Here is a 72,089-nt window from a genome sequence, read left to right on the forward strand (position 1 = left end):
GTATGTGGTGGCAAGCGAGTTGCGCCCCGGATTTGAGTGAGCTACCATTTTTATGCAAATTGCTTTTGCAAGACGGTCAATGTATGCGTTCTCCATAACTAACAAAGCGTTAGGAGTTTAATTAGCGAAAGTCTTTGACATATTTGACTCCATCTTGTATTGAGTCCCTCGTATCTGGAGGAAGCGTCAGTAATAGAAATATGTTACGTCGTCGTTTACCTTAGTGTATCAAATTTTGTCGTTCTCGTAAAAACATGTGCCCCTTCAAGGAGATGATGCTCTACTTGCAACTGGCTACTGAAAGTGTCTGCCTATGTTATTATTCCCGTGTTTGACCTCTACGCATCCCTCTTCACTTCCTTAAATCATGTGACCTTGAAGCTACAACAGTAACCACCAACAATTACATTGTTTTAATGTGCCTTCATAGATAATTCCCCCCCCCCCACTTCTCATAACTTGATCTAAACAATTTTTTACCCTCCATGTACTGTGGATAAAGGCAATAACAGAACATTGCTTTAAGTACTGTTACACAATATGAAAAGAAAAAAGGGCTTCAAAAATTGATTTACACACTATAAATCGATACATTTGTCCATTAACACTAGCAAAAAACAAAACAAAACAAATATATAACTGACTGTCCCATCACTTCAGGATACATCTTCATACATTCAAAGTCATCTCCTTTTCAGTTTTCAGTTGTTGAGGTAAACATACATTTATATAAAGTAAAACAGAAGCCTAGCTTGCCTAGCCTAGCCTAGAACTCTCAGCAGTAAATAGTGCTTTCAACACATTCCTTTGAGGTACTGTACAAATCACAATCACTTTCCTGAGATTTTGCAGACAGAACATTAAAAGAATTGAACTACAGAAATGAAAGGTCCAGATTACCAATACCCTATTTTTTCATTATCGTTATTTTTAAGTTCTCAGCTGATACTGCAGAACAGGCATGATTGAGGAATACTGTTGCTCTGAAAATGACAAAAATCCTGACTTACTGTCCCCTATTAAAACAGCTTATCTCTCTCGTTTAGTCCCATAATGTTTGAAGTTAAAGCTCTTTATATTAGCACATGCCACCAATGTAGATTGTGAGGCAAACAAAAAATAAAGCACCACTTCAGGCACTTGATAGCAACTTAATCTCAAAAACAGCAGAATGATATAAACACACACAGGGTTTGTGTCCCCTTGAAGTCAAACCACTTGCACCTCTGTAAGTGATGCCTGGCTTCAACAGAATCAAGCATCAACATAAGCTTTCCCAATGTGTTGCTTACAGATCAACAGCTCTTGTTAATGCTTCTCCTTGTAGTCTATTCTGATGCATTAAGGTGCCAGGGTCACCATTGTCCTTCTAGCCCCTTTCCAGCTGTATTGTTACTGCAAAAACCATTGTGGCAGGTTTGTTTGGCCAGATTTGCTTGATCTCTTTTCATTGGTTACAACCAAACATTTTGTTCCACTCAATGTACATGTCAAGTTCTTTCTGTGATGTGCTAGGCTGAATCTTGCAAAAAACGTTTTCAAAGTCATGGTAAGTTACTGGCCTCAACTGGTTAGGCATAATGGTTGAAAGGTCAGTGCCCTGCATGGCATGGAGAGGGCCTACCGCTGCTTCGTGACACAACCGGGCAACATCGAGTCCAGAGAGGCCCTCTGTTCGCTGAACAAGCAGTGCAATCTCTTTGTCGCTGAGGCAATAGTTGTGCTGTGAGAGCAGCTGAATGATTATCTGGTGCCTTGCTGTGCTGTCTGGTAATGGGATGAGAAGTCGTTTCATGAAATATCTTCTCACCGATTCATCTATTTCCTCTGGTTTACTTGTGGAGCAGATGATCACAATTTGGTCCTCAGAAGAGGTTAGAACACTGTCCAACTGCATGAGGAACTCAGTTTTAATTCTGTTCACTGGGCTTTCCTCACTCAACTGTGACGAAAACAGTACGTCAATTTCACTGATGAAAATCACAGAAGGTTGACGACATCGTGCTAAAAGAAAAGAGGCATGAACAATCTTCTCACCTTCTCCTAACCATTTTGTTACCAGGGCTGAGCCGCTGATTCGAAAAAAAGCAGCACCCAATTGACTGGCTATGCATCTGCCCAATAATGTTTTGCCTGTTCCCTGAGGTCCAAATAAAAGAATGCTCCGAGGTAAAGCACTAAATACATCAGGCCCCAGCATAGGCCACAAAATCTCCTCCTTTACAATGGCCTTGGGCAGATCCAGTCCAGCAATGTCATTCCAGTCCACAGGAGGTCCCTGGTTGATGATCTCATTGGTCACAAGTTCAACGAGGTGTGGGTCGGTGTTCTTCAGTTGCTCATCTGCAGAGCGGGTGGATGAGGTAGCTGTGCGGATTCCCGGTCCTTGCATTGGGTGGGAAAGATGTTGTCTGTGCTCATCGCTATGCTCACTCATTGATGCAAATTTTCCAAATTGCTCACTCGACCGTGACCCTCCCAAGGAGTTTTTCACAGAACTATAGGATGGAGGGGTTAGGGCCCTACTAGACTGGCTGCTAAATTTCCTTTGCTGATCTGAGGACATCAGTTGCTTCGCAGGCTTAAATGCTAAAGCTGACGTGTCAGCACTTCTGTCAAATCCATTCCCCCTGCTTGTGTTTGAAATGCTGTTGTCAGGCATTCTGTACAGAGGGCTTTGAGCTGAGCGTTGTTGGCTGTAATTGAAATTTCCATAACTGGAGTCCATTTCTCCTTGCGCTGTCATATAAAAAGCTTTTCTTTTCAGAGAATTGGCTGAACTGCTGTTTAGAGGTGTTGGTGCAATTGGCCCAAGGCTGTGGGTCTGATAGGTGTAACCTGGAACGGTGGGAGGAGGGATGGGAGTTGGGGCAGGGATACCTGATGGCAGGTAAGCAGAAGGTGGTGGGGCCCCTCCAGGGCTATAACCAGGGCCAACAGAAGTCTGTGGAGGGTAGCCAGCAGAAGTGTAATTGTAGCTGGAGAGGTTAGAGGAGCTGGTATTGTAGCCTGGCACCAGGGTTGGAGGAGGGGGCGGAGGTGGTGGCTGCAAAAGCCCAGAGCTGTGCAAAGGTGACTGAAGTGCAGGTGCTGTCTGGCCACTGTAGTTTGAATGTAGGTAAGAGCCGTTGTAACTTGCAGCATATTCCTGAGGCGGGAGTCCAGAATGAAGACTGGCTACAGTGTGGCTTCCACAGGTGCTGCTGGAATAGCTGGGCTCCGTCAGGTTGCTGGCTACCCCAGGAGAGCTGCCAATGCTGGCAGATACATCTGCTGGAGGTAGGGTGGTTGTCACTCCAGTTTTACTTGCAGTAATAACATCAGGAACACAGTTCATAGAATAAACCCCTTCCGAGTTTAAAGGCGACTGCCAGGAGTCATTATCATTCTTCCGTCCATTTACAAGTCCTGGAGCTAATTCAGAATAAGTACTCAGTATGACCCTTTCATTCGGACCTTCTAAGATTCCAGAGTACTTCTCTGCATATTTTTTCAAAAGGTTTGAGGCAGTCAGTGCAGAAATGTCATCATTGGCCCAAGCATACTGATAGGTACGCTGTAAGTGACCCCTATATGCCTCTGCTTTGTGTGCTGGAGAGCGGGTGGTTGAGGTGATGTCAAAGTGCTGTTCTGCCCACTGGGCATGCTCCTGGGTCCACTGCATCTTTAAGCCTGTAATTTCAGTGAAAAAAAAAGACAAAAATAATAATTACATTTTGTGGGGAAAAAAAAGTTAGCTCTTTATTTATAATAAACTATATATATATATATATATATATATATATATATATATATATATATATATATATATATATATATATATATATATATATATATATATATATATATATATATATATATATATATATATAGAGAGAGAGAGAGAGAGACACATACACACACACACATACTAAATATTAAACCATAACATTAATAACTGTATATAATTTTTTTTTTTCCATTTCAACAAATTTAAATTGAAACAAAACATAAAAATGCGCAGGAAGATAAGAACATGGAAATAATTACAGTTTTTTTCTTTCTTTAAGCCAACAGCTCTTCCTTTCTACATGACAGTTTTACTTTTACCCCCCCTCCCCTCCCCTCCCCTCCAATATAAAAATATGAGACACAGCTGACAGATCACATCTAGGATACCTCTCTGATTTGGAACCCAACACCTAGTTAGCACAGTATAATGCACCCTGCACAGAACAATATGACACAGACATTGCAGGTCACTCTATAATCCAACTCTCATCTAAAGCGGTCCGAGACAGTTTCAAATCTGCTTCGTGGAGTGCAGCAAAGCAATCTCCCAGGCAGCGCTCTGTCGCTTTCATCACGGAAAACCTACAACTCGACATGAATTACAACGGGCTGCTTTCTGCCTGCTAGTCCTGTTGTTGAGGTTCTGAAAAACAAGCGGTACTTGTCTTTCAGTCTTTTTTTTTTTGTAGCCTCCAGGGCACAAAAGGGACAATCCAGTTTAATCCCAAACTCTCTCTACAAATACTGGTAGCTACATATACTGTCATCTAAATCTCTGCACGCGATTATCAAAGTTACACTCCATCACAACGTGGTTGTGAACAAATGACAGAATGTTACTTTTCTTTAAGCCACAAACACACAATGAGAGACCATGTAAGCTTAAGCTTCATCTTGCCACCTCTTACCTGTACATAGTGCACGCATTACTGATGTTGGTGAAGCTGCATCAACAGGCCCACTTAATCTCTATCACATTACCAAAAGTGATTTTTACCCCTGGCATAGCTTCTGTGATAAAAGAAGCCCTAGCTAAAATGACGCACATGTGACACAGGCTTTCTTCAGTATTACTGCTGCACCCTCAACCCCCAAACCATTTTAGAATCTTACAACCCAGCCTGGAAATCATGTGTGGCTGCCATAGCCTTTCTAGAGTAAACAACGGCAACATACTGTTTGTTTGGTAACAGAGCGGCATGTCGATTCTCATCTGACACCCTCCCCACCGTTTGCAAAACTGCTGCACCAGACACTGGAAAGCTAATTAGCAGGATGATGCTGTGCTAATTGTGTTAATTTACAAGGCTTTAGTCAAAAGAAAATCATGCTAGGGCTGGCACTCCTGTCAAGCTTCCAAGTTAATGATTAAGAAATGCAGAACAGGAAAACGTCACTATAAATAATATGCCAGCCACATCACAAAACACAATCAATTAAATTATAATACAAAATAATTTTTTGAAAACGTACCACAGCATACCTTGCATTGCAGTAATTAAAAAAAAAGGACTGTCTGGTTTTAATGTCAGACAAAATATATTTATATATATCTTTAAGAATCATCATAATTGCATATCCTGATTTCTTAGATTTCTTGTTAGTCATTCAATAATTGAAACTCAATGTTTTGTTTTTTTTTGGAGGGGGAAGTTGGTGAATTTTTTCATATGCAATATTATAAACAATAAATCATTGTAGCCTAAACGCTGGTAATGGCAGTTATGTGGTTTAATAAATAATTTAATTTTAAATGGGTATTCTTAAAATATAGCTATTTTGTGTTGGACACAATGGCAAGCAAATTTCAGATACAAGAATATACAAGTGTGCTATTTTCACATTACACTTTTACTGTTAATCAAATAATGACATTTCAATGAAATGGTTAAATAGAAGAATTATCAACCAAAGAGTAAATGTATTGCTTAATTTGCAAAACATGGTAGGTATTAGGTAGGTATGTTCAATACAACCTTAAAATAACAACTTTAACAAATAATCCCAGAGTCCCTTACGGAGGTTTTTCCTTTTTGATGCCCCCAGTTACAGAATGTTATTCAGCTTATGCAAACTGGATCATTCATTTTAAAAGGTTTCGCCATAATATTATCAAAGATAAAGGTGCAATTTATTTTCTTAAACCGGTATGGTATTTTTAAAAAGATTAAAAATAAAATCAGCATTGGTCTGGTTAAAGGTGACTCAGTCCTGGATACATCCTAATTACTTAATTTAAACACTGCCAAATGAATATTCCTTTTAAATCACACTTTCACATCTTGAATCTGTAAATTACCATACATTTGCAGCAAATTTCTTTCTTTTTTTTTTTATTCCATCTCATCTGCATAAAGTGCCACTTTGAACAATCACAGAGGCGCTTCTGGCTAAGTGTACTTTAAACAGGTACAGTTCAGATCCCTGAACATGAAATGCTTAATGAAATGGAAACAAAAGAAAAAATTTAAATAAAAGCACAAGTGAATCAGAATCACTCAACTGTGGAGAGAACTGCAACTGAAGAGATCCATCCCTCTTCTTGTGGCAAGATGGGACATTTCAAATGGAGACAAAGAGAGCGATACCTCTACAATACAATAGGCTGATGGGTAGAAAACTGTAAAACTGTAGCAGTGTGAAATAATTTAAAAGGTAGAGCTGAGCTTAAAATCCGTAAAAAAAAGAAAAAAAAGAAATTAAATAAAAAAAACAACTTAGTTTTGTTTGCATAAATTCTGTAAGGGAATTATGTTGTAACAAATAACTAGAGCACAACCACTGCTTTTAAAATTATCTTCAAGTAATATTTAGTTAATTACATTGGGGGACAAATGTACGTGAATTTGTGTGAACTATAAAATCAATTACTTCTTCACTGTAAACCCCTCCAGCCCTGAAATGCAGTGCATCACCTGCTGAAACAGCCTCCCTGCTTGTGTAAAAGAATCCACAAACTAACTCCTCATGTTGTGCTGATCCTGCTCATGGGAGCAAAGTTCAGCTTTGAGCAGAAAAAAAATGCATGATGGCAGAGAGAGAGAGAGAGAGAGAGACAGAGAGAGAGAAAAGCAGGGATAAAAGTGAGGTTGGCTGTGGAAATAATTAAAAAAAAAAAAAAAAACTGCATTCAGAGAAGCTGTCACCTCCCGCTAGACCAAGCAACTACTCAGTTTTTTTGGTTTTTTTTTTAAAAAAAGCTACAACCCTAATGAACCAGGCTAAATCTCATCCTAGCAGGTCACGCCAAATAACACTACCATGACAAATAATAATAACTCTACTACTGCGACTGCTACTAAAGAGAGTGTTCAACATTACAATGCAATAAATCATTTTATGAACTTATTTATTTATCTCTATTTCTTTAGCTGAGATTACTCATTCCCATCTGGAATGATTGAATGCCCCATTAGTTCAATATCCCCCCACTACCACCCCCATTTGGCTGCAGGGCATTAGCTCAAATTCCAGTGATTAGCACCTCAAAAGACAAAGAAAAGAAGCTTTCTGCGTAAACTTAAATGTTTGTTGGTCAAGCATATACACAATAATTGAAACCTACAACAATTTACTGACCGTTTTAGTTTCTTTTGTCAATGTCAATCCTTACACACAAGGTCTAAACAATAAAATGGTATTTGCTCCAATAAAATACATTAAAAAAAAAAAAAAAAAAAAACTGTTAAACTGTTAAACTATAATGCTTTTGGTTAAACGCAATAAGACAAATGTTGGTTAGTTCATTGTTTCTTGTTTGTGTCATTTTTAACCACTGTCACAGATGACATGTTTAAACATAGGGTAGGCAAGGCAATCAGTGCTATACAAGTAAAGCAAAATGAACATATTTAATTCAGCTGTCACAGATAATTATTTCCAGTTTAAAAGAACAAGATATTCTATTTCACTGCCACTGATGTACTTTTATAAAATGTATTCTTGCTATCAAAAGCATGCTTTTTTTTTCCTTCCAAGTTGTTCAAGTCATTGCACCTGGCCAATAGAAAAAGATGTCAATGACTTTTTAAAGCATTGCAATGAAAAGGAATGCAAAAGCAACACAGTTTATTTCATTTTAAGTACGGCACTAGCTGTCATGTTCTCTGAGCAACTTATCTGGATAACAGTTAAACACAGTGATTTCATTAACAAGCTCACTGCTATATTTTGATACTGTATTTAATTAGAGCCAAGGTTTTGTTTATGTTGACTGTTGCTTACACAGATTAACAGCTTCATGTATTGAATTGTAATTAAAATATGTATCAATGTATTAGTTACAGTGAAAATAACAATTTGCAAACAATAACATACAATAACACTCTTACAAAAGAGGTCTTAGTGTAAAATGAATTATTTGAAACACATACAATTCTTTATCAAACACAATGAAATTAAATGCTGTATTGGTAAATAAAATGTGGTTTTTATTCCATTCCATTTATTAAATTGCTTCACATTGCATTAATTAACAAGAATGTAAACCAAGAAAGCTGTAGTCCTGTTGCCATGTCAAGACACGCAACATATGACTCCTGATGTAAAAAAAAAAAAAGTCTCCCTCAATGCAAAGTCAATTCTGAGAGCAATAATTTGAAGAACTTAAGCTTTATCAAATAACAGATCACTATCAAAAGCACTGCATTCATTTGTATTTTATTTAATTTCTGTTACTGCAATCACCACCAAAGAAGAAAGAAACACAGAGCTGACCTTTTTGGGAACTATTAATCTCGGTAGCCTTTGCTGTTTTTAAGCAAACATGACTGTGCCTCTGCTCTGTCCATCCAATTTCCCAGTGCGTAAATTGGACTGCTGCTTGCACAATTCTCTATTCATTACCGTGCTGCTGAAAGGAAGCACAGAGGTGGCTGTGTTTTTTTTTTTTTTTTTTTGTGTAATGCCTTCGAGCAGGATTCCCAAGCATCAAGGCAGAGATTTTTTTTATTTTTTTTTCAAGCAAGTTGAGCTGTCGTAATTTAAAATGTGCTCTAATCAGACTCATTACTGTTTTCAGCAATTTGCACCACCAAAGATGCTTATTAGGTACTGGAACTGTGTTTAATAAACCACGCTTTAGAAAAATAACTGTAATGAGCTCTTAACAGTCAATCTTCAGCATGATTACAATGGGAAAGTGTGTCTCATGCTGTGGAGACTGCTACATTTAATAAATGTAATAATTAAGACCCAGGCATCAGTTTGTTATATGTTTATATATATATATAGATATATATCTATAGTCATATATATATATATATATATATATATATATATAATATATATGTATGAGAGAGAGAGAGAGAGAGAGAGAGAGAGAGAGAGAGAGAGAGGAGGTTCGGATATTCGCTGATAATTTAAATATTCGTTCGAATAGTCGTTAGTTTTTCAAAACGTAATAAAAGCCATTATATTGCTCTGTACGCAGGCAGAGACAGCATAGCAGCAGGGGCAGGGGGTGTAGCCGTGCCCCCTGTGTGTGCTCCTTTATTTTACTGCAAGACCTTACAATATGCAACAAGTTAAAATAAAAAATAAAAAAATCCCTGGATTAAAGAAGTTGTGCAGGACTTACTTTACCCCAGTGAATTAAACTACAAACCCTGTTGGTTCTTGTTTATTACATTCCACGTAACAAAGTCGCTATATAAAAATAATTAAAAAAATAAAACACCTACCTTCTGTTTTCAATAGACTGAATAACCCTAACAATCACATAGTAGGCCTATACTTTAATCAGAAAGTATTTATTGAAACCAACTTGTGTTCAGCTAAGTAATGGAACTAATGCAATTCCTTGATAAAATGTATTTTGTTTTATCTACAAGAATGCAACCATATCTGTCATCTAAGCATTTGATATGCCATCAGTATGGTTAATCAGGTTACGTTTCATCGGTGCAATTTAAGTGGTATGAAATTATCCTCTTATGTCTTCAGTTGTTGACTAAGTTTTTGGTAACTAACCAAATCATCACCTGTAAAAGACAGCAATTATTATTTTAAAAAAAAGTAACATGTTCCACAATATCACTGAATCCTGCACTGTATGACCATATAAATAACTATAAGGTTACAGCCACAACCGAACTGTTTTGATTCATTCAATGTATTATAATAACTGGTTTGTTCATAAATATGAATGCTCGCATCCTGCCTTTTCACTGCATTTTTAAATGCTGCACAATTTTGAAGAAATTAACTAAGAAGTATATAAAACACATGTGTGCTATATAACATTTTGTGTTAAAGCACACGTTTCACTGGTTAAATGGGAGAAGTATGCAAGGTAGTGATAATCTATTATAAAAAGAAAACATAGATAAATGAATGCACCTCAAGATTGTATTTCTCTATTTATTCTGATAAAACAAAGAAGCTGTTACTCTGATCGTGTTAACGGTATAGCTATCTATTGGCTCCTGGTCTGCTCCCCCCCCCACCATAGTCAGAATTGATAAAGTAATAATTATCTACCACCTATTATGTGTTCATTTTTAGCATGGGTGAAACCAGGGTTAACATTATAACAAAATAATCTCCATGACAGATTAAATTAGCATTTTATAGACACTGAATAAACTTAATATCCTGTAGGTCATTGTCTGTTATCTTTTAATGTTTTTAACAGTTATTTAATTTTACTTTTAGTCTATAAAATAAACTACATACCTATTAAATTGTATCTACATTGTTCAGTACTGTAGGTACGTGTACTCCACTGTCCAAACAATACGACTGGTTCTCATGGGGGCGGTACAAACCACAGTCATCTATCGGGAAGTGCTATTAGCAATGTTTTCCCGCTTTATGAAAGATACTAATAACGTACATGTTAAAAAAATGAATACCAGTAATTATGTATGTGTTCATTCACGGTCGGTCATATACTGCAGCGTAAGGTATCAGAAAAATGCTAATACATAAAAAAAATACTAGTAGCAAATTAAGAGTTTTGGGTAGCAAAATGCTACCAAATATACATTAACTTCGAGCCTTGACATACAGTCTACATAAAATTTTTAACATTGTCTTTATTACACCAGCCAAAGACCCGCGCTTACAACTGTACTGTCATATTTTCTACATTTTCTTTAAATTCTCAAACTAATAAAATCGATACTCGGATAGTAAAGAGAGACTCGAGTAGCGTTCGGTAATTTAAAACCTGGGTTTTCGGGTACCCGTGACGATCACGATCTCTCGATCTCTCTCGATCTCTCAAAATGCACACACATGTACATATAGTGCCTGTAGGAAGTATTCACCCCCCCTCCCCCTCTTGGATGTTTTCAGTTTATTGTGTTACAACCTGTAATCTTGATGCTTTTAAATGGGATTTTTTTTTCCCCATTGATTTACACAACCTACTCAACACTTTCAATGTGTGAAAAAATTGTGGGGGGGGGGGGGGGGGGGGGGGGGTCGAGCATTGAGAAGTGGAAGGTATACGGCACCATCCAGAATCTGCTTAGAGCAGGCCATCCTCCCAAACTGAGCAGCTGGGTAAGAAGGGCATTGGTCAAAGAAGCCACCAAGAGGCCAATGACAACTCTGAAAGACCTACAGCGTTTCATGGCTAAGATGGGAGAAACTCTCCACGTGTCAACAATAGCTGAGGTACTCCAAAAATCTGGCCTGTATGGAAGAGTGGCAAGAAGGAAGCCATTTCTGAAAAAAGCCCATGTAAAATCCTGCTTGGAATTTGCAAAAAGGCATGTGGGTGACTCTGAAAATATGTGGCAAAAGATTCTGTGGTCCAATGATACAAATATTGAACCATTTGGCCTAAATGCAAAATGTTATGTCACAAACCCAACAAAGGACATCGGCAGGAACTGGGAAGCTGGTCAGGGTAGAGGGCAAAATGGATGGAGCTAAATACAGGCAAATCCTTGAGGACAACCTGCAAAAGACCTAAGACTGGGACAGAGATTCACCGTTCAGCAGGACAATGACCCAAAGCACACAGCCAAAGCGACACTGGAGTGGCTTAAAAACAAGAAAGTGAATTTCCTAGAGTGGCCCAGTCAAAGCCCAGGACTTGAAACCTATTGAGAATCTGTGGAAGATCTGTGTGAAGATTGCTGTCCACCAACGATCCCCATCCAACTTGACAGAGCTTGAACAATTTTGCCAAGAAGAATGGGCGAATATTGTACAATACAGATGTGCAAACCTGGTAGAGACTTGCCCCAAAAGACTCACAGCTGTAATTGCTTGGTTCTATCAAGTATTGACTCGGGGGGTGAATACCTATCTAACCAAGACATTTCAGTTTTTTTTTTTTTTTTTTCATTAACTGTTTCACAATAAAAATTCTCTTGCCTCTTCAGTGTTGAGTAGGTTGTGTAAATCCAAAGGAAAAAAAAAATCCCATTTAAATATATCAAGATTTCAACTGTGAAAACATCCAAGGGCTTTACTATAGGCACCATATATAAAAATGTGTAATACACAATAGCATCATCATGTAACAATCCACAGATTTTCTGTAGAAGATTGCAGCAAGATTTCTAAGCCTTGTTGAGAATTCTGAATATTTATCACCTCAAACACTAAATAATTATCACTTAATGGCACATAAATCAATTAAACTTGGTAAAATACAAAAAAGTGATATAATATCACAATGACTTAATAAAAAAATGACCTTCCAAAACATATTAAGACTTATATTGAGAAATAATATTGATACAAACCGCTGTGACTAGCTTCCGAGTTTCATCATCGCTGATAGACTGAAAAGTAATTAATGACATACTGCACAAGCTTTGTGAGAATATGAAGTTACACAGTTCGTCGGTTCAATTTAAGTCTGGAAAACCGTGCAGTAGCCTAAGCTCTGGAACATATGTTTTTACAAAATTGCAACAAATACTAGGATGTCAAGATGTCAATGGTGGCCTATCAGATGGAAAAACAAAAATGCAACAGAGACTACCAAAATATGGTCAGTTTCAAAATTTGCATATGGGCTTCAAGCTTTTCAGCAAATTACCTAAAAGAGCCATCGTTGCATTGCCCATAGGCTGCAAGGAAAACCAGTTCAAAATGGCACTCACAAATTTATACTAGAACTCATAGCAAGTTGTTCATATTGGTTGTTATAAATATCTCAGTCTACTGTGAGTTTCTTTAAAAAATAAAAAAAACATGCATCAGCAGCATTCACTTTGAAGTGTGCAATTTAAACACACCCACTGTCAGCTGCCTTGCAGAGAAGACAAACTGGAAAAAAGTACATTTAAAGCATTGACTGCAAGCATTTAAGCTTTATTGGAAGTGCACATCATTTTCACAGAACATTTACTAAGTATGTGATATTAATCGAGAATACAGGCATAACTGTAGGTTTAAGCATTTCAAGATCTGATTTGATGCCAAATTATATATCAAAGTATCTGAAGCAACAAAAGACACGTCAAGTGTTTCATAAGTGATAAACTCTCAATAATTTACACCACTCTGTAAAAAAAGAAAAAAAAAAGCACACACACACACACACACACACACACCTGACTAGCTTCGCTAGCACAGTAGTAACTAGGCAGCGGACTATTCAATCATTTAAATATTAATATCGGGAGTTTTTTCAAATTCATACAAATTCTTTGACACTTAGAAACACCACGGACCCAAGGTTTAACAAAACCTCCACCCTACAGTATGTGCACTGAAATTCAGCCAGATGCATACAATCATATTAATACTTATAGTTCTGTCTGTAACAAAACAAGATGGCATCCAAGGCGATGGCAATAACACTGCAGTTAATTGTACCTATTTTTCTTTTCTTTTTTTTTATTAAATAACAACTCATGTCAGACTACAGTGTGGTGTTATCTTCACCCCAGCTTGATTCAATAAGTTACATTCAATTTACTCTATAGACTCTGCTCGGAAACTAACGGCTCGATGCCTTTACTGAAGGCATCTGTTTTTAACAAAGAAAAAAAAGTGTTTTAAAATCTATTATCAAACAAATAAATAAAATCTGTTTGAAGGCTCCGACAGGAATAATAAACAATATCTCAGGTGACTATTTGTACACAAAGAAATGGCAGATGGTGAAAGGCATACAGAATTACAAGAAGGTGGTGAACTAAATGTCACATTATATATATAGCAAAAGTATTCAGACCCCTGACCAATTCTCTCATATTACTGAATTACAAACGGTACACTGAAATTTCGTTCTGTTTGATATTTTATTTTTAAACACTGAAACTCAGAATCAATTATTGTAAGGTGACATTGGTTTTATGTTGGGAAATATTTTTAAGAAAAACAAAAAACTGAAATATCTTGCTTGCATAAGTATTCAACCCCTGTGCTGTGGAAGCTCCCAGTTTGCACTGATGAAAGAAATTGCCCTAACAAGGACACAATTACCTTACCATTGGCCTCCACCTGTGAAGCATTAAAGTTGCTGTCACGTTTTCTGGATAAAAACCCCACTGTTGAAGGATCATTGGTAAGGATGTGAATCTGAAGGAAAATGAAGACCGAAGAGCATTCTACAGAAGTTAGAGATAAAGTAATACAAATGCATAGATTAGGAAAAGGGTACAAAATAATATCCAAGTGTTTGGATATCCCAGTGAGCACAGTTGGATCAGTAAATCAGGAAGTGGAAGCTGCATCACACCACCCAGGCACTCCCAAGAAAAGGCCGTCCCTCAAAACTCAGTGCTCAAACAAGAAGGAGACTTGTGAGAGAAGCCACAGAGAGGCCAACAATCACTTTGAAGGAGCTACAGAGTTCAGTGTCTTGGAGTGGAGTAACGGTGCACCAGTCAACCATATCAAGAGCTCTGCATAACATTGGCCTGTATGGGAGGGTGGTAAGAAAGAAGCCGTTACTCAAAAAGTACCATCTGAAAGCACGTCTGGAGTTTGCCAGAAAGCATGAGAGTGACCCAGCTGCGATGTGGGAAAAGGTTTTGTGGTCAGATGAGACCAAGATAGAGCTTTTTGGCCAAAACTCAAAGCGCTATGTGTGGCGCAAACCTAACACTGCCCATGCCTCAAGACACACCATCCCTACAGTGAAGTATGGTGGTGGCAGTATCATGCTGTGGGGATGCTTCTCATCAGCAGGGACTGGGCATCTTGTTACAATTGAAGGAAAAATGGATGGAGCAAAATACAGGAAAATACTGCAAGAGAATCTGCTTCAGTCTGCTAAAAAACTGAAGCTTGGGAGGAAATTCACCTTTCAGCAGGACAATGATCCCAAGCACAAGGCCAAAGCAACATTGGAGTGGCTCAAGAACAAAAAGGTGAATGTCCTACAGTGGCCCAGTCAAAGTCCTGATCTCAATCCCATTGAGAATCTGTGGCACTATATGAAAACTGCGTTCCACAAGAGTCGTCCAACCAACCTGAACAACCTGGAGCAAATCTGCCAAGAAAAATTGGCCAAAAAGACTCTGACACTGTCTGCAAAGCTGGTACATACGTACCCCAAAAGACTTAAAGCTGTTATTGCAGCGAAAGGTGGCTCTACCAAATATTAATGTGTGGGGGTTGAATACTTATGCAAGCAAGATATTTCAGTTTTTTATTTTTCTTAAAAATATTTCCCAACATAATACCAATGTCACCTTACAATAATTGATTTTGAGTTTCAGTGTTTTAAAATAAAATATCGAACAGAACGAAATTTCAATGTGCCATTTGTAATTCAGTAATATGAGAGAATTGGTCAGGGGTCTGAATACTTTTGCAAGGCACTGTATGTATGTGTGTGTGTGTGTATATATATATATATATATATATATATATATATATATATATATATATATATATATATATATATATATATATTACAAAGCTAGCATACCATTTTTTTCTGTATGATATTGAGAGCACAAAATGTATAGTTAATTATCTTTTATCATATTTGTATTGGCATTTTATTCTCAAACACCTTTTAAAGGGGTTGTGTCCCATATGGGTTTTAAAAATAGTTTTTCATTAAGAAGTTTGCTATCTAATAAGTGTGTGTTGAAAGTATCAGCTGTAGGTGTTTTTCAAATGTTATCATCATAACAGAAGCACTATGTGGTAATTTCGGTTTCATTTCCTAGAATTGCTTGAAGATGTCACTTATAGGGGTGCTAATAGTTTAAAATGTTAGCCAGTTGTGTTTAACCCTTGATAAATATTACTTGTGTTCTGCCCTTATCAAATATACATGTCAAGCGTTGTTTATAAACATGTCAAGTGTAAGGCTTGTTTCATATTCAAAATGCATGCAGTCTTTTCCATATATACATTGTTGTAGTACTTGGTTCTGGTCAGTTACAAAAAATTTAAATATGGAAAAATGTTTAAAATTACAATCTTACAATTGAAGAATTTAAGAAATTAAACAGAATGACAATAACCTCCTACTACTGCAAGGAGTTCCTTACGAAATTATGTTGTGCTAAGCAGGTTTCAAAGGGAATAAAGCTTTGAATCATTCTACATGAATGTATTCATCCTGAAATGCTTCCTGATAAAGAAAGCTGTGACTTGGAACATTGGATAAAACCTTTGAAAGGGAGATCTGTCATTCATGAAAACTTAAGTTAAGCCTAATGAAACACAAAACCACTTGGCAAGTGTGAACCCTCGAGACAGCATCAGGATTATTCCAAATCAAAATAAGTGTTCCTGCAAATTGAACACTTACTGGCGGTATGTCCATATTTAAATTCACCAAGAGAATCACAGAACACAGCTGAATACATCACAAGCAATAAAAGTGTTATAATCCGCTCTAGATTAAGCAGTCAAAAAAAAAGGTTCTACATTTCCCCATGTTTTTTTAAAGTTGAATTGCCCCAATAGCCTCTTGGCACCAAGCCTGAGAATGACTTTAGCCTACGATCACCTCCAGTGACCAAGTGACGAAGGTTTGCAGGGTGCTCAAAGGTGCTTCAATCTCACCTGGAAGCATGTTTGATTTCCAGTTCCAACCTTCAAGGGTATACATGTGAAAAAGAAGCGAGACAATCCAGTGCGATACTATAGTAATGAAGCCTTAAAATGATCCAACTATGAATCAGTACAATCTCCCAATCTTAACATACAGTCTGTTTACAGTATGCCTGGTCCAAACTGCATTTCTCTATATTTTATATTTTTTTCTTCCTTTTTTAGACAGTAGCCAGAAATTATAGTATTTTGGCACTTACTGTACATGTAGATGCTTGGTGGAGGAGTTCATGGTTGATTAAACAGATTGCCCGAGGCCTTCTGGTGCCTAAATTAATGCCATTTGAGACAACAATTTCTAATTAATATTTAGTGACCCTTGTCAATAAAAATATCCAATGGTTATTTTTCTATAAACAAATTCCTCCACATGCTCTTAGGCTAAACCATGTCAAGCTGGTAAGCTGAAGACCTGTTGAAAAACAGACCCGTCATGAAGTGCAATTGATGATCCAGATAGATAAAGTACTGGCCAATATCGGTGCAATCATGTTGTATTGTATACTGGAAGGACAAGAGTTATACTAGTATAAAAATTCAACTTCTCATTATTAATATTTTCACAAATAGCTCAATTATAGCATTGATTTACACAGATTATCACAGAGCATAATTTAACGTAAACTAATGTTTTTAAAAAAAAAGCATGGTGTTACATTACCATTGATATCTACTGCATTACCTGTACAAAAACACCCATTACATTATATATAAAACATCTGGACCTACTGTAATGTAAATGTGGAGGGAAACAGTGTGCATGAAACACACTGTAGTTATCTTGAATTCAGTCAGGTCAGTCATGCAGTAAGTCTGTTTCTCTATGACAAGACTGCATTTTTTAATCACAATAATATTCATGATGCTCTTTTCAGAAAAAAAAAAAAGAGTGTACAGCCTGCTGTGACAGAGGTATAATCATTTCAAATCTTGTAAACACCTATTATGTATTATAAAACAGCTGCATCCTTGAATGATGCAATGCCCCTTTTCTTCCACAAAGCACAGTAGTTTTTTCACAGAATCCCAATAAGAAATGATAAAAGAGATACCGTGGTTTTGAACAAAGATTCTTCAAAACATACCAATGATCAAATTAAATCGAAGATTTTTCTCCTCCTGTTTTTACATTTACACGTGATAAACTGTGCTGCCCTAGCTGGTTTAAAATATGTTGTTATGAGGTGTGGATTCAAGGCAAATCTCTTCATGAGAAAGTCAGTTTACAATGCTTCCAGTGTTCAATTTATAATGACGTATATGTCACCAACTCCCAAAAATAAACACAGTATCCCTAACTGTGCTTTACAGAATTCAGTAGGAGGCTGCTTACATTTTACGGAAAATACCGGCAGAGCTGATTTTTCAACATTGCGTTACAGGGTAAGGGACACTGCATCTTTAAGAGAAGAATACCCACCACTCACCAAATAAATCCCTCACGTGCATAAAATGAGATAATTGAGTGAACCACCAAGACATTGTATCCACATTTTATTGTGGTAATTATAAATCATTACAAACACAGTACTTTCTGTTATTAAGTGCTTAAGTACATGCGTCATATATCAAGGGCAGGCAATATAAGACGAGCATAGACAGTAAGGTGAATAATGACTGGCCATTATCTTCTACTGACTGCAATAATACTTTTCAAGTGTCTCGTTTCAGGAAGTACAATCTATTAGCTGTTCCCAACAAAGACATACAGGTAGAATAACCTAAAATTACAATTTAATGAGACTGGGCTGGGCATGGCCTTTACTTTTTTGTTGTGATTTTAAAACTGCATTGCTTGCAATGTTCATCTGTGTATGTGGAAAATACAAAAACATAAAATGATGATAATAAGATGCTCCCTTGCTATTTTGATATATGACTACTAGACATAAAACAATCCTGAAAACACAGGGGCAATGATTAAATCAGTCCTTATTCAGTGGTAGCACATGCAAAATTTACTGTCAATCCAGTCTAACCATAAATTAAGCTAAGTCATGAATACTGAATCGTGAAAAAGAGAGGGAGCATGGTATTTCCAAGTCATAAATGACTTTACAATGTACAGCCCACAGGTGTATGGTCAGCTTTTAAAATTGACATATGCCTTATGTTACAGTTCAAATGCAACACTATTAACTCTACCAATGTTACCCACATATATTTATAAAGGATCATTGTTTTTTTTATTTTTCTTATGGCATTAGATCTGTTATTCAATGGAAATACGCAAATGATGACTGTCTAAACTGTGAAATGTTTAGTTATTTAGCCAAGAGTACCCGGACCCTCTATAAAAGAGCATTATTTAAAAAAACAAAAAAAACACACATTTCACAGAGCATTAGGTGTTAAATAAACACATGACAGAAAAAGCCAGCCACTGTCTCTAAACATAACAATTTCCCCTACACTTTTGTTGCTTGGTTTGTACTTTTTCTAGCTGTGGTTAATACCACTTTCGATTTGCACCAATGTAGAGGAAAACTATTCACAGTGAACACTGCACTCCAGTCTCTTAAGTTGTAATGAATGTACGTTGATATCAATGAGCTCTTTCCCCATGTCAGGTGGATGCGTCACATTCACTGCTCACTGCTGTGTCTGCTCTGTAGATGGCAGATGATTAGGATGACACTATCTCTCTGAACATTAAATTGTTAAACTGCATTGACATACTGAATTGTGCTATACACAGTTAATGCATCAGTTCACATGTTAAGAGTTATGTTACCACTAATGATTGCCATTGTACTAAATGGCTTATTCCCTGAAAATTAAGTCAGTCACAGTAAAGTAGGTCAACAAAGATACCCTTAAAATTGATGTTGATTTAAAAAAAAAAAAAAAAAAAAGGCACATCAGGAATAGAAACCATAAGCAGGTTACTTATCAATTAAAATATCATTTTTTTTGAGGAATTCTGGGGGAAAAGGAATAGATTCCACATTGCCAGGTAAAACCCATTGTTTAGTTTCTGTCAAGAGAATTCCTTCAATTACAATGGATACCAGATCTGACACTTTACAATATTATTAAGCTAAAATAAATTTAATTTCAACTTTAAACTAGGCAATTCCCTGTAGAAGAGGGAGTTAATTGGTTTTAGCATATAAAAAAAAAAATCGCAATAGACACTAAAAAATATATTTTGTTGAGACATTTATCTACTTGTCTTGGCTCCCATTTTTAGTTATATATTTTTTGTATTCCTTTTGAAATCTTACAACTACAGTCCCTAAAGATCATTAGTATATTGAGGATTGTTTAAAAGGGCACGTGCAATGGCAAATTATCCACAGTGGAATGGACTTTGTACTGCTCTCAAAGCCTCATTGCATGGAACAATTCATTGATTTTTTAAAATTATATTTATTGACAGGGCTTTATCACAGAGAGGTTTACACATTTAAATTATCATAGCGAGACCAACATCAATAGGGTACATTTCAATAAAGAAACAATAAGGCAAGTTTCTTTGTTATAACTGACAAAGGATTCACTGAATGTCAATCATTTACCTTTTTTTTTTTTTTTTTTTTTTTAAGTGCTAACCGTCAAGGATGTTACACACATTTGTGCTGTACTCGTGCTCTACCAAACCAATACACTCAACAGCTGGACTCCAACCTACCTCACGTAATAATGTGTAATTTATTGATGATTTAAGGTTAGAGATTCATAGCAGACTAACAAGACTTGTATTTATTTATAGTGTGAAAAAGCTGTAGTGCTCTAAAATGTGCCCCAACGTGAGGGAATTACTTATTGTTTTCTTAAAATTAGACCTTGCTTTCAAGCAAAAAAACACTATTACAATTCTTTATACACACTCCAAGCCACATCAGACAGTATAGCAAGTTTCTTTGCAATTTGATTGGCCCAAAAGCTCAAAACATATCTACAGCAACACACTGCCCAATAATACCATAAATTGTACCTTCTTACAGTACAAAATACACTTTAAATACATTGCAGACCTATGTGTATTAGTAAATATGGAGCAACAGCTTGCTGGGAGGATTACCATTCACTGAAGAGATTTAAACAGTAACTTGCTTTTTTTGTCTAACCAATCGCTTCTTTTCACACAGCTAACTAAAGCAACTTGGTAAGACCAGTATTCAAACCAGCTTTCTCTTGATTCCCCCTGTACTACACTGTGGACCCTGTCTCAACTCTTAATGTTTCCTGCTTTCTGACACTGCACTCTGTCACTTGGTTAAAAACAAAAAAAAAAAAAAAAAAAAAAAAAAAAAGTACAAAATCAATTGATTTAAGACTTTTGTGTAATCAAGGGTCTATTTAAGCACTGAAGCAAGTTTTTTATTTCGTGTATGCAAGTTCCTAGCCTGTCTGCAATGGGGTTATTCACTATGATTGTGATAAAGGTGTGTTAAGAGGTCTCCTGATTAACTCATCTATTTGTTGAAAGTTTCCTAGATAAGACTGTTGTCAGATCTCTAACACAATTAAAATGTGCTTATAAAAAGATTGATCAAAAACACATTAAATCAACAAAGTCATAAATTAACAACTTCTGAGGAAAACTAAAATAACTACAAATATGCAGGTCAAGTGCCACCATCCCCACTGCTTTCGTTTCTCACATTTCTAGAATACATACAGTAAAGAGTTACTTGACAAAGTGGCACACTTGCATATTTTACAATTTTAAATGTAATGCATATTGTTTAATTCCTGCTAAAATGAAAAATATTAAGGCCACTCATGAATAAAAATACATACTTTAAAAGGAGGGTGTTGCTACTGGTAAAACAGTTTACACCAAAATGTTCATAGTGAACAAATAACAGACATTATAAAAACAAAACAAAGAACACACAAAAAAAAAAAAAAAAAAAAGAACCTTCCCATTATGAAAAAAAAAACAATCCTGTTGCATTTGTTAAATATGCTTATTTGGTTTCACTGGAGCACAGAAGGGATTTTTGTTTCTTGTTTAGAATTCTTTTATAAATACAGTGAGACAGCGAGTCCCACAGCATTGTGTTTGTCATTGCTATTTTACTTTCAGCCACATCGGTCTGCCTGGAACATTGCCACCAAGACACTACAGTACACAGAACTGCTCTAAAACTAGAGAAATGCAACACTGCTTGTTTCTATGAAATCCATTCAGTAACAAAACAATAAAGGAATACTATATAAATCAGCACTGTTTAACTGATTATTCTAAACTTTCATTTGAAATCCCATAATAAAGCAGGATTATCAAGTTACACATAAAACATTTGTGGAAATATTATAAAAATGCTAGGTACATTAATTGAATATTTTGTTGAGAAACAAAATTGATATTACAAAATTAAGTTGTAATAAATTCTGTCAATGCCGTATATATTTGTACACCGTCTCAACATAACCACAATTTGCTATTATACTAAAAAGTGTTTCTAAATATACTAAAATAAATGATATGTTCGTTAATAACTAGTGTTGCCAACAGAGGGCTTTTTTCCTATCTAAAAACCCAAATCCAATTCACTCCAGAGGCAAAGAGATTGCCTCAACAATACCAAAAATAGTGAGGCACAATTATAAACCTGTTAACTAATTGAAACACGTCTAAATTATATTTTAGTGCTTATTAGAAATCCATAATATGCTGCCGAAAAAATCGGCAGCATCTTGTTATTGTACGAAGAGCTGCTTGGTTACAATTATATGCAGCCTATTAAAAACAAACACAACACCTAATTGCAGTATTAAAAGAAAAAGTTTTGAAGCATAATTTACTCATTAAATTAATTAGTACTGCCTATTAGACAGCACATTTGGTGGCATTAGCATTGAAATGAGTGAGCGACACCCTAATATGTATTTAATTTGCAAACTTAAAATAAAGCCTCAGAGATTAAACATCTTGTTGTCAAGGCAGAGTTATTGAAATGTAACAGTTTACATATATCACCCAACAATCTATTTGTATAGCTAAATTAAGCCAGTTTACTTAAATATTTACACTTATCTAAGTAAAAGTACAAAATAAAATCGGCATATCATTTCAAATGATTTCATTAAATTTACGCCATTTCATAACCACAACAATAGACTCCTCACACATTATTATTTCGGTCAAACTGTTACAGAGAATTGCAGCTAAAATCCATTTTACACCACTAGGATGCCAGTGACCTTGGTGCTGCATGCTTTTGTACTAAACTTTACACAACAGAAAGGCTGTTAATCAAAACGGCAGGATCAAATGGATGTCTTTTATATAAAAAGGCCCTGACCATTTTTTTTAATTACCTAGTATTAAATAGCAATTAAGAGACTACTTTAAAGATTAATTAAAAAATTAAGTGGATGTTAAAGCCATTAAATAGAGACGTTGTCTACAGTTGTAAATAGCATTCTTTGTCTCAGACCCCGAGGATGCAGCAATTTACTACTGACTGCCGTTCAAGTATAGGGTCACTTCACAAGCACTGTATGGACAAAGGTGAAACTAGGCAACTGAAGCAATCTGTGGTCAATAAGAAACAGAAATTTCCAAGCCACACTGTAATAAAGTTACTGAGCTGAAGTGCCATAACTATAAAGGGAACTTTCACAAAGAGAATGTTGTGTTGAAAATTGGTACGCCCACGAGAGCATAAATCCCTAGAACTACGCTGTACAGCAAGTACTACATGTGAATAGACAATCACACCAGTTCCATTTTACAAAATGAGGCAATACCCTTTTTTTTTTTTTTAAAACTATGTTCTTTATCATCTAACATTTTAAGGTTCAAATGTGAAGAAAGGATATATACTAACATTCACATCAAATATTAAAGAAATACAGTACATGAAAATGTTGAAAAATGAGACACCATTTAACTGGGACAGTTAAGAAAACTGAAATACCCCTGCGAACAGAAACAGGATATATGAAGGATGTTTGGAATCACCTTGTTTATGGGAGGGAAATCAAACTTTAAAATAGGTATACCAGCTATGGAAAGAAGTTGCTCACATAAACCATAAGCCTTAAATGCAGTAGTGAGCACCAGACACGCATGGACCTTGTTCTGCAAAGCTAAAGATTGCACTGTTTGGGGTTTGGCAGGCAAGAAAGAATTAATCTGGCAAGAAACAAAAGATATATCGACTCAGCATTAATGCAACTGTGAAGCCAAATGTTCAGGAAACAAAACAAACCAAAAAAAAAAAAAACACAGGAAGAGAAGCCAATTTATAAAAAGCGGGAAAGGAAAGAAATGTTGACCAAATGCCATCAATAGAAGCTTTGAGTACGTCATCTTTTTCTGGGGAGATCAATGGAAACCAGGTTATAAAAGTCTGATAACGTGAGAGCCGTCTTTACAAGGCTGCACACGTTCAAAGGTTTGTCAGCTTTAATACCTTTAATCAACACTGTATATTAACCAGTTGAACAACAGATATAGAAAGCAGCATCTTAAAATAAAAATAAAGCAGGCTAGGTTAACCAACTCATAAATATGTCAATTAATATGAATTCACTGAATTTATTTTGCACATAAATCAAACAATCATTTGAGTGAAATGCCCTGGGTAATCCATTTAGGTTCAAGAGGCTTTTTAGCAGGTTGTGGCAAAGTGTCCACCCCCTATGTATATAGTATATATGCACTGTTAGTATTTACTTGGGAGTATTTTATTTATGACTGTTTTGATTTGTATTTATTATTGTATTTGCGTGCGGACAGACTAAAGCCGTCCAACGTCATTGTTTATTATTTGTGTCCGGCGAAAAAGCCGGCATCATTATTATTGGACAAAGATGGGGTTACTTCCCCATCCTTCAATAAACATGTGAATGTGGCTGGGGCCTTAAGGTAATTGTTTGATCAATGGGTAGTTAAGAATCCAGCCACAAGATATAAAAGAGACCGCCTTGGCTCTAAAGGGTTGTTGTTGTTGGAGAGCTAGAGAGACCAAGAGCAAATGCTACCATCCAGCAAACAAGGTACTTGTTTTGTAATGGAAATAGTTTGTGTTTGTTTTATTTGGCCATTGTCTTTTTGTGTTTTCTGTTCAACTGTTTTCTTATTTAAATTGAATATACACCTGAACCTGACGTCACCACCCACACGCCACAGAAAGGCACCTGTGACATAGGGTTATGTAGGTTTTAATTAATTACACCTTTTGTCCATATCCTCCCCATTTAGAAATGGAAAAAAGTCAACAGGATTGGTGGGTACAAAAAATGTATATTTGTATTCCTTGCTGGACAGTATACTTGGACCATGCCAAATCATCACTGCTGTCATAAACACGTGGAAGTTCTCACATTGCTATAAGGAATATCCAATAATAAAACTTCAGTAAAGTTGTTGAAACGTATGCAGAGTGAGTCCTTCCCAAATGAAACAAATCTGCAATGTTCTCAGTGATGTTTGTCATTACTCTTGTCACTCTCAGGACAATGCTGTGTTCAGGGCATGCAAATATCTGTTCAGTCCCTTTAATAGGATACAGGGATGAATATGTAAAATGTATTACAGTGATTCCAATAAGAGATGTGAGTAGTGAGTCCTACTCACCATTGCTATGAAATCAATATGACCTCTTTCAAGCTTTTAGCTACAGTAGTCTCATAGTAAACCATACATCTTCCTGAACACCGTTTTAATCGATACATATATTGAATTCCTAAGTATTCTCAAGTGTTCAACTTGCTTTTAGACATCTAAAAATACCATGTGTCTGGTGTTTTATGAAGTTGTACATTTCGTAAATCCACAAGCAGAGAATTACACAAGCGCTCAGTGCATTTCGTAACCCTGTTGCTGCACTTGCAGCTCCTGGATTTGCCACAGACCACTTGATTGGAGCTTTGACAGCAGCTGCCATTTTTGTCACCCACAAAGCCAGGTCTTCTGCACACAGGAAGGACTAATATACTGGGCTTGATTTTTTTCTGTTTAAATCCCTCTCCTTTTAAACAGATTTTTCTTCCTTTAAAACAGTATGGAAACTGGTCATTTTTACACTTTGAGGGTTCGCCAATTAACGTGATAAACTAAAACAATAATACATGCTTAACACAAGCAAGTTGAAATTAATATTCGGGGAATGGCTTTAAATCATATTGATATAGGTTACACCAGCCCTGGGTTATATTAAACCATGTTTGTGTGGCAAGCACATGTTTAAAAAAGGTGTCAAAGATTTGTTATACTTAAAGAGACCTGCTGACCACCTCCCATATTGGAGTTAAGGGTTATTTATATAAATATTATATTTGGGTTTTCTTAGTTTCTTTATACGTACTACAGTACAACCAGGAATGGACGATGTCACTTAGAATGACCCGTAGCCATTTGAAAAAGGCAGGCCTGTCATTTGTACAAGAAGTAATGATATCAAGTTGAACACCAACACAAGATTATCTACTGCTGAACTTTGACATCCCAAAGCTTTAACTAAGAGGGTATTCAGCTTTAATGGGAGTTCTCAATATATAAAGCAGTCATGCTGTGCTTCTGAATTCCTACAGGCAGCCAGTTGATTAACCTACTATTTTCCAAAGAAGATCCCAAGGTAAATGCTTGTGATCTCTTAATCACAGCCAGTTAGATGTATAAAGGAGTAAAGATTTAATCTAAGCATTTTACTGTAGATCTTACAAACTAAGAGACATTTAATACTATTTAAAACTATTTCTGTATCAAGGAATACAAATCAATATTAGTTGAAGCCAGCTGCAGGATGTGACACTGCTGTGTCTCAGATTACTTCATTAGCAGAAATGAAAACTTTTGATGAGAACCTTGAAGCAGGCGCAAATCACAAGATCTAGTACAAGACAACCCGAACACGCATGCTCACCGATCAAGCAAATTGAGGGAAATGATGCAAGGAGGTCAATGGAAATGATAATGCTCCAGAAGAATCCTTCACACTTTGTGACATGTGGGAAGAAACTTAATTCTGAAGCAGGAAGACATTATTTTGTCAGAAGTAGAGGCCTATAGTATTACTAGCATTTTATTTATACAGTTATGTATGCAGTGAAATAATGATTAAATTAGAAACCTGAATTTGCATGTTCTACTTTTGCCCAATTAAAAGCTAATGAATTAGATACAATTCTATTAAGAAACAAATTCCACTCATCAATATACACAACCTGAGGTCACCCATTGCTTAAGTGTGAATTGGCATTAAACAGCATGCTAACCTCAAAAAGAAACATACACTGTATTACAGCTTTAAAATACAACTGCTAATGTTTTTATATTCAATATCACCCAAAAATATTCTTAGGCACGGTGAATTTACTCATAACCTTTGAGAAAGGTACCTGGTTGGGAGAGCCCTTGCCATTTTGTCCTAGATGTTTGCTGATAATTCAAAACCACACAGCAACCACAAAGCCTTTATTTTAAACAGTTACTAATAGACACCAATAATTGAAGCATTTAAAACTGACCAATGTTAACCTCTCATGCAATGAACTTGTGTTGGGACAAACATGGCTTATATTGAAATCTCTTAAATTATTAATACCATATAAAAGAAAACACTTGCAGTCATAAAATATAGATTTTGGATGTGAAAATCAGAAACCTGTAACGGCTGGGAGAGTCAGTTTGAAAAACACTTTCTAATTCCACACACTTCCCATTATTTATTTATCAAATGATATTGTAAGAAAGACTATTTCTAAAATGGGTTTTAACGCATACACAATTTACAAAATCCTGTTTTTGCATTTTATCCAATTGAGAAAAGAATTTTCTATTTCGGCAAGCAATGCCCAAGCAGATGTTCTGTTATTTACCTCAAAGACTGCTACTCATTATGTTTCATTTGTTTATATATTTTAATATTATTATACAGCATCATGCAAGCTATGGTAAACATGATGATTACACATAATACATTTAAACATAAATAACATTACTTTAAGATATTATCTAGAACAAATCCCTTAAATACCATATTTCTCCAATTCAAGTGGAAGAGAAATATTGTAAAAGTCCAATTACCCTGCCCATTTACCACCGACATACCCCTTTTACACATATAGAGGTTTTATTTACGTATTTATATATTTAATATATTTTGTCCTATATACCACGTATATAGGAGAAGATATTTTGCAGTGTGGCAAGCCGGCGTCACTATAAAGCCTGAAGTTGATATCCACTGGGGAAGAATGGGTATGTCGCGTCGCGCCGCGCCCCCCGGGCAACACCAGTAATTAACTCAGAGAACCATAGTATAGAGCTATGTACCAAATATCAAGACAATAAAGATAATGGTTGCAGTGTAGTATTGTGTCAATCTGAATCCCTGTAAATACAAAGTTGCTTTCTGAAATGATGGAATTATGGCACACAGTATTATGTTAAAGTCAAGGGTACGGTTGGATTTTTTTCTGAGGCGTTTCCATAGCAATGTATAAAGCTGTCATTTGAAAAGGTTTGAGATATGAGCAGTTGAAGTGGTGGTGGTTTTACTAAAACATAAACACTCCCTTCATGATGATGGTTATTGTATTAGAACTTATTGTATTAGACTTTTAAAAACCACCTTCAATTTTCCAAGTAGGATTTTTTTTTATTTTTTTTTTTCCCCCAGAATCAAAGAGGAGACACACAAGAATGCTGAAAAACCTCAAGAAAGGTTTTTTTCAAATTAAACTCACCCAGCCATGTGGGGGCACAAATCCTGGGCCTATTTCCCCTCACCGACAGGTGGACAACATAGAAAACCAACTGTTAACAGGGTTTTACATTATTGTGTTCATTTTATCTGTTGTAATAAAGAACAATATCAAATATAAAAATTAGGACATTTTTTAAATTACATTTAATTTTTAAACAGTGAAATCTTAAATAAATATATAGATAGTAGACTATGGCTCCTCCACTTTTGCAAGCACAGAATTCTAATTACGCTTTTCTTAGTTTCATGTTGCAGTAAAGTATCTAATCAATACCATTTGTCCAGCCCACAAGAGAAATGAAATCTATAAACCGCTTTTATTGAGTAATTAAACACCCATTATTGTCCCAAGCAGCAAAACAATAAATTTGATAAAAGAAATCTTTGCACAAGAAATACTGTAGTGATTAATACTCCAGTGTGTATTAAATAAAACCTGCTTCTACAAGATGCCACTGGGTAGAAGCAGTCTGAAAAACAGAACAGGGGGAGGAAGAAAGTAACCAACGCTCTACAATAACAATTTAACCTTGAAATTAACTCATTTCCACAAGAAATTTAAATGGAAAGTGGAACTTCAAATCTTCTTATTTGTGTTCTCAGAAATTTCTCTTATTAGTGTAAAGCATTGGTTTTACACACACACACACACATATATTATATATATATATATATATATATATATATATATATATATATATATATATATATATATATATATATATATATATATATATAAATATAAAGTGTATCAAAATATTTTATGGGAAAGTGACCTGTTGGCTATTTCTGAACATGAAATGTTCCCGATTAGATTTAATAATGTATACAGTGCCAAAGAGTCAACTCCCCGGAGTCCTTGACATCTGCAGAACAATGCTGTTAAAACCAGACAAGACAAGCTTATCAATTTTCATATTTCAGTGTTTTAGTTTTATCTAGTGCTGGGAAATGAACAATGGTGCATTTAAAATGAAACCCATTTTATGCACAGTAGATGTATTACTACTCAATTTATTATAATGCTAAAATAAATCAAAGTTGTATACATTTGCTCTCAATTAAAAACACACTGGAACCAAGAACATACAGTACCTTCAAAAGACCCTGTCAGGTCAGATATTAGAAGCTGCCAATAATTCACATGCATAAGTCATTGTGCTACTTTGGAACAAATACAAAATGTGCAATGATTTTTTATTTGTTTTACTCTGTATAGAAAGAACCATCTATTTAAAATAAATAATAGTTTAGTACTAAGTCTGCAGCACCAAAGTATTATTTTCTAAAAAAATATAATAAAAATAATCTCATTGAGATGCACATTTAATCATTCCTACTTTAATAGTAAAAACAGGATCACACTTGGATGTCATTTTCTAGGGATCTGTCCGAGGGCCCCTAAAAGTTAAAGCTACTGCTGCCTACCCACCCCCAGAGATTTGGTAATATTTTGTACAAGACGTTGTCCCATATACTTAAGTTACTGAAGGTTGTTAGTTGGGAACAAATAGTCTTAATGTGATGACATTTTGTATAGGCATTTGATACAAGACATTACAAATACAATGAGTGTTCACCTACTTTCTCACAGTACCGACACCAGACAGTCTGAGCTTTCAAAGGCTAGATCTTTGTAAACACTTGTCTGGCTTTGATAAAATTAGACCTCAACGGGGAGATTACAGTGACCTACTGTATTATGATAATGTCACCAAAAGATGTGTTATTTATCCATTGAAGGGTATGGTAACATACAGTGTTACCCCATTATATCGCGACCTGTTATAGTGCAGAATCGGTTAGAACACTGTAAGGTTGTGGCTCCCATTTCCCCCATAATGCAATTTGACTCGCAAACGTCGGGTGAACATGCCAGATACTTTAAGCGATCCTGGCAGTATTATCATGAATTATGCTCGGATGGATGCATATACAGATAGATAGATAGATACACACACACACACACACTCATTTAATTACCCTGTTCTCTAACAAACTTCTAACGGCCATTGTATTTTTCAATTTGCAGAGTTTCCCATAACTTGCTACTTACATTCTACAGCGCATTACTGTGTTTTTTTTTTGTTTGTTTTTTTTAAACTAAATAAAGAAGAACAAAACAAACTTCAGATGTATTATATAACTCAGTCAGCTACCCGAGACCGTTCATTACAGATCTGAAAGGAACAGTTACGGTAAAGTCTATTGGTAGCACAGGCCAATGTGGTATGCTAGTGGTAGGTTAGTCAATGTAATTATAAACTCTTCTAGGCTAAGTAGTAGGTCTAGTTGTTATCCTACTGTAGAAGTTCTAAAACTTTCTGGAGTTTAGAACCTTGAACTTCGCTATGAAATCAGCAATATAAAAAAACAATTTAAAATGTAATACAGAATGCTTTTTAATAACAGCCTCTGTAGCAGTCATTACATGTAGATAACTGACCTCGTCTCTCCTTAAGTGTCTTCAGAACACCTGACTGTCATTGCAGTCAATTATATTGCAGGTAATGACTGCTGTGCTGAACATTAATGCTTAAGTATAACCAAAGCCTTAGAACATTTTCTTACCTCTAATAAGCATTTCAACATTCTTGCAAGTGCCTTACTGAACTGGTGTTATAATAATTGTACTTGATTTTCATATGATGCATTTAAAGCAATTCACTTTCTGCAACCCAGGAATCCAAAAACCACGTATTTCCATTTTTTTGCGACGGATACATAGGCTTCAAAGTAATTTTTTTTAATAATCTGCTGGTAATAAAGTAGGTGTACTACAATGCTGGCAAAATTTGAATTCATGCCTTCCACTTTTATACGTTTTGGTCATTAATGCAAATTAGGTTAAAGTTAAGAAAGTCTACACCCATACCAAGAAGTCTGCAAACATTCAGTAATCACACTTTTCTAGATCATGCCATAGCCAGTTACCCCTGCCCACTACCAAACACTTGATGCAGTCTACAGTTTTGTAAAGCTATCCAGTGAATTCCAAAGTGAGAACAAAATAACCAGATTGAAATACAAATTTGCAACTAAAAAGGAAAAAAAAAAAAGTGCCTCACTAGATCTGTTTGATATCTGATGTAACAAAAATGTAAAAAAATAAATAATCTTTTCACCTGGAACACTGGATTATGTAGGTAAGGCTACACTCCAGAAATGACAACTTCTGATCAAATCTGGGTCTGCTTCAAGGTGCAGTATCTTCAAGTGTGGGGTGTCTCAGATGACTACTTAGAAGCGATTCCCAATACATTTAAATACAACACATAATGACTCACATAGCATTTTAAGACATAAGACAGAATTTATTTTTTTTATTTTAAACTTAATATTTTGCAGTTGGAATTAACATCTGTAAGAAGTGCTTCGATGTTTCAATCTTTTTTCTAAAAAAAAAAAAAAATCTGTAAGACAATAAGAAAAAAAAAAAAAAAAAACACACACAATTAAAAAAACTTAACCAGCACAAAATAATTAAATGTTATTTTGTTAGGACACTGTACTGCATCTCATGCTTATGAATTTCATGTCTAACAAGAATACTTTTATATAATGATAAATTAAACACTGATGAACAATGTCTACAACTTGACGAAGCTACTAGAAAAGCACAATCTTCAACTTGTTTTGCTCAAAGCAAGATGCAATAACCATGGTACATACCATCAGCAGAACTGGCAGCCACCTTTCTCCTACAACAAACTAGCCGATTACTAATGCAGCAGTGAACGCGGGCACTTCCCACCTCGTCTCTGCAGATCCACCAGGCAGCTGTTTCCCTTACAGAGCGGCGCAAGCTCCAGTTTACAGTCTGACTACACGGCCCCTTATTGTAGCAGCATTAAACCTTCATGGCAGTTTACCAAAAAAATTAATAAATAATAATCACTTTTTTTTTTTTTTTCCAGATCAGAAAACTGATAAGCTCTCTGATAGCCAAGACTCTTGCAGTCAATCTCTGGCAAGCAGCCAACACCTCTAACCAACTGTGTCTCAAGCTAGGATGAATGAAGCATGCAGAAATAAGCAAACAGTAAAAATGTTAAAACTTTTTTTTTTTTTTTTGCAGATGGTCCTAATTAAAATCTAAGTCTGTCCGTCCCTGTTAGTATATCTTGAACAACTCAGCAATATCTGTAAACAATTACACTGCTGGTCTTACATTTTGAAAATTATTTAAAAATAGCTTGAAGTTATCTCATTCAACTAAGCTATCTATTTTTTGTGCCATGTTAAAAGTCTTATTAAGGTCAAGCAATTTATAGCACTTTAATACTCTATAAGTCAAATTTGCCATGAGTACTTATTAAAGAGTATTAACTTCTATTGTGGTCTTTGCAGGAGTAATAAGATGGCATTTTTTTTTTTTACTCAAGTCTGTTTTAATAGGTCTTCTGAGCATTTAACCTTTTCCTTCTGATCAACTATGGAATTCTTATAATAAGCATAAAATCATAATATTTCATGAAAAAATTAGTTCACAACATGAACAGTCGTCTTTAAATATGTGTTCTCAATCTTACGTTTAAAATTTACAATCTGAAAAAATTATGAAGATTTGATTAAAAATGCTGAACCCGATTTTTTTTTTTTTTTCTTACTTCAAACAGTTTAAGTTTCAAAGCCCTTGGAAAGGAAGATTAACGGTCCAAAGGCAATTAAAAGGATTATGTAAAGCTTGTATCAGTCAGTGTAGAATAGAGGATGTGGAGTGAGTGCCAGAGAAGAAGGGCCTGTGAAAGCCGTCAGTAATGCAGGTGGAGGAAGAGGATTCCTTTGATTTTGCTGGCAAATAAAAGATGTGCACCAGGGCTCTGCTGCAGCCTCAGAAGAGGTGCCGTACAGGCTCAATGTTACTTTGTTCAACACCAGCACTCATTATATAATAAGCCATGGTTGATTTGCTGGAATTTTAAGTCTTTTAAATCTTCCTTTTGTTTTGGCTGAGAAAGACCTTGAGATAACATTGTTTTTCAGATCTGATTAAATTAACAAGCAAGTATTTTTTTCTGTTTTTGATTTAAATATAAAAGACCAACATGCATGATAACTCACTCACAGCAAAAGGGTTTGCATTATCAACACTGCGTAATTATCTATTTCAATAATACTTCAAAGTAAGGCATCAAGTATATTTTAATTTAAAACATTACCAAGCTGAAAAAAAATACAGTCACCTCCCCCCACCATTTACTCACGTAACAATGAGAGTCAGTTTAAAAAATGTAAAAGTAATAATCTTCACACCAGGTCTCTTTCTATTTTAACTGCCACATACATTCATTTCACAGGTCACAAAATAAGAAGTGTATATTGTTTTTTCAATTATGTTTTTTAACCCTATGTAATTTGTCTTGCCTACTTCTAGACTCATTTAACAAAACTAAACCAAAAATAAAAGGTAACCATCTCTCCAATCAAATATAAAAAATAAGCTTTTAATTTATGAGCGATTATTAGGGCTGCAACAAAGTGTACATTTTGACCTTCGAAGGTTCGGAACACATTACCGAAGGAAGGTTCCAACCATCGATGGTACTCATTTGCATAGTTTACGGGCGACGTCACCATAGCTACAAGTTTATAATTTATTGAAAATCTGATTATTTTACAGGTAATCCATGTAAATGGAATAAAACATTTCGCATGTATTTAAAAAATACATTATATAGAACAATAAATCATGTTTTTATAATTTAAATAAAAAATAAAAATACACATTGCTTGTGATATATACAGTAAGCTTGCATTGCACCAGCACTAACTGCAGCTGACTTGATCAAAACAAAGCTTTATTTAACAGCCTCAGTTTCAACCAGGTTATCGGTCACGGTCACATTTTACTACTACTAAAAATATTAATAATAATACAAATAATAGTATGAGCTTACACTTCAAGTGACCCCATAGATTGGTTATGCCTCCATGATACAAGTCACTTGTACAGTTTACATTCAACTTTCTCTTTTTGTTGTCTGGGCATTTAACAAAAAAAATACAAAATAAAAAATATCCTAAAACAGCAGAGGGGTTGCGAGACATTTCTTTCAATACAGCTTATGCTATACAACGCTTTACTGTCGAGATGGTGAATGTAGAAACTAAAGGTTTGACTCTGGATAACACAAGTTGGAGGGGGGCAGGGAAGATGGTGCTCAGTTTTTGAAATTAAAATGATTAGTGTTAGTGTATATTTCAATCACATCCTACCATATCACTTATCTTACACTGTCTTGTACACTAGATAGTCAGTACATATTTATCTGAAACACTACAACTGTTATAGGTACCTCCCCAGTGCTTTGGATACTATACCCTGTTCCATACACGGCAGCCGCGCCATATAGAGTTGCTACTACACAGCGAACAATTTGGTATGATGGTAGTGGATTTTAACACAACAACTGTTGTTTATGTAATATGCATTATACAAATCAAAAGATCAAATTTTGCATGTGAGTGACATTTAACGTGTGATTTACAGTATTTACACATTGTCAAACGCTGTGATAAACAGTGCTGAATGCAACTTGACGAACCTTCGAAGGTTTAAAACTACCTTCAAATTCCTGGCTACCGAACGAACCTTCAAACACAGCCCTACTGTGTGTGTGTGTGTGTATGTATGTGGTACACACACACACACACACACACACACACACACACACACACACACACACACACACACACATATATATTAGACATACACACGTACAAGACGTATTCTTCATCTGAGTTGAAAACAAAATATCCAATAATAACACTATGTAACACAATTTTTGTTCCTGGGTAGTAAGTGTTATTTCCTAATTGCTTATGCCTCAAAAGTATAGAAAATGGCTATTATTCCCCACAAACTTTGCTTTTGTGACCAGGACAGTGATATTTCAAAATATCACTATTTCCAATGGGAAAACGGGAAAATGTGTGACTTTTCGTTCACATAAAGTCAGTAAACTGTAAATACAGTATAATCGTAAATCTCGAAAAACTACTCGCTTCTAAATCTTTTGTAGTCATTTTTGTATTACTTTAGTATAAATACATGTTAATTTGGATTCATATGTTGTTTTTTACTGACTTTATGTGAACAAAAAGACACACATTTGCCCGTGTTCCCATTGGAAATAGTGATATTTTGAAATATCACTGTCCTGGTCACAAAAGCAAAGTCTGTGGGGAATAATAGCCATTTTCTATACTTTTGAGGCATAAGCAATTAGGAAATAACACTTACTAGCCAGGAACAAAAAAAATAAAATAATTGTTACACGGTGTAATGGGCATTAAGAATCAATACTTTAGTGTATCTAATTAAAATGTAAACAGTGTAATGAAGACATCAGTTTTTTTTAGGAAAACGTCTCTCCCAGTGCCACTTGGGGTATGCTAATTACTGAAGCAAATATATGATTTCAGATTAAAAGCATTACCGCTAAACCTTTTCTTTTCACACAAGGGGATTTGCCTGTTCTACCCAAATCGGCCTATAGTTGCTTCTCCTTTTTTACTAGTAAAAATTAAGTGAAAAAAAAAACATGGAATGATGTAAATAGCTAAGAGAGGGATTTAAAACTCAGTGTATAACACCAACCACCCTTTAATTGCATTATATGTTATGGGAGCATTAAACTACCTAACCTTTAAAAAAAAGTGCCTTTCATAGCTTACAAACTGAATCGTTTGTCAAGTTACAATGAAACAACAGCAAACATACTTAACATTAGTCTTTTAAACATATCTATGGTTAGCATCATTTAAAATTAACTGTACAGTAGTTTGCATTGTGCAAATATTCAATGAAGAAAGTAGTACAACACAAAGCTATTTTATAAGAGCATATATTTTTATTTCATAACTACGTTGTGAAGAAACAAATGTAAATAATCCCCAAAAATGATGTGTATCTTTTCAAAAAAGGTTGGGAACTGCAAATCTGCCATACAGATGGTGGCACTTGAAAATATACAGAAGCCATAGTAACTCGTATATAAATAAAAGTGTCTATGCCATATCCTGTCAGTCAGAACAAAAAACAGTCTAAGGAGACAGTCTCTGCGTCTAAATGAGATGGTAGAAAAAGCAGGGGGGGGGGGGGGGGGGGGGGGTGTGTCAAGGATTCTTGGTCCGTCATCTGCAGTAGAGCAAACACATCTCTCAGTATAGCAACAGACAGCTGCTTCCACTTTCTAATGCGCCCTAACTTAGATCACTGAAAGAATTGTCAGCGCACAGAGAAACACACAAAGATAACATAGCCAGCTGCCATCAGAGAAGAGAGAGAGGAAAACAGCACTCACTGAAGAAATGGGATTTGCATGAGTCTGGCTCCCTTGGGTCCTCTTTGCTTTCAAATGGAAGGCACAAAAGACAACACTTAACATATTTGCTTAAATATGACAACCTTGTGTTGATTTCATTTGAGCCCAGCTTTGTCAAGACTTGAGATATGAGAATGTATAATATCTGTAACAGAGACTGACAAATGTATCTATCAGTGCAGCTGAATGATTCATCTGCTTAAACAGATCCCTGTTCTCCAATGAGTAACTTTAGTTGGTTGGACGGCCTCTCTAATGCACAGCATTACAATATATAAAATTCCCACAGGATTTTTTTTTTTTTTTTTTTTTTTTTTTTAAATATGCAAACCGCAAATGCATATATTCTTTTTAAGTGTCACTTAGAAAATGCGATGTAGTTAAATGAATACGCATTCAGAAAGAGCTATCAAAATTAGTGTGTCAGTTTGTCAAAACAAGAGTCACAACCTAAAAAAACATAATGGAGAATTTCTTGAATGATTATAATTATCTTCTTCATTATCCCTTCGTCAGGAACTATTAAAACATGAAGCTGGATTAAATAAAGTGACACATGATGTACATTAGGGATAACACTACTAGCATTGCCAATTAGGCAAACAAAAAATCTCTTTAGTGAAGATACAGCACAGACTCTGATGAAAAGATCTTACTACATAATTATAATCCCAGCAGACAGGTAGATGACAAATGTCTTCCTTGCTTGATTTTATTGTAATATCTTAGAAGACACTACTGTATACAGTATATGACATAGAATTAATATAGATGTACAACTAAAAGCCTTTTAAACTATATTCGCAGTTTAAAACTCAATTATTATATTATGAGCCGTCATATTAAAAAAATAAAAACATAAAACTACCAATATTGATTCATGCAGCACAATAAAAAGCTTTAATTACCAAATTTATCAGATTAGAGATTTCAGAAAAGGGAATGTAAGTGAATGCAACCACAGGCTGGTACACAATCAATTAATTCCCATTACTAATGCAAAACAGCAGTTCCCTACCACTGTGAAACTCAGCCATAAGCCTTACTGCAGTCCTGCTTCCAACTCAGTTTCCAGGGTTCATGTACTCAAATGCTAGCCCCGTGATTGTCATGGTTACTCTCAACACAGGTACCCAACACATTATTTAATTTGTAAAACAATTGACAATGTATTAAAAGATTTTTTTTTTAAGTTACATATATTTATTAAAATTACTAATGATTTTATTGGGAGTACTCGAGTACATCAGCTTAACCCTATTTGTCATGAACTTTATGTGCAGGCAGGTTCATTAAATTATTAGAGAGAAAGGGACTTATAAAGTGACAAAGCAAATTAATCTGAAAAAATAAATAAGAGATCAAATAGTTAAAATGATTCAGAATATGCTAAGCAGTCGCACCACGAAGTTTGTGTGAAATGTCTTAACAGTTTTTATTTTAATAAGACTTAACACAGGCTGTTTTGTGTAATTGTCATCACGCTTCATACGGTTATGGAGCTCATAGAATAAAAAAAAAAAGTAATATTCAAATAAGTCAATTAAAAGGTATTGTATGCAAAAACCATAAGCAGTTTAAAATGAATATGTTATACAGAATTTAGTTAGTCATACATATTATAACCAACATATTTGAACAAACAAGAATATTCAGATTAAAAGATGAAGATGAAAAATAGTTTCAAAACACAAAAAAAACGTTAAGATTCTAAACACTATAGTATATGGACATTACCATGCCTCTTGTTTCTACTGTCCTATTCCAGTTACCTTCTTAGCTGGCTACCTAACTAAATGTTCCTCTCTGCCTGTCAACACAAAAGACATCAAGTGTGCAGAGTGGTGAAAAGGGGTGGGGTCAGCAACTGTCATCACAGGTACCACAAAAACCTCAGTCTTTATGTCAACCTGGAAGCTCAAATTGCTTTCATAAGTGTTACACTATTAAGGATAAACTGAGCTGTCAACTCATTTCACATGCTTATTGGAAGAGCTGTGCATTAAACCCGAGACCAAAAGATTGTAATGGTTTAATATAGGATAAAAATCTTCCAGGAAAATCTTCACAGGTAATATATTATGGGTCATATTCAAAAGGCATTGCTGCAATGCCAACTTCATGCCCATTTCTAAAAAGAAAACTAACCGTTATTGTTCTAAAGCCTCAAATAAATAACACAGGTGGTTAAAGAACTCCAACATGCACCTCAAAATGCTAAGAGTTTAGCACTGAGTTTAAAAAAAAAAGGGTAACAGCTTTACAGTTACATATGCTCCACAGTTTCCTTTTATAACAATGCACTAGATTTCCTATTCAAAAAGATTATTTCTTCTATATGGAAGCTATCTTGTTCCTAGGAAACGTCATACTCGTTCATTTCAAATGAATTCAACGTGCCTATATTTACTAACTAGATATAATCCTTATATTAGCTCAGCACAAATAGCTTAATAATCAATGTATAAAGATTCAGCAGATTCTGTTAACACAATACACTTGTCCACAAAGCATATGAATGTAGCTTTAAGTAATAACAACATAATAGCACACTTACACCAGGGACTTTTTTTTTTTTTAACCTTACTGTGAAATTTTTCAGCTAGTTAAGAACTGCGTAAGTCACGGGTGGCAGACAACACTTCGAACAGCCATGAAACCAAACTGCCACTAGTATGGTGTTTAAGCACATCTAGTTAAGATGTATTAGCAGTACATATTTCATCAGGTCCCTATTTTTCCCACCTATTATCTGCTACTTTTGCACAGATCATTAAATGCATTTGTTCTAACATTTCAAACATTGCGACTCTGCCTTTATATATATATATATATATATATATATATATATATATATATATATATATATATATACACACACACACTTTTCTAATAGCTGTTGAGGCATTTATGACAGGTCTGTTTTGACAGCTCTAAAAAATGTTTTGGAACAAGACACTGTAGGGGTAGAAAGTAATGGCTTTTGTTTTTAGAGAAAGCTACCAAAATAAGCATGTTGATGATTCTACTGAGAAGAAATACATTCAATTTACGGTAACACATGGTCAATGATACACCAGTTAAGACAACAATATTCTAGATCAGTTTAATTATGAAACTATCCAGTCATTCTTGTTATAAAACATGCACATGAACTTAGACAATCAAGCAAGTTATGTAGAAAAATGCCATTATCATTCTCAGTGAGTAGTTATTTCATCATTAAGCATAAGAAGAAAATACAAAATCAACAAAACAATTATTTGGGGCTTCAGTTTTATTTTTGCAATAGCTCAAAATCACCATTTTATGGCAAACATATTGTGTCAATGCATACTTCTGGGAAGCTAATATTGTGGTATTCCTATAATTAATGAATATTATATTATAAAGTTGAGAGTCGGTAGTGTGTCAGTAACCTCTCTGGGTATTTATGTTCTCATATATAAACTTATATTTACATCCCTTTATACATATTGCATTATCTAATCTCACCATACAAGCCGACATTTTGGTCACAAGTACTGGAACTATAATCCCACACTGTACCCCAAAACGACACCAAGAACCAGTAACCCAAAGCCCCACCAAAACAGAGATATTCAGGTAGAGGCTAATTTTGTAGAAGTGACTGTTCCTTTCAAACTCGGAGAACATGTTATTGCAGACTGGGTGAAAATAAATAGTTTTAAAACAATTGCATATAGTTAACAAGGGTGTTGGCAAACATATTACAGCTGAAAATATTCCTTGTAAAATGTTAGCATAGAGTAGAAAATAAATCCGGTAGAAAAAAAGGCTTTCCGAGTTACAACAGAATTCACAAAATGGTTCTGCTGCAGCAGAAAAAGTGTTTTGTCTTCTAGACACAAAAAGTGTTGCTCTGTACTTTAAGGGGCATAGAAGATTGTATCCCAGTAAATTTAAACATGGGGGAATGTAAACAGTGTCACCAGTGCACATAAACTATAAATAATGCAATGAAAATGTGCTAAAGAATCACAGTGAAAAGCTGAAAATGACTGTGGGGCTCTGCTATGCTAATTAAAAATGATACCACTAAATAACAAAAGATGCATCACAGACCTCTCCAGCTGCAATACACTTTGAAAAATTAAAGTGACCATTTGAAATAAAAAGAAATGCATAAACTAATGGATTAAAAACATATGTGTATTAAGATTCTAATACAGTTTGGACAAAACCTTGCAATGTAATATAGATTTGAGGTTTTCACTAAGTGTGAGAGTTCCATGCATATATTTAATATAATGTAGATACCTTAGCATTGTTATACATATAAGTATATCTATATATATATATATATATATATATATATATATATATATATATATATAGATATATATAACATTTTGTAGATTTTTGGAATATCAATAATCGGTAGCAGCTGATACACGTTTCGGTGATATTAACAATGTAGCGCGTCTTTTTATTATTATTTATAAAAAAGCGACCTGATTTTTTTTATATTATTGTAATTTTTCAAAACCGATCTTTGTAAAAAAAAAAAAAAAAAAACACACACAACTGCATTATGATTTTGATTGTTTGCTATCCATAATAACTGCACGACCTTGTTTATGCTATATAACCAAACAGCACGCATCCACCTAATCCTATTATCTTCATTCTCCAAAATCACACTAATAATGAGCAGCTGACCACAGCAAAACATTTTCTCCATCAAATATCTTAGCTCTTAGCACTCTTTCCTGCCCCCGATTTAAAGTGTATAAATGCAATATCCTCCTCAGATGCATGCAGTCCAGTCTGCTCTGAATATATATTAGAGCTTTAACATGAGAACAGGGAAATCTCCCATCTGGTAATCACATTCCCCGGAACAGCTCACTGAGAAGGGCGCTGCTCTCATACCTAAAACATTTCTCCCTTCAGATGATGTGCATCTAAAACAAACATCTACAACGCCAAGGGTCCAATTGACTCCGACTAATTCAAATGTATTAAAAAAAAAAAAAAAAAAACATCAAAATCAGTTATTTACTATTTGTTATGTGCAAGGCAGGAAAGTGGATTTGCAGCTATATTAGACAACTACTGTAGCATTATAGTTTTATAACCTACAACTATGTTAGATGCATACCAAAAACACTACCATGTTTGTAATGCACATAGCACAAAATACTGAACATGGAAAAGTACACGGTTGTAGCGTTAATCTTTACAAAAAATAAATACATTATATATATATATACACACACAGAGTTCCAAATTTCCAAATCCGAAACTAGTTTCTCAAACCATTAAGTTTAGCATTACAATTTAAAATGGTAAATGTCTAAATACATATTAACGTGTGTGTGTGTTTGCATTCAAATAAAGCACAGTGCGTTTCATTATAAGCGAAAATTATCCATTATATTATTTGTTTAAATGTTGTTTTGGATCAAACTGTTCAGTATTAAATAAACACTCCTCGATGAATTGTACTGTTCTTTTTTATGTTTTGTAAAGCAAACTTCGTCCCACGATAATTGCACAGTAACAAACAAAAGAAGCAATTAAATTAGTTCTATATCCGCTGTTTATTAAACTTCTAAGTACCCATTGTAAAAGTATAACAAAATAGATAGTCAATAATAGACATGCACAGAAAGCGAAAACACAAAACAGCATGAAGGAAAAAAAAAAGAATAATAATTTAAAAAAAAAAGATCCAAAAGTAACGTACCATAAACAGTGGTCATATTTGAAGGCACACACACAAACAAGCACAATCCCAAAGGCATACCATGCTATAGATAGTTTTCTAATTCGGTGTAAATGAAGTAGATCTCAAAATTGACATACCATAAACACTGGTGCTACTGATCATGTCGTGCTGCAAAAACAAACAACAAAAAAAAAAGCTGAGTCGGAATTTTCACAAGCAGGAATTCCAAAGGTCGCTTTTCATTAGAGCCACTTTTCCTCTCAGCGGTCAAATTTCACTGCCTTGAACGTGGGCTCTTTTCGTCAGGTATTCATTTAACCAACATGCATATAATTAAGGGAAAGCAACATCAACAAGACGAGCGATCTTTGATAGGAAGTGAAGAAAGAACGAAAAAAAAATACAAGCGCATGACCAAGAATGCAAGTCCAAGTCAATTTCACTCGCTCCCGTTGAAAATACCAAGAGCTCTAGGGATGGTAGTAATAGGATCAGAGGGTTGTACATGCCATTAAAAATACACCTTTTCTTTCGCTTTCCGAGACGGCGCTACACCCACTACGCTGGACTACACCCACCCCTTTAAAAATAGATGATGCGGTTACAGTTTTCTCACTCCGCGAGACCAATGACATATTTATGTACCGGTTCACACTGCTGTAATGACCACATACAACTTAAAAAAATAATAAAATAAAATAAATATAACAATCACTTATTCAACTTCCCTTTCACCAAGAAGTTACTTTGTAGCCATGAAACCCCACTCCCACTTTCTTATTTTAAAGGAAACAACTGGCAACGTAAAGGAAATTTGCATGAGGTCCTTCTCAACATAGCTAACTCCTAATCACCGCATACTTTAATATCCTAAACCAAGCAAAATCAACAATATCCTTTGTTTATTTTTCACTTTCTACTTTGTAAAAATGAGCATGAGTGTTATTGCATGCAGAGGGGCGTTTTACGGAGGTATATTTTAAATACATAAAGCGGTTGATCTTCCGTGGCACAGCTCCTGCATTACTAAAAATTGCCTAGATCACAGATACCCTTGCAAACTCTTACCTGGGTGCGTGTTAGTGCAGCCTCGAACGTTACAGTAACATCAGTCCGATGTATTTTCTAATGAATGGGTGCTTGGGTTAAGTGAGGATGCCTACGATTTTAAATCATTCCAAGTTTCTGAAGCAAAGACTGACTACAGCCTCTGCCATGTTGGAATTTCAAACCCAAAACAGCTGCTCCACAGAAGCAAGCATGCCACTGCAGAACGCATGCGTTAGTCTGGAGGAGGCCAATTTAAATTACTTTTTATATCCAGAGCCGGTGTAATTCACGGCGTTATATATGAGCTGTAGAGAATTTCCTGCGAACTGCACACAAATCTGTTTCCACTAAAGATAGTGTATGTAGCTTTAGAATTGTATTTATTTATTTTGTACCTAGTTATGTACATGTATCAGAGGCTATCCAACAAATCTATTTGAAATATATTACAGTCTAAATTTTATTTCTAAATTTTAATTTAATTTCCCCAAAAATCATGTCAAATGTTTTTTTTTTCTTTCTTTTTCTCCTATATTCGTTTATTTTGGGAGCTTATATTTTTTCCATAGCTTTCAGCAAATTCTCCTTTCCACCCACTTTTTGGAAATAGTTGGGAATCAAAGACATTGGGCAGCTGACATCATTTTACTGAAGCACAGAACTTGGCTGAAACCCAGTTGGATGGAACTATTGTAAATTTAATTAAATATATATATAAATTATATATCCTAATATATATATATCTATATATATTATATAGATATTATATATAATATATATATATATATATATATATATATATATATATATATATATTCCAACAATGAGCAACAACATTAAGAATTTACAAACATGGAGCAAATAAAATTGATCAAAACTAAAATAAAAACAAGAGGACTGGGAATATTATACCAATCAAATAACCATGAACAGATACACATACCCATTCAGATTTTGTAATGGTATTATACAGGCTGACATTGCTAACAGTACTGTGCACATGATTTGGAGCACATGATTTATTTCCTAAAAGGTAACAAACCTTCTTACACCTTGCACAAATGATCATAATTAATCATACACTTCATAAACACAGCTGCTTAGAACACCTGCATTGCATACACAGCCTGATTGCATTACCTTCACACAAAATAGCTAAATGTGATATAAACTACATTTAAAAACAAATTATTTTCAAAAAATAATATGGGAAAGAGTAATGTGTCTTAAAATCATGCCATGCAATCATGTTTAGTAGCACCAATTAATTCTTCAAAAATGAAAAGACCAAATGTGGAAAATGAATTTGCAGGGGGTGGGGGGGGGTGATAGTATCTCAATATTTCATCACTCCTCAGCAAAATAGATAAATACATACAAGTTATTTAAGCTTCTTTAAATATTCTGTATGCATTTAAAATGTTACATACCTTATAGCTTAATGCAGGCTGAACACATCTACACCTGGGCTCTTTCTTATTGAAAAAAACAAAAAAACTAAACAAAATAAAAATGAAAACCTTGATACATCAGGTCATTGTACTGTATGTCACACACATCACTGGAAACATTACCTGGGCACATGGTTCCAACCATCTAAACTGATGGATCTTAATATCACCACCCTTTAAAGACATATGAATCCAAGAGGGGTGATTTATTGCCCACCTTATTACCATCACTACATACAATATCAGTACTGAGAGAGATCCATGAAGGAGGCGATTAACATGTTTTACAGTAGCATTAAGATCTGTCTGTAGTTTGAACCTTATCCTGTTCAAAGAGCCTGTCTAAAAATAAACCTTCTATCTATGAGAAGTGAGGAGGATGAGATCACATCTCACATTGACAATCTATTCCCAGAAACAAGATCTTCTGTGGGCATGGCAGTCAGACCAATCAGCAACTCTGTGTGGAATATACTCTGGGAAAAGTATTAAGCTGTTTAGCATAGGCCTAAAGGAGTAGAAAGAACACTAAAAAGACAGCTCTGCATTAAGTATATATTTGATTATTTCTTCAATTACCATTTTTGTAGCTGCTTGAAAAATACTAAGCTTCAGTAAGATAGACCCTCAGACGTGATTTCTCTCGCTATAGTACATTGTTACATTCTTAAGTTTAACCACCCCGACTATGTATACTTCACAATTGGTTTACTGGATTTATTCCAAACAGGTGTTTCATTCTGTATAACATATATCTAGTTTATTGCTGCATGATTTTCCATAAACTTGTTTTCCTTATTATGCAGTATTTTATACATTAAGTGAGATTGCTCCATAATATAGTCCTGTCTGGTGGTGTAATTACATGGATAAATGAACTATAAACTTGATGTTATATGCAGCATCAACAGTACTCAACATAGTGTTGCAAAATATAAACAATTTTGCGATATTTTCAAATCTTAGATTTCTGTTTTAAATAATACAATCATGCATGTTTTCAGGTTAACATGCAGGATGGATAGTTTACAATGAGACAAGATGGCATTGATACATCCTTCCCAATGATAATTATAGAACAGACATTGAATTAATAATTTCAGCCCTAATTAGTGCCTGAATGGCCTAGATAGCACATTATTAGTGGACCATCATGAAACATGAATTGAAGACATCAATGCAGATGATAAAAGAATATCAGATACAGTTTATTGATGTTATAAACATGACACCAATTTATAGATATTGAAACGATTATGATTTCCATGTAATAGAGTGATCTACAATCACAAAAGCATTTGTCTAGGGAGCAAATTCATCTTATTCTATATAGTGTGTCTGGGTGTCCTTCTAAGTGCAGTATAGAGTTTTTTGGGGGGCAGAGAGCGTGGAAGGGTAAAGGGACATTTATATCTGGTGTGAGTGAAAACGAATGCTTCAAAATAAAGCTTCTTGCCAATTATTAACATTAGCAAGATGATCACTGGGGCCTATTATAAAAAAAAATAAATAAATCAAAGATATTATGAAATATAACTGTACCACCATCACATTTATCTTCTTCTATTGTTTTTTTTTATTTTATTTTTTTTAATTGTTGATTTCATGCATCATACTGGAGTTCAAAACATTTACCACTGGTACCATTTACCTGGTACCACATGGGTTCCTATGCCAAAACTCAATAGCCATGGTCTGGTAGAAATATAATAATATGGTACCATAGAGAGCAGTTTAGAACGGTACATGAAAAATCTCCATATCCCCAACTAAAGCAAAAAAAAAAAAAAAAAAAAAAGAGAACAAAAACACTAATGTTCTCTACCAGTTATAGCTACAATACTCAGTGCAGCCAATGAATGAAAGAACCACTGTTTATCTTAATAAAAGAAGTGGAAAACCAGAATAAAAGAAGTACTGTTTCATACTCAAAGCATAAGTGGGAAATATATCACAAAAGGAACATTAGAGCAACTGAAATAAGTTTTCAGGACAAATGAATCAAAGTATTATCTGTATAACACCCACAGTGCTGTGCTTGTGAGGAATGAACAGCCAGATGGCACTTCGTATTGGATAGTATGTCCAGGGTATTTTGGTTGATAAGCAGATAAACACGTTGTTAAAAACATATTACTGGTATATAAGATGTACTATAGCTGAAAAAAGTCGCCAATTTCTAAGTCCTTATTTTGTAGCTGATGAATGATGCAGAACATTTATAAGATCTGGAACTTTCAGATGAGATGTAAAACCAAGGCCCTATTGTAAGTGACTCTGCAGCAGCCGTTGTGATGCATAGTTCACCCCCTAGTTGCTTTGAATAAGTTTTTTGTGAATTATTCAGATTTGTATACCAATAGTTTGAATCATGGTAATTTAGCATTGTTGTATAGTGAGAGAGAGCATGTGAAACTGAGAAAAAATCCTTACTGTCATAATAAAATGTCACAAAATAAAAGTAGTTTTCTTCATGCTTCTATCTGAGGTATATGAACTACAATAGCTTGGAATCCAGGCTCATGCTTTTGGACACAAATAGCTTTAGGAACTGTTGCATAGCTTAGTATCTCAGGATACATCTTGATATGTTTTCATAACTTCATAACAAGTTGTGCCCACAATTCATTTCCAGTTATAAATATTTTATGGTTATGTCTGTTTTGATTGAGTGTGGTCGAGTGAAGGGATTCACATTGTTACAATGAATAGTCTGCCTTTGTTGTATTTTTCTGTCTCTGTGGATTAGACCAGATCATATATCACAAAATAATATATAATATATATATATATTATATATTATATATATATATAGATATATATATATACACACATCACAACACACACACACACACACAGCTTTGTAACAAAAAATTAGTTTAACAATTTTTATTAAACTAATTTGTATTTAATTTTTATAAAATATTAAGTATATGTAACAAGCAGTGTGTGAGTGATAGCCATTGCCTAATACTTGTTCCCGTTCGCACCCAGGTCCACCCCGTATTACATACTGTATGGGTAGACCCATCATAATAAATATTTACTCATTTGTAGAGTCCCATTTCCAATTCAGGGTTAGACTCATATTCCAATCACAGGTAAAACCAGTTTGCAGTTACTTTAAAAATACAACATTTTTTCTAGCAATAATTGATTTTTTTTTAAATCAAGAGTTTTATTTGTATTCCAATGGGTAACCAGCAATAATTCATTTAGAAAACAGATAACCATTGAATGTACTATGCTGCTACTGTAGCACACAAGATGATTTGTTCTTATTTATATATTTTATTTTGTGATCTACACTGCTGGCCACTTTATAGGACTGGTCTATCTAATTGGATATTAACACATGTCGAGACACCTTCTAGCCCTCTGTGGTCTATGCAACTTTTTGTCAAGGCTGTGATCAGGGAAAATTATGGCCACATCGATTATGCTGTAGGTATCGTTCCAAATAAAGTGATCATACATTGTAAATCAGTATAAATACAACTCTTGATGAATTATAAGTAACTTATTATTTGTAGAAGTTGTAGTTCATAGCAATGTCATACAATTGCCACAAACATAAAATGATCATGTTATTATACATTTTTTGGTCAAAAGTGTTTTAATCAGTACACTACAGCAGTAGTTTGTTGGTTTTACTAAAACGTTGTTGAACCTTATTTAGTATAGGCAATAGATTAGCATTGTAGCCCATTACATTTCCATTTACTGATTGACACACTGAAGTAGAAACATGCCATTTATACTGTACATTTATCACAAGTTTGTTTTGAGTTAACTGCAACTCTGACTAACCATTTCAGAAGTAATGATCAGGACATAACTCTAAACTGTAAAAAAAAAAAAAAAAAAAGATAATGTATATTCAGGGCTTAGCCATCTATGAAAAATCACTGAGGCACTTGCCCATGCATTGCACCACGCCACCCTCTATACTGCAGTTTATAAGCCAGTTCCACTAGTGGTTTAGAATTGGAATATTAATAAGCGGGGTCTGCTAAACTGTGGATTACCAAGATAATGTATTATTCCTTATTATTAAGCTGATATGCACTTCTTTATAATCAATATTATTACTTTGCCTCACCTTGCAAGTCGCCAATAAGCCTTGGTCGTTTTGAAACCTTTTCGAACACATCTAACTGCTATGGTGGTGTGAACTGAGTGGTGTCGCAGTAGTCTGTAATGACAGTAAAAGACTTTGAAGAGCGCAGAGACTTGGGAATTAAGTGGGACTTATTAATGCATACAACGAGGGGTGAAATGCATTTTATTTTGTGGCAAAACATAAGAGAGTCTAAATAAACAATGGTTAGCATGATTTTAACCGAGGCCAGTGCCTCAGTGACTCGTAGCAGCCTTGATATTTAACAAGCTTTCTTTTGTAATACTGTATCTTAACTGTGAACTACTGGGGGAAATAACATTGTAAATAATGACATCTTAGAAAGCTTCAGTTTCACTAAGTAATGGTCAGCAGTGGAAGGTGTGGTTCATAATGGAGAACATGAATGTTACAGATACCCTTTGTGCTCTGGCAAAATAGCAATATGCTGTAGCAGAAGACAATAATATCTTTCATTTTCATCCCGTTCCTAGTTCTAACTCTGCTATTTACAATGAAGCAACATTTTCTACTTCATTGTGCTCCAGTTATTTGAATAAAACAGGTGCAAAAGCTGCACTGGAGCACAGTAAATGTGTATCTTGCCCTTTATATCTTAATGAAGCCTAGTACAAGTACGACAAAATTACAACCAAAACAAATAGCCAGAGACCATCAGTGGAAACAAAAGCAACGATAAAAGTGATAAATCTGTTGGAAAAATTGAGAACTGTAACCAAATAAAGTAGACTTATGCTTCTACAATGAAACTCAATGACTGTTGAGAAGTATAGGGTTTCAAAAAATGAAAAATAAAACATTTGGCTTTTCTGAATTGTTTGATGATGGGTAGCCAAGTCCCTTTATGAACTGAGGCTAACATCCTAATGGGACAAGCTTGAAGTGAATAGAGCCCACAGAGGATAAGCTACTAAATCTTGCAATAAAAGCAATGTGATTTACAGTAAATTCCAGAGGGCTGACAGCACCACAGCTGAGGGCATAAACACTTATTTCAATGCTAGGCCTTCAGTCAGTTCTATATGCTGTGAACTACAATAGCACACTAAGGCATGCTGCTTACCAGCAATGACTTTGATAAATAACTAGGAAGTCCCACTGTTGGCTTAAAACTAGAAGTTGTTCACTTGCAATTCTGCATTTGTCCTGCTTTAATAGGTATGGAAGTGGCTTTAGCAGTAATCTGTCAGTGATTGATTAGGCTTACGAAATCCCTACTCTGCTCAGTTTTCAGCTCTTTGCTTTCCTCAGCTGTGAATTTACAACAGAATAGCTATATCACTGTGTGCTGTATTTACCTGGAAGGTAACCACAATTAATTCCACTCAAGTGATATATGCACAGGAACAGGCTAGGGTATTTTTAAACCAGATTTATATATGTATAAAAACAAGATACACTGTTCAAAATTTTCTAGAAGGGTCCAGATCCATTCTGTAATGGTTTAGAGATGCTCAACCCTTTCTACAGTGTAATTGTGCATGAGGCTTGAACCCTTACAGAACGGGTCAATCCATTTAGGTATCTCATTTGATGAAGAAATGAACATTACAGAAATACAAATTTCCCCAATATCTAGGTAAATTCTGGTTATATATATATATATATATATATATATATATATATATATATATATATATATATATATATATATATATATAAAACCAGAATTTACCTAGATATTGGGGTAATTTGTATTTAAAATGTTTAAATATTAGTATTTAACCATTTTCGTCATAAATAGAATTCTTATAAATGGTGTTTCTTTCCTACTAGTGTATTCATCACCAGGATGATCACGTTTCTTGTTTCTGAAAATGCAATATACTATGCCCCCTTAGAAAAAGTTAGATTGACTCCAATCCCTTAATGTCAATGTAAGCTCTATTTTAAGAAGTAAAATTCTTGAATGACGAAAGTCATAGAATTACATTGTACATGTGATGTCAAGTAAATGACTCAATGGAAAAATAAAAAATAAAAATGGAAAAGGAAAAATGATCTAATGACTTGATGGAAAAATACCATGAACCATCTGTTGACATGTTATTACAACTTATTAGGTTATGTATGATGAACCCAAATTTCATATCAAGATCATTTTGTTTCACTGTGGGGCAGTAAATTGCACATGTTGCATTTAGGAATTTGCTCATCCTTATTTTTTATTGTTGTTCTTGTTTGTTTGTGTATTCATTTTATGAACAGAATTGTCAAAAACAATGATAAAAAGACAATTACTATCTCCTGGTACTACACTTATGCCCATACCAACTTACCTCATATACACTTCAAGTTTTCATATGCAATTTAAAAACTCTTAATTTGGTTAGCTACTCTTATCTTCAAACTGCCTTTCAAAACAGCACTATTGCTGTCAATTGTTGCATTTACATGGTGGTGTGAAGTGTATAATGATGCTGTCAACCCAGTTTACACAATTTTGATGGCAGCTGTCAGCAATTTCAGAAATAAAAAAATAATAAACAACAAAAGCAGTATTTCATCAATACAATAATAATAATAGTAATAATAATAATAATAATAATAATAATAATAATAATAATAATAATAATAATAATGAAAAAGAAAAAACACACACATTTAAACCCTTGACTTCTAACTAAGATGACCATATGTGTGCAGGTCACAGGGCAGGTCTGTTTTGTAACACATCCTAATGCATTCAGGTACATTTCTCTATATAGGACTACAAGTACCAAATTGCATTGAACGCATTGAGTTAAAAACCTGAACTGTGCCAAAATATTCTGGTGAACCTGGAGCCAGACAGCCACTCTAACTCAAACATGCCCGTCATGTCAGCTCACATAATTGGGTGCAGGTTGATATCAGCTTATGATGGCAAAGGTTTTGGAAAGCAGGTGACAATGGCATTGAATACAATTAGTATAAGCTCTGCTTTAAAGTAATGATATAAGGTACTGTTTAAAATAGAAAATAAAACAATGTGCATGTTTATACCAATAGAATTATATGAACAGGAATTAATTCTTTAATTCTGTGTGTGTGCTGAGAATAACATGACATAATATGTAGCAACAAGAAGACCATGGTCACTACATGGAATTACATTTCTTTAAGACTCACATAACTGTATCCATTCCCAGATTCCACACAGATACAGATTCCTTTAATCAAGTATTTGTAACAAAGCTTTGTAATAATGCAATTCATTTCACATTCAAAGAATATTTTAGTTATTTTTAAGCAAATGGTCTGAGCATTAACATTCTTGTATGAATTTTAATGGAGACACTTAAATGATAATTATTCCTCTCAGCTCAAATGCAGGTAACACATGGAATTCAATCAGTGTTCATGCATAATGACCATCATTAGGAGAAAAATAATAACGACATCCTATCTACATTAAACCTGCAGACACTTTACACAATGATCTCAATCCCAGTATTGATCTCCATGGAGATAAGCAATTGTCACTTACTCTGCATAGAATGTGAATGTTAAATACAGCACATTTGTTTGCAGATGTTTTAGTTCTATCTTATTAACTACTTGAAACCTGGATACTTGTAGTAACTGAAAATGGGAAACAGGACCGTGTCATTGACCAATTCACCATTTTTTACTTTTGGCATTTAGGACCTAAATCAATATAAGAGTAAGGTTACTGATAAATCCTTTCTAAAGATTATACACATTTTTTAAGTGGATTCGACGAGTCTGAAGGTTAAAGGTTGATGTTACATGTTTTAGGGAACCTGGTCCAGATCTATAGTAGCAGTCAGTATCTACAGCATGTCTAATGTAATTCTTCAGAACTGAAGAACTTGTAGTGAAAGATCATTTGAAAAATATATGTATTTTTCAAAATACATTTGTCTCTGTAAATATATACTTTTGTAAATAACCTTTACAGAGGGACAGTAATATGCTAAATCATATAATGTATAATTAGGTTTATTCATTTCTTATATGAAGAACTATAATTGGCTATATTCATACAACAAAATAACATACTAAGTCATACAAATGTATATGTGTATACACACATAGTTTTTAACTTAAGTACAGTAATACAATGGAAAATGAGCTTGTTCCTATTTAAATAACAGGATCCACAAAAAAATACTGCAGATGACAACCCATCTATTATTTTGTGTTTAGCTTCCATGTTATTTCTAGGTTAAGTTCTGTCTTTTCTCAACACATTTTGAGATGTCCTGTGTGGCACAGAGCCTAAATACTTAAATGTTATCTGAGGTACTAATGAGTAAAATCATTAATGACAAAGGCTGTGAATGGAATTTCAGAGTAGACCTGCCGATTAAGTACTGTAGTGTATATAAAATGCATGTGAGTGGTAAATGTACAGCTAGAAATTTAGTATTATGTTATTGAGCAAGGTTTTTTTTTTTTTTTAAATCAATATCCATGTTCCAGATTTATTGACAAAAAGGTATTAAATGTAACTTTAGTTTCCACTAATTTGCTAGATTGAATGTCGACGGAAAGTTATCTTCTTGGACAATGGGGATTTCATACTGATTCTGTTTTCCAAAATGAACACCATTTTATATCCCCTTGACATGATTCCGTGAAGTGTTACAATAAAAAGAGATCATTAAGCAATAGCCTAAAACACACAAATAAGGCAACTCAAGATTCATCAGCTAAGGGCACAAGTGAATTACATTTTTCATTAAACTGAACTCAGATAACGCAAATTTCCTCTCAATACAATTGTTTAACAGTTGTGTGCTTGTGTTTACTTGTCGTTTAATTACAGCACACTGTAGTTTCTGTGTTTATGTTCTCTGTGTAACAGGGTGCAGTCTGGGCGTGAACCAGCGACCTCCCATACCACTACCTAGCCCACTATGCAAAATGGCCAAACTGGCGTTCATGTTTATAGAGCTGTTAACCTAATCTCAATTCACGGACAGGGAATAGAATCCATAATGGCTGGTCCCTTGAACGTCGTCTTATCGAGAACTGACTATAACCCTGTGCTGTGGACACGTGCCTTTTGATTCGGGGGGATGACCTCAGTAGGCTGGGTACCTATTTTGAGGCTGAGAGGAATATTACCTGGCTAGACAAAATCCCTATGGTTTAGCCACTAGATTCAATAGCTCTCCAGCTGGATGGGCTCCATCAGATGGATAAGCTCACTGAAGCATGCTGTTCAGCCCAATACATACTGTAGATACACTGGTAAAGTATATATCACAAGGATGGAGGGCACACTAGAGATAATAATAACACTACTACTACTACTAATAATAATAATAATAATAATAATAATAATAATAATAATAACTACCGGTTCAGCACCCTCCAATATGAACCCTTTTTGTTTAACTAGCCTTCAATATATAGACTTTAATGTTTGTTTTTAGTAATTATGCTTTGAAGCAAGCTATGTTTTCAATATACGCGTCTATCTGAGAAGGAGGTGGATGGGGAATACAGCTAGTTTAGTTAGGTTTGCTAAATAAACAAATAACAGGTAGCTGACAGTTCAAAATAAAATAATAATATTTAAAAAAAAAAACTTTCATAAACAATAGTTTACAGTGGAATAATAATTCGCTAATACAAGTGAATGATGCATATTCTTCAGCGCCTGTCTCTGTGTTTCTTCCCTCTCACTGTTACATATTCTATACCTAAACAATCCTTATATCAAATAAATACTCCTAGTAACCTTTGTACCCAGAGAACTAATGGTTTACCCCTTAAAGCCTGAAAATTACAGATATACTACAAACTGTCAGACTTGTTATTCTTATTTTATAGCGTCACACTGCTACACAGCTGGAATACACCATGTTTTCTATTTTTCACTACACACTACCTAACTGTTAAAAATCCATTATGCCAGACCCTGCTGTCTGTGGTTATAATAATCATGCCGGTGAAAAAGTGAATGGAGTATTTCTTCAAAAAACAGTGCAAGTATAGCACATCATGAAACTTGATGCTCACTGGCACAACACATTATTTACTGCTCCCATTCTCAACAACATTGTACAGTAACTACAAGGGTTTTATTTTGGAAAAAGCTACTTCCTCATAAAAAGTAATACTGTATAGATCATTTCAGATTGGCCAAATTGTTGTACAAATGACCAGGAGATGTTGGCTTAACAGAAATTTCTACTTGAATAACCCTATAAAAAATATTCCTTTGAGATGAGAGCAGAGCTGCCTGTTGAAGAGCAATCAGCCATTTCGAATTTCAGTTTGAACTTGTAACATCAATGTACGTGTGACATATAACCACTAATGTGAGACTGTAGCCCACTTATGTGAGATTATTGCTTGCTTCTGTGGGACCATTGACCAATCACATGTAACTATTAAAACTGAGTTCACTGTTGACCGCTGACAAGAGACAACTGCCTACTGATGCATTTTACAGGTTGTTTTAAAGATTTCTTCTAGCCAATCATATGTTGGGGTGAAGAAAGTAATAACATTTATTTATTTGTTTGTTTTTTTGTTTTTGGGGTTTTTTTTTTTTTTTTTTGTGGTGGAAAGGTTCTATTACCAAATAGATACACTTTCTGTTTGATTGCATTTACAATATACAATTGGATCTGACACCGAAGGAATTTCCTTGCAGTATTTTTTTTTTCCCTCTTATTCTACTAGTTTAAGAACCTCATGGTGTCAGAAATTGGTAGTGGCACTGCTAGTAAGGGGTCCCTGGGACCAAACCCTCTGTTTTAGGGGTTACAGCTTTTCTCTGCGTGTGGAATATACAAACAGTGCCAGGTATTTTCACTGAATGGGGTTATAAAAACACTGGAAATGCTTAATTATTTTAATGATTTATTTATTTGTTAACAATATACTGTTGATATGATTAATTCAAAATTAAATAAATACAGTAGCATATGTTATTCTTAAAAAATAAACAGAGAATCTTACATTTAGGAATTAGGTGGAATTAAATGCAGCCTATGTATTTTTTTCCCCCCTGTGTAGTATAATACAGTACTGTACTTACAGTGTACTTAACCTTGTAAATATACATTTCAAATAGGGTACTGTATTACTGGGTGCTGATTGTGTAATACACTGCTGATTTATTTCACATCTCCTTTAAAGTATTTTTTAATTTTTATTTTAAACCTTGTGAATGTAAAGTTTTATTTAGAGATTTTTCTGAAATAGACTTCAAATTCCCAAATCGCACATCTACTACTGCTGCTCAAGCAGTTCATTGCTCAAAGATGTGAGAACCATTGTTTGTCACTAGACTTGGTCTGTCATATCCCAAGTTTCAGTTAATACTGGGCTGAGATTGTCACTTGGAAGAGAAAAAAAATCCCACCAGAGCATTTAGTCATTTGCATAACTTCTGCACCAGACCGGTTCCATCTGTTGAGGTAAAAAATATGGCAGAATCAAAACACTTGTGGATGCAAAACAGGTAGGAGAATTGTACCTGTGTGGATTTTAGACAACAAAGACTAGACCATCAACCAGTCAGTCCGGGAAGATAAAATTAATAAACATCTGTTTGTCCTTATTACGTGAATGTCTGTTGATCAAAGTTGTACCATTGTCTGAATTCAAATCATTCCAAATTTAGATTCAATGAGGCAAATATCATTTCAACAGTCATATTTAAAAATATGCCATTTCAATAGCCATATTCATCTGGAAAATGTGTAAAATATATAGGAATATACTGGAGTGCCTATGAGGCTACGGTATGTTGAATTTCCATTTACAACATGACTCCAAACCTCAGAAACATGATCATTTAACCTGAATCAAACTGGCTTCATCTAATGCAGAGCCATGGGTGAGATTGCAAGAAATTGTGCATTTCCTGCAAAAGAATGTAACAGATGAGAACTACAATTGACTTGTGTGATAAGAAAAAGATTTATTGACCGTTTTAAGATGCTAGGGCTAATTCTGACAATGGAGAGTGTTTTGAGGTGTTGTCACTTCGTTTACACCATTGGATCTGTTCACCTCTACACCTGTGCACTACAAACCACTTTGACATAAGGTGTTAGTAATGTTTACATGAAATCATGCTACATTTCCAGTTTAAAAATATAACATTTACTTGTGGAGAAATTTTTATTAAACCGCACACTTCCAGGTACCAGTGATACTGACTTTCCAACCTTGAAAAAAAAATCCCTCAAAGGTTTCCTATATATACTATAGACATAACTATTTATATATAGGGATATATATATATATATATATATATATATATATATCTTTGATGAGATAGAATACCTGACAAGAATAAAAAGAACACTCAAAATGTAACAGGCTGATATATAACCTACATGGGACTTTATTGCTTGTGAGGCTGTGCTTCCCGTCATTCAAATATCATTTCTATTCAACTTTTTCTCGCCTACCATACACCATTTATTTCTTGGTGGTAATGTTTATTTGTTAGCATAACATGTTTTTTTTGTTTTTTTTTTTTTTTTTTCCTGAAGATTAGCCACAAATCTTACCTCAGTTATATTTATGTAAAACCCTGACTCATGTGTGGCTTTGTGCTTTTTATTACTTTTCTGTTCAAGTTCAATTCCCTTTTAAATAACAGAATGAATAATAGATTTGCCTCCTACTTTTGTACAGTTGCTATTCATATTTATGCATGCCTATGTGTTGAAAAAAAAAAACTGAATTTAGAATTGACAAGACTACCGATATGGTTCAACAGACACCGGAAGATTTTATTTTTTTTTTAAAACATGTAGCTGTCTTAGCATCAAATAACCTTCCAATGTCGTCAGATAAAAACCAAGAAATAAAATATGGACCTACATTTGAAACACCCTTATATTGTTATTTGCAAGCCATTTACTCTAAATCCCAAAAGCTTTTGTGAAGAAAAATATCCCTGCCTATGCTTATTAAAGACTTCCATGAAATAAAACCAACCAGACTTATACATTCAGGTAGAAATAGGAATAGTAACTTTAAATGACCTTTTCTTATTTTTTTTTATCTACTGCTCCTTGAATTGTTCTAAGTATTTTGTATTGCTCATATGTTATTATAATATTATTGTAAGGTACTTTTCAGACCAGGAGCTCTTCAGGTTTAGCTCCCTGCCATAGAAATATGTGAACGGGTGTACATCAGCTAAATAATCATAGACGTTAGAGCCAGCACCATCTAGTGTACAGCTGTGTATTGCCCGTGACACAAAAGGAAACTTGATCCAAAAAAGCTGATCAGTAATAGCACTCTAGCCAATCTAGCCAACGTGACGGCACACAAAAATATATATTTGAGTTGTTGCTATAACAACCACTCAGAACAATTGCAATTAAAGTATATTTACCTTTATTTACAGAAACCAATTGGTGCAAAAATCACAAAACTATGCTCGGGATTAATTATATAATACATTTTGATTTGCTTACATTTTCCTTCTGGTCATTATCAAGTGCTAGGGATGTTTTGTATCTGTCTCACATTCCTCTCGTTCTATAGATAAACAGCAGTCTTGCTTGACCTTGTCCCAAACACCTCTCACAAATAAATCATTTAGATCTCTATTTGTAGCTTTTCTACAATACTGGAAAATCCAATTGACCAATTTAGGTTAGTGACCAGTTGCCAAATGGGATTTGATAACCAGTGCATCTTAAATGGTCTTGTAGTTTAAATACTGAAACCAATTTGACAGAGTAGTTTTCATTCAATATCAATACAAACCTGTTCAGACCAATAAAACCAATGTTTGCTCATTGAAACATATTGAAACAATAACATTCTCTGGTCTGTAGCAAATGGGATTTCAATCCTGACAAGTAAACATTTTGTCGTATGTACTAAGAGCAAATATGTTAATGAAGCAAGCCGCAATATACTCATTGAAATATTTGCTGCGTCTTCTTAGCGAGATCTTTAGCATTATCTATTGTGCAATATTGTTCAAATAAATATCGGGAGTTGAATTATGGTTTGCTGCAGCAGAGGGTGCCCAATGGATAACATCTATACATGCAAGAGTGCAAGAATCAAAATATCATTGTTTTTGTTAAATGTAAGTCATTAGTAGAATGCATTCTGTTCCAGCTTCATTTTACTTATTTTAATACTGTTTTTATATATATATATATATATATATATATATATATATATATATATATATATATATATATATATATATAACAGTATTAAAATAGGTAAAATAAAGACTGGAGTTTCAACCTATAAATACAAAACATTGAAACAACTTGTAGCAACAATAACACACTAGAAAAAAGGGACTGGGAAATGCCAGAAACAATTGTAGCTGTCTAATATTGATATCAAATGGGTTCTGCTGGTTTGAAGTTGGTTGGATCAGGCTTTTTTTTATTGTTTAGGTGGTCACGTTTAATTCAGGAAATGAAATCAAACCTTGTTTAACCTAGTAAAAACAAAATTAAAGTCACGTTGCAAGTAAACTTTTTCTGTTGATTGTTATCTACAGTGCTTTCTAATGTTTGTCTAATTTCTTAAACATGTGCAGGGTTTTATAGATGTAAGATCAAATCCCCAATAAACCATCATTTACTAGATAAATACCAGCTATTAGCTAAAACAGTCATTCTAATCAACAATTGACAACCCCCCTTCCCAAAAAATCTAAATGTTTTAACTCTTAAAACAATGCGTATATTATATTATTATATTATCCAGCGGCAATTTAAAGATATAAGACAGAGAAAAAAAAGTTCAGTGCAAATACAAAATTAGAGCACTGGGCAGAAAACAAAGAGATATCAAGCAGAGAAAACTCCAGTGGATGTAAGCAATTATATCAGTGAAATCCTGAAGCAGCCAAGGAAATAGACCACTGACTAGTGAATTCAAACAGTTTGCTCTTTAATCCAGCTGTTGTCATTAGTTCAATGTGAGCAACTTCCAACAGTGCCCTAATCCACTGAGTTTTTGTGTTATTCTGTGCAATCAGGTTCTTTGCTTATATATATCAGCCTTATTAGGTATGTGTACTGATGTATCCATGAGTTTTCTGTAAACAATCTAGTACAACTCCAAGAGGCATTCTAATAAAAAATTTAGAATGATGGATTAGGGGGAAGAAACACATGACTCTGTGTGATGGTTAGATTGTTATTTGTGTAGCTCCATGCCGTTCTCCAAGAATCAGGAGTAAGGATTCCTTAACCTTCTGAATTTAAAAGGTTTCATTTATGTTTTTCAAAGATAAAAAGTCAGTTGTCCAAGCCTCAGGATCTTAGATATAAGCCTGTTTCCATGGAATCCATGAATGCTGAAATACCCTTGTGAGTCTTTAGTACTAAATCTTATGGAATAGATTATTGCCCAACGTAATGGCCCACAGTTGTCTGAGATTTTCATGAATTGTAATAATACTTACATCAGTAGAAACATGAAGTAATGTCTCCATTGTAATTAAATGATGTATTTAGACCAACATGCAAAATGGTCCCTTGATACATTGATGATATATTCTAATAGACTCCTCTTTACAACACCTCATAGTAATATTCATGCTTCATAACTGAAGGCTTTGCTTCTCATAGAACATTTAAAATGGAACATTAAAAGCTAAAGTGGATTATTGTGGAGATTCCATAATAACCAGACAAAATAAAATACAAATAATACAATTCTACCAATACTGTAGTATTACTAAAGGTTCCATATTTAAAAAAAAAAATACATATAGTGTAGATAACAAAAATACATATAATTAGAGTTTGTAGCATTAGAATACTTTGAAATCTTTTTTGTTCAGTTTCATTCACATCAAACAAACAAACATTCAGTTATACTAAGCTAAAGCCTAATAATAATAATAATAATAATAATAATAATATTAATAATAATAATAATAATAATTTGTTTGTCTTCTTTTTATCTAATTTAAATCCATCTTGTGATATATGATCCTATTTGGCTAATGATTATGTCCATACACACGTTATGTGTAAAGATTTCATTAAACATTTTTGCACCATCCATTAACAGCCTAATCACTTCCTCTCCTTCTGTAAACATAAGCTGGAGAACATCGGTAGTGTTTTCTTCAGGCATCGTAAGATCAGGGTAACTGCAGGGTAGACATATATTGAGGTGTTTCACACAAAACTTTAGTTTTCTGGTAAGCTGAGCCCTCAGTCACACCTTAATGACTGCAACCATCATGCACTGTTGACACAAATTAAGCCAAATATATAACATAGTCTTCTTTGCAGTTTGAGGAACATGGAAATTATACTGCCAATATGAAGTCAATAGATCAAAATGTTTTGGAAGTAAGATGAGAATAGTTTTGTATACAGTTGAGGGCTATTCAATGTTTTTGAAGAAACCATTACCATTAAAATAGAAAAAAAAAAAAAAAAAACTTTTGTTAACCCTTTGTGAAGATGGCCCAGTATCTATTAGCGTTTGGTCTTTACAAACAAACAAAAACTAAACAGTCACATGACCACATTATAGCAGCCATTTTCCATCACCCTAAAGATACCCTAAATTACATTATAGTCTTTCTTTTCAGCTGTAATAATTATACTATAGTCTTTCTTTTCAGCTGTAATAATTATATTATAGTCTTCCTTTTCTGTTTTAATAATTATATTACAGTCTTTCTTAAAAAAAATGTATTGATTTGGGGTTAAGAATTGTACATTTTTTACCAGACACATTTTGTTATATGAAGTTGATATTAAAATGCAGCTGTTCTGAGCTGAGTAACCATAAAACAAAGTACATATTAATAGTACATAATTAAAAATATATACATCTGAATTTAATTAGTAGTAGCTGTAGTCTATTGGCACAACTTTAGCACAGCACATTAACCAGGGTTCGACATTAATCATGGACCGGTGGCCCAGGGCCGGTAGTTAGACTGGGCCAGTTTCATTTAACTAGTATAATGTATATATATATATATAAGATATATATATATATATATATATATATATATATATATATATATATATATATATATATATATAATAGTGCATATGGCTTCCATTTCATAAATCCAGGAAAATGGTCCAGTGTGTCAAAAAGGTGAAAATTAATTTATAAACCAGTTTTTTAAAAACATAACAACGAACTAATCCTAACTTTCCTGCTGCGCGTCATATTTCTTGTACAGTCAGAATCTGAGACTGCGTACCGAAGTGCTGTGATGGTATTCGCTCCCGCGGTACATCTTTTACAAATCGGGTTTTCTACAGCTAAGCAACCAATAAGCCAAAGAGAAAGCGCTGAAATCAATAAATCATAAAGAATGTAATTCTGAAAAAATATGAAGACCAACATTTAGAGTGGGGGTTTCATTATGACAGAGAAAAAACGTTTTGCATTGTTTGGCATCAGTTTCCCAGACTTACAGATAAAACAGCAGCTTTATTTGTTGTGCATTCAACATTTAGTTTACATAATATCCAGTCTGTAAGTGTTCAGGTCAAAAATGCCATTCACAATCTTCCAGGACTCTTTGGACTCAAGATTGCGTGACTTGGGAGAGGCTACACAACAGCGACAACGCTCTGAGTAGGATTGTTATTATTTTGTATTATGAATATTGTTTTAATAGTGTTTATTAGGAATTTAGGGGTGGGAATTTCGAATAGTTTCCTATTTGAATACACAGGATGCAATCTTTTTTGTGTATTTGATTACCCGAACTCTGGTTTCTTAAACTACCAAGAGTAAAAAAGCAAATGCGTGTGTACAAGCAGACAGCATAACTATGTAAGCCGGTAAAGTTTAGCCGGGTTCACAGAGTGTTCAAACAATGTCCAGGACGATATTTCTTCACTCTTTACCATATTTCCTTAGGCACAAGTTTTTTTTTTTTTTTTTGTTTACTGAATTAGAATACACAACTCAATGAGCAGCAGCAACGCCACAGCGCTTATCTCTTCCAATTAAAGCAACAGTAGCATAATATTGCTAAAACCACCAAATAATAATTTTTGCTGTAGTGTATCCAGAATAAAATAATACATATCCTATAGCAACCTAAATATTCTACATCTGTTTAATTCTAACAAATAATATTTATAACATAATCTTAGTGTAAATATTGTAACCTGGCCAAAATAGAAAATGCATTCCAACATTACAATAGTTTAACATTACTAATTACAACTAGCCATCAAGTAATGACATCAGATGAATCAGTCAAGTTACTTTGTTTATTCAGCAATCTGTAAATAATTAAAAACAAGGATACCTGGTTGTACTTTTAATGGTCAGTGCAAATGTTGCAGTTACTTCATCCATTCACAGAAAGTCAACAGTAGAGTTTTTACATTGAACTACAGTCCAGAGTTAAAAAAAAAAAAAAAAAAAAAAAAAACTCCTTTCCAACTGCAAGTATCTTGCCTTTTCATATAGTCATTGCGTTGTTGTGCTTAACATTTAGTATATATTTATATTCATCATAATGTTAAATTACCTTTCTAATTTCAATGTTACCCAAGTTTGGATTACTTCTTATAGCACTTACTTAAGCTATATACATGTTAAATGGCTGAAGTAACATATATTGAAAGTCTTTGTTTAGCCACTTTCTTTTGAGACTCTCTTTGGTTACAATACACAGTTAGAAACATACTGAAAATAAAAACCATCATGAAAAAATATATAAATATATTAGGCCAGATAGAATTGCATCTGGGCCAGTAAAAACACTAGCTCAGTGGCCCGAGGGGCCAGTAGTTAAAAATCTGAAAGTAGAGCCCTGTTAACACATCTCTTTTGTGCTATGAGGAAATCTTAATGGAAGCATTTAACAAATATATTTATCCATCCTTGGATATTAAAGACATGCTGCTGTAAACATGGATGGCCACAATTAGTAACATTTTTAATGCAATAAGTGTTTAATTGATTTATTAATGTGTGACATGCAACATATTACCATAGCTAAGGTGACCATATGGCTGTGTTCAGCTGGACAGTTTGGGACACTTCAGGCTCTGGTAAGTGTAGTCCGGCTTCTCTTAAAGGAAAGAATGGTACCTGAGACAGATCAAATGTACCAGGATGCACTAGGTTGACCGGTAAGACGTACAAGAATGCATTGGTTTGAGTTGAAAAGCCTGAACTGTCCCAAAGTGTCCCGGTGAACACAGAGCCATATGGTCACCTTAACCATAGCCTCCCTTAATCACCATTAACTGACACCATTGCTGTGACGTTTACACTTTTGGTGTAAACCTATGTTAAAATAAAAATGACAAGGCCAGGTGGATTTTTTTACATTAATAACAGCACTACTATCATAGAGTACTAGCTCTGCTTTTGTTGTAAATGTAGTCAATATGAAGCAGTATGTTTTTATCTATTCTGTCTTCAAGAGGCCTCACTATACCTGTCTCAGAAGCAGTTGTGGATGACCCCTCTGCAATTTGCAGATTCAGTCTTCTGAAGTAATCCCTGCAGTGTTCATACCTCATTGTGAGTGATGGGGCCCAGTGTTTACCGACTCCAAAGCCAAATGATCTTTCTCAAGCAGAATTTAAACATAAAATGGAACTCTCTGGTTCTTGATTCAAAGTCTATTTATTGTGTACTTTACAAATTCCAAAATATGGTTCAGCTGCATGCACACGATGCTTCTGTGCATTAAGAATGACTCTCAAGCTAAACAAAATCCCTTGGGAGATGTCTGTAAGGGAACGCAATATGTATTGTTCAACCTATACACTCCATTAGATTTTGGACTATTTTCCTGACTGTGTTTGTTTATTGCTTAGTACTGGATCATTTCTAATTGCTTGTAGTTGATCGAACATAACCTAAAAAGCTGAGAGGAAAAAGATTTCTTGTATTCCAATAATCTGGACCTGCACAAGGCTGTGTTTTTATTGAAGGCAAAGTATTAATTTCATCTGAACAAGTGTAAATGATGTGTGCCTACACCCATCATTTAAAACAACTGACCTTTATGTAGTATTAGATTACAAAAGGATGTATCTACAGTACAGAATTCTTAACAAAATAAAAATGTCAAATGCATGCCTATATATTTGAGCTTGAAGGCAGTCAGTAATACTGATGGCAATGGTATAACTATCAATAGGGACCTGTCAATCAAATGTTAAGGTTTATATTTCGTAAAGAAGTAATTCTTCACATGCAGGATGTTTGCTGAGATATCAGATGTATGTGGCAATGTACAGAAATGCTGCTGATGTCTGAATTGTGTAATAAACATTCTCCTTTACAGCATTGTTTGAAACAGGGTGTCACACTACATTTGTATTCTCTAATACTCTATTATTTTAATCATATAAAATAATTTGGGCTCATAATTTGCAATACACAATTGTATAAATCACTACAGAATATTGTAGTAGTGATAACTGCTAGTGGAACTGTACTGTAGTAATAGCCACTTAGCAAGACATTTTATTTAAACTTGAAAATACCTGAAGGAGATGGATATAATTAAAAATCACTGAGCAACATAAACTCCTATTTGTATAGATTGTTAACTGGTTAGCAGTATTGAGGATGATGTACAATACAGGTTTCTAGTGCTCTACTAAATGTGTTCCTTCTGTTTAAACATACAAAATGTGGTGAATCACAGTTAAAAAATCAGCATGCATGAAATATCAACACTGAAAATCTCAATTGCATAGTGAAAACGGCTTTGGCTTCCTATAAAGCAGGCCACGTGTGTATATCTACTCTGAGGGGACTTAAAAAAAAAAAATAGTTTTCCTTGAAAATGTAAAATTGAAAAGGGACACCACATTCAACTCCAAATTACCAAAACAAATGAATAAATAAATTAGCTGTACTGAATAATTGTGTACAAAATACCATACCACTTCTCACTTAGCCCTTTGACTTCATTCTGTCTTTGAAGTCTTTGACTTCATTCTGTGCTTCACTGAGTAACACAATCAAATATTGCAGGTATAATATAATAATATGATTTAATATTCCAAATGAACCAACAGGACCCAATAAAGGTACTAAACCAGAAATAAACAACTAATGGCCTCATGCACTAAACAGTGGTAAACTACCTGAAATACTGCGTGGTAAGAGAAACCCATACTGCGCACAAAAAGGAAGGCTTAACTGCTCTATTCACTAATATAATAATATGCACGAATAAGGCAAGCTAAATTATTCATTTGCCAGTCATCATAGCATGCAAAATGCTGCACGAGTTACACACTCTTTATTTTAGTATATGGGCACTCCAAAGGACAGGTAGTCCGGCTCTCACTTTGTCAGAATGACAGTGACCAAGGAAGCACCAGCCAGCACCATCTGCATCTTCAGTGGGTCTCCGTAGAATGAGGGGAGTCGGCCAGGGAATGTCTTGCTTTAAGATGGTCAAAGCGGAGAAACAAAATAATTAATTGAAAACAAATATATTTCTCGCACGCAATATCTTTTTCCACGCGATGCATTTCGAGTGCAAAATCATTTGTCGCTGATTAGTGAATGTAGCAGGTGTACAAAGCATGCAGTAACAGGCTTACTGCGTGGTAAACTGGTTAATTTGTTTAAGATGTTTAATTTGTGTGTGTTTTTTTTTTTTTTTTTTTTTTAATTCAGAACAAATTGTGACAATGACATAAATAGTTTTGAGACTCTAGCCCAATGTCATTTAAATCAGTGAAGAAATAATACCCAAACGACTTTGTGAAACAGTGCTTTATCATTCGTTATATTAAATATCACATCTCAATTTTTAAGTACACAGAAACATTTGAAACCCATCTTCTTCTAATTAAATTTACAGCTTGTTTGTTTAAATTACCTCAAAAGGGGTTTTAGCTATAGAGACTTAAGCTTCCTACCCCCTCGAGTCTTGCGTGCCCATTGTTACTCTGTCATGCAGGAAGGCATGCTTCAGCTACCACTTGCACAGTAGTGGCTATACATTTTTATGCTCTTAGAATTCAAAACAGAAATTAAAAAGTTTATTTATTTTGTATTGTGTTTTTAACTATGTAAAAAAACAAAACAAAAAAAAAAACATAAAGGATACAACATGAGGGTTTAGCCCATCGTACAGTATTATATATCCAAAATATTTGTATTCCTTTGCTTTATTTGAAAGAATATCATCTGTGATTGCACACATTTTTAAAGGTAGTTCAGCTATTTATTTAAGTCCCGCTGCCTTGCCTGCCTGTGTCTGTTCAGAACCCTCAAGCAGTAAGTTACAGTGATGGGGCTTGACAGTCACAATAGCATACACTATTAGCTAGGCCTCAACTCTATTACACTTCTATGTTTGGTGACACAGAATCAAGGGACTCAAGGCTGAGAGGTTAAAGGTAGAAAAACATTACATTAATCTGTTTAGTTCCCAGACAACAGATTGTCAGCTTACTAAATGGAAAGCAGTTGTGCTTTTGTTAATTGTTTGTGTTCCTTCCTTATTAATTCTATCAGTGCAAATATGAAGCAATCTTGCTAGTAATTAGTAACTTGTTAAATACTAAAATCTATGGCATAAATTATATTTTGTATTTCAAAGATTAACTGTAATATTCTACTTTTCTGTTCAGTTCTGGGCAACTAATAGCTTTTAAAGGTTCACTATGGCATTTGTTCCTTTCCTGCTGTTAATTCTCAACCATATTGTAGTTATGCTTCCTTGATCTACATGTTGAGCGGGTATATTCAACAATATCAAATTATCTGAAAAATACATACCAATTCTTCCATGACAAGCCTGCAATGTATCTATTTACTGAAAACTATCTGGATCTCTCTCTCTCTAGTAGGATGATACCATGTTAATTCAGTCCCTTTGGTTTTCAACTGGTTGTTACAGGGGGACCCATTGCATTTTCTGTTTGTTTGTTTTGCAGCTATATCATGGCTTGAAGACTGTGCTGCTTGATACAAGGATCATTTAAGCCTCGCCATCTCAAGTCTGATGAATAGGCTGTAAGTTTGTAGCTCTGGTTCCCGCCAAGGTTGATGGGAAGTGTATAGCTGGGACTACTTGATTTACTCTAGTGTTATATAATCAATTGTTTCAATGGCAGGCTGTTTTTACTCCAACAACCACTTACTGAATGGAGATGTTTTATTGAGTACAGATGGGGTCTATGAGTACATTGCTCTTCAAGGCATGAGTTGATATTGCTATTTCTAATTGAAAATAATTGCAAATTGCCACTTTAAACCACTGGGTTGGTATCCCACATGCACATCAGGACTAGACTTCTTCTAATAGAAAATAAGTGGGTAACTTCAACTTGTGTATCTTCATGTTAAATAATGGGAAATGGTCATGATGGCCATGGTAATTTATTATTAATTAGAAAATGTAGGCTTTAGAAATTGGAAATGTTATACTATAGAGTGAAGACTCAAGGTGCCTCTGTCATTTGATTGAAGTTGTTTTTGGTTTTCATTATTTGAAAACAGATTTTTGTGTTACATATCAAAAGTAGTACATTTAGCCCCTAGAAAATGCATGCTTACCTTGTGAATGCAGTCAAGCTAATAACAAAAGCATGAACTGAAGATTCTATGGCCTTACTCATGTCTAAATTGTTTTACATCATTTATGAAAAGCAAATATTTTGGTGGGAATGTATTAAATCTCTTTATAATCAAACAAGAGAAACTGGTCCAAGCAGATTGCCTTGTCATGACAAATCCCCTTTTAAGCTTATCTTGCAATTTGTGATTTGTGGCAAGAAAATCTATTTTGTCACACATAAAGCATAAAGCAGCATCTGGAAAATATACTTTGGCTCATAAAGTTCAATTCTTTTATTGTTTTATAATTTTTTCAATAGCTGAATACATACAACCATGACTGATAAAAAGTGATTTATTATTTATCTCCCATTACTGTGAGTTTAAAAAAGGGATGTGGTAAATAAATAAAGATGTATAAACACAAGGGCTTTTCTACATTATATGCTTGGATTAATGTGAAAAGGAACACATTTGTACTTTATGTTTACAGTCAGACTTTTCTATATATGCTTTAATAATAACAACAATAATAAGATATTCCAATGCTTCAGTCTCAGCTGATTTATTTATTTTTTTAATAATAAATTGCAGGCAAATGGAATTTAGCCCATTCATTTCAGTACATGCTTTACTGGTCACAAATTAAATATTTAATTATGATTGCTTTTAAATGTGCGACGTATAGCAAATATATAAATAATCATGAATCTGTGTTTCTTAACAGTCATCCTCTTTTAAGTTACTTATCAAAAAAATACTTAAAATGAAGTATTGGATCTTGAAGGGGTATCTTGGGATTGAAGAACACGAATTTACAGAACAGTGTGGACTAATTTGGATGGCAGGGGCCCGTTTCATAAAAGTGATTTTTGACGATTCACAATTATAAGCACCTCGCAAATATAAACTTGGGTTTCATAAAAATTTCACAGTGCTGTGACAATGCTGATTTTCACCAGAAACCTGCGACAGCCAGAAAATCATCTTGATGAAGATACAGACTCAGAATTGGAAACTATTTGTCTTTCAGAAAGGAGACTCCGCCCACCAATCATATACGTTCCCATTTTATCAGTTAAACAGGTCTCTCTGCCCATGCCCCCCTGTCATTTCTTTTTTTGGTCCTCCTCCTCCTCCCCTACCTCCAACTTGCAGCATGCCTTATCTAGGGAGAAGGTGGCCCAAGTATCACTTGTCCTGCCCGCTGGCCAAGTCATTCTTAATTTCTGTAATGCATTAATCATAGTTAGGCCAGCATAGGGGCGGCTATCGAGCTCCAATGGATAAGGCCACAGGCCATAAGTACCCTGTGGCAAAGTGGCTGCTGATTGTGAACAGGTGCAAATTTGATGCAGTGCAGGAATAATCACAAACAATTGTAATCCAGATTGGAAAGATTTATTTCTATTTTTTTAATCCGGTTCTGGTGACCAAATAGTAAACTTCGGTTCTACACAGCAGTGTGTAAAACCCGGAGAACAGAAAGCAGGGATTGCAGCCCAAAACAATAAGCACACGTTGTCCGTCCCACAATACTTGCTACGGTCACCAGTCCAGGTGCGTGCAATAGAGCTTGTGGTGGGTGTTATTTTCAGTGACTCGTAGTGCAGTGTTGATACATTTTAAGTGCTGGCCAAAGGTGACAGCTCCAGATTCGTGTTAGCCATCTAGTGATTACAAACACAGACAGTTACTAACAGACACTAACAAACAAACAAAACACTCACGAATATCTTTTTACACAGTTTTCTCTGTGCCCTTCCTTCCAGTCTCTAATGTCAAATCAAGTGAAGGAAAAGATTTACGATTATCCATCCCCTTTATGCTATCATGTATGACTCCTTGGTAAGTGTTTGCAGCTGTCTCTATTGCCTGCAGCGGCTATATTGTTTACCTTCCGGGTCAATACATTCCTGCAACGGAGTCTCACCTTCTTCCAGGCTGACCAACTTCCCGACCCTGGAAATGAACTACCCCAAAATAAATAAATAAATAACACACACACACACACACACACACACACACACACACACACACACACACACACACACACACACACACACACACACACACACACACACACAATGCTGTGCAAAAGTCTTAGACAGGTTGCATTTTTTTACTGTAATGCATTAAGAGCATCAATAATTTATTCAAAGACTCCACTAGTGTTTTCTACTACTATAACAATCTTGACTTGCATAAAAAAGGGAAAACATTGAGTGAAATAGCTCACATCACTCGATTTTCAAGGTGTGATATCCGAAGCATAATAAACAAGTACAAAGAAACATCATCTGTAATTGACAAACCCAGGACTGGAAGACCCAAAAAGCCACCTAACAAGGATGAGCAATACTTGAAGATAATATCCTTAAGGAATAGAAAGAAGACAAGCGTTGAATTGACAGTAGAACTGGCAGAAGGCACAGGTGTTATCCATTCATCAACAGTCCAAAGAACCTTTGACCATTGTTTCATAGCCCAATTTCTGTGTTCTTGTGCATATTTTTGCCTTTTAGTCATTCCCCTTTCTTAACAGAGGTATTCTTACTGCAACACATCCTTTATATCTTGATTTCAGGAGTGACCTTTGTATTGTTGATTTGATGGACAACGACACCTGTGCCTTCTGCCAGTTGTGTAACTTATAACTGTTTATCCATTTTCATTATTGCTTACTTAGATGGATAACAAAATATGTGTTTACTGGGGTTGGGTTAAAGACAGTAGGAAGAGCTTCGCTATCTGCTTTTCTTTTTTTGCTTATTCCAATGCCTTCTCAATACCAGCAACAGCTACAGGTAGTGGACAAAAGAATGGAAACACCAATGTAAAGTCACTTAATAGGACCTTGGGCCACCACGTGCAGCCAGTATGGCCTGTATGCACCATGGCATAGAGTCTACCAACCTCTGGAATTCTGCAGGAGGGATGCGGCACCATTCTTCCACGAGAAGTCAATCAACTCATGTCTGGTTGATGAAAGTGGAAAATATTGTCTCAGAAGTCATTCCAGAATATCTCATAAATGCTCAGTTGGGTTCAGATCTGGTGACTGAGAAGGCCATGACTTATGGATAACAACAGTTATAACATCATCAAACCATTCGGCAACCACACGTGCTCTGTGGATGGGGGCATTGTCATCCTGGAACGACCCCCCTCCCCTCTCTGCAGGAAAGAAATGCTGCAACGTGGGGTGAAGATGATCACTCAGTACCATTAAGTAGTGATTAGAATTGGCATTGCCTTCTAAGGCAATGAGTGCACCCAAACCATGCCAGGAAAATGTGCCCCACAGCATTACCAAACCACCAGAACCCTTCACTGTTGGAATCAAGCACTCAGGGCTGTAGACTTCTTTAGGATGGTGCCACACGTGCACTCGTCCATTTGTTGAGAACATAATGAAGGATGATTCATCTGACCATATCACATTTCTCAACTGCTCGGTAGTCCATTGCCTGTGCTCTTTGCACCACTGGACTCACAAATGTGCATTGCCAGGTATGA

General features: G+C 34.8%; 1 protein-coding gene across 1 annotated transcript; it reads right to left on the reverse strand.

The window, feature by feature from the left end:
• Positions 1-442: 442 nt before the first annotated feature.
• Positions 443-42,919, reverse strand: LOC121322744 (fidgetin-like). Its single transcript, XM_041263005.1, has 2 exons — positions 42,602-42,919; positions 443-3,672 (listed from the first exon to the last, which is right to left on the reverse strand). Exons 1-2 carry the CDS (start codon positions 42,624-42,626, stop codon positions 1,448-1,450), a joined length of 2,250 nt encoding a protein of 749 aa, XP_041118939.1. The 5' UTR covers positions 42,627-42,919; the 3' UTR covers positions 443-1,447.
• Positions 42,920-72,089: the final 29,170 nt, after the last annotated feature.

This window comes from Polyodon spathula, chromosome 11, assembly GCF_017654505.1.
Source record: "Polyodon spathula isolate WHYD16114869_AA chromosome 11, ASM1765450v1, whole genome shotgun sequence".
In the NCBI taxonomy this organism is placed as follows: domain Eukaryota; kingdom Metazoa; phylum Chordata; class Actinopteri; order Acipenseriformes; family Polyodontidae; genus Polyodon; species Polyodon spathula.

Bases quoted from the DNA above. Each gene is read 5' to 3' on its own strand.
- LOC121322744 (XM_041263005.1), bottom strand. From the start codon at position 42,626: ATGATCAGTAGCACCAGTGTTTATG. The intron at 3,673-42,601 runs GTATGTCAATTT...CTGAAATTACAG, and splicing joins CAGTAGCACCAGTGTTTATG to GCTTAAAGATGCAGTGGACC.